The sequence below is a fragment of the Pseudophryne corroboree genome, chromosome 5 (genome assembly GCF_028390025.1).
Source record: "Pseudophryne corroboree isolate aPseCor3 chromosome 5, aPseCor3.hap2, whole genome shotgun sequence".
In the NCBI taxonomy this organism is placed as follows: Eukaryota; Metazoa; Chordata; class Amphibia; order Anura; family Myobatrachidae; genus Pseudophryne; species Pseudophryne corroboree.
In genome coordinates this window covers 519,932,551-520,004,639 of record NC_086448.1, presented here as the reverse complement: position 1 = coordinate 520,004,639, position 72,089 = coordinate 519,932,551, and the positions used below count along the sequence as shown (strand labels likewise).

The 72,089-nt window shown below is 48.6% G+C and overlaps 1 protein-coding gene across 2 annotated transcripts; it reads left to right on the top strand.

The window, feature by feature from the left end:
* Positions 1-14,353: 14,353 nt before the first annotated feature.
* SSR1 (signal sequence receptor subunit 1) lies at positions 14,354-52,253 on the top strand. Of its 2 annotated transcripts, XM_063923103.1 has the most exons (9): positions 14,354-14,693; positions 16,816-16,922; positions 19,541-19,634; positions 21,370-21,632; positions 33,292-33,368; positions 40,981-41,059; positions 50,033-50,126; positions 51,106-51,120; positions 51,436-52,253. In XM_063923103.1, exons 1-9 carry the CDS (start codon positions 14,621-14,623, stop codon positions 51,501-51,503), a joined length of 870 nt encoding a protein of 289 aa, XP_063779173.1. In that variant the 5' UTR covers positions 14,354-14,620; the 3' UTR covers positions 51,504-52,253. The 2 variants fall into 2 exon arrangements, with proteins under 2 accessions (XP_063779173.1, XP_063779175.1); XM_063923105.1 differs by lacking the exon at positions 51,106-51,120 and having other exon boundaries at positions 14,357-14,693.
* The last annotated feature ends 19,836 nt before the right edge of the window (positions 52,254-72,089 follow it).

Sequence of the window (72,089 nt, the reverse complement as noted above, 5' to 3'; positions counted from 1 at the left end):
ACTAGTGGTGAGATACATACCAGCTCACACCTCAACCATGCCACACAACATGGCATTCAACAGAACACACGCCAACAGGCATGAACCAATTACAGCAACATGCTGAGACTAATATAACACAACTTGTGTAACTCTAATAACAAAACTGCAGGTAAAGTACGCACTGGGACGGGCGCCCAGCATCCTCTACGGACTAGGAGAAAAGGATTTACCGGTAGGTATCAAAATCCTGTTTTCTCATATGTCCTAGAGGATGCTGGGGTCCACTTCATGACCATGGGGTTTATACCAAAGCTCCAGTACGGGCGGGAGAGTGTGGATGACCCTACAGCACCGATTGACCGAACTTGAGGTCTTCATCGGCCAAGGTGTCAAACTTGTAGAATTTTGCAAATGTGTTTGACCCCGACCAAGTAGCTGCTCGGCAAAGTTGCAATACCGAGACCCCCCCGGGCAGCCGCCCAGGATGAGGCCCACCTTCCTAGTGGAACGGGCCTTCACCAACGTCGGTAACGGCAATCCAGCCATAGTATGAGCGTGCAGAATCGTACCTCTGATCCAACGCGCAACAGTCTGCTTGGAAGCAGAACATCCAATCTTGTTGGGAGCATACAGGACAAACAAAGACTCTGTTTTCCGTATTCGAGCTGTTCTAGCGACATAAATCTTCAAAGCCCTAACCACATCTAGAGACTTTGACTCAGTGAACATGTCAGTAACTACTGGCACAATAGGTTGGTTTATGTGGAAAGATGAAACCACCTTTGGAAGAAAATGTTGACGAGTTCTCAACTCTGCCCTATCTTCATGGAAAATCAGGTAAGGGCTCTTGTGAGGCAAGGCCCCCCAATTCAGACACCCGCCGTGCGGATGCCAATGCCAAAAGCATCACCACTTTCCAAGTGAGAAACTTCAACTCTATCTCTTGTAGAGGCTCAAACCAATCCGACTGAAGGAACTGCAACACCACATTAAGGTCCCATGGTGCCACTGGAGGCACAAATGGAGGCTGGATGTGCAGAACCCCTTTCACGAAGGTCTGAACCTCTGGAAGAGAGGCCAATTGTTTTTGGAAGAACACTGACCAGGCCAAAATCTGGACCTTGATTGACCCCAGCCTGTAGAAAATGGAGAAAACGTCCCAACTGAAACTTCCGTAGGAGCCTTCTTGGATTCACACCAAGACCCACATTTTCTCCAAATACGGTGGTAATGTTTCGACGTTACTCCTTTCCTGGCCTGAATAAGGGTGGGGATGACTTCCTTGGGAATACCCTTTCGGGCTAGGATTCGACGCTCAACAGCCATGCCGTCAAACGTAGCCGCGGTAAGTCTTGATACACGCACAACCCCTCCTGCAGCAGGTCCTTGCGAAGAGGAAGAGGCTGAAGATCTTCTATGAGCAACTCCTGAAGATCTGGGTACCAAGCCCTCCTTGGCCAGGTGGGGCAATGAAGATTGCTCGTACTCTTGTTCTTCTTATGATCCTGAGCACTTTTGGGATCAGCGGAAGTGGAGGGAAGACATACACCGACTGGAACACCCACTGGGCCACTAGCGCATCCACTGCTATTGCTTGACGGTCTCTCGACCTGGAACAATATTTCTGAAGCTTCTTGTTGAGACGAGATGCCATCATGTCTACTTGAGGAACTCTCCAAAGACTTGTCACCTCTGCGAAGACTTCTTCGTGGAGGCCCCACTCTCCTGGATGGAGATCGTGTCTGCTGAGGAAGTCTGCTTCCCAGTTGTCTACTCCCGGAATGAAAATTGCCGACAGAGCCTTTACATGTCTTTCTGCCCAGAGCAGTATCTTCGTCACCTCTGCCAGTGCCGCTCTGCTTTTCGTTCCGCCCTGCCTGTTTATGTATGTGACTGCTGTTACATTGTCCGACTGGATCTGCACGGGATGATCTTGAAGATGTACCGCTTGTTGAAGGCCGTTGTAAATGGCTCTCAATTCCAGCGCGTTTATGTGAAGGCAGGCTTCCTGACTTGACCATTTTCCTTGGAAGCTTTCCCCCTGAGTGACAGCTCCCCAGCCTCGGAGACTTGCATCCGTGGTTACCAGGACCCAGTCCTGAATCCCGAACCTGCGTCCCTCTAGTAGGTGAGAACTGTGTAGCCACCACAGGAGCGAAATCCTGGCTTTTGACGACAGGATTATCTTCCGGTGCATGTGTAGGTGGGATCCCGACCACTTGTCCAACAGGTCCTGCTGGAATACTCTGGCATGGAACCTGCCAAACTGTATGGCCTCGTAGGCCGCCACAGTCTTCCCCAACAACCGAATGCACTGATGGATCGACACACTTGATGGTTTCAATATCTATTTTACCATTTTCTGGATTTCCAGAGCCTTTTCCACCGGAAGAAATACTCTCTGAACTTCTGTGTCTAGAATCATCCCGAGAAAAGACAATCTTGCCGTGGGTTCCAACTGTGACTTTGGATAATTTATGATCCAACCGTGTTGTTGGAGTATTGACAGAGAAAGTGTGATGTTTTGTAACAACTGCTCCCTGGATCTCGCCTTTATCAGGAGATCGTCTAGATAAGGAATTATATTGACTCCTTTTTGACGCAGGAGAACCATCATCTCCGCCATCACCTTGGTGAATACCCTTGGCGCCGTGGAGAGACCGAAAGGTAACGTCTGGAATTGGTAATGGCAATCCTGAACCGCGACTCTCAGATAAGCCTAGTGAGGAGGATAAATGGGAACATGCAGGTAAGCATCCTTTATGTCTACAGACACCATGTAGTCCTCCTCCTCCAGACTGGAAATCACTGCCCTCAGTGATTCCATTTTGAACTTGAATCGTTTCAAGTAGAGATTCAGATTTTTTAGATTTAGGATCGGTCTGACCTAGCCGTCCGGCTTCGGAACTACAAAAAGGCTTGAATAAAACCCCTCCCCTTGTTGTGACAAAGGTACCACTACTATGACCTGATCCTGACATAATTTTTGGATTGCCGCTGTTACTGCTTCCCTTTCCGGAAGAGAAGCTGGCAAGGTCGATTTGAAAAATCGGCATGGGGAAACGTCTTGAAACTCCAGCTTGTATCCCTGGGACACTATTTGCAACACCCAGGGATCCAGGCCAGACAGAATCCAACCTTGGCTGAACAGTTTGAGACGTGCCCCCACCCGAGCGGCCTCCCGCAAAGGAGCCCCAGCGTCATGCTGAAGATTTGGCAGAAGTAGGGGTAGACTTCTGCTCCTGGGAACCTGAAGCCGCTGTGGACTTCTTTCCCTTTCCCCTACCTGCAAAGAAGGGGGAACCTCTAGCTTTTTTGTATTTATTGGGCCGAAAGGACTGCATGTGCGGGTGATATGTATTTTTTGCCGGTGCAGGCGCAGAGGGCAAAAATGTCGACTTACCTGCGGTAGCCGCCGAGACTAACGCATCCATTCCATCGCCAAATAAGGCCTCACCTTTATATGGGAGAGCCTCCATATTTCTTTTGGAATCTGCATCCGCGTTCCACTGGCAAATCCACAACGCCCGCCGAGCCGATACTGCCATGGTAGCGGCTTGTGAACAAGAGTCCAATATCTTTCATCGCTTCTAGCATGTATGCGGCAGCGTCTTTGATATTCCCTAACTTAAGGAGTATCTCATCTTTATCAATCGTGTCAATTTCTGATGACACGCTTTCTGACCATTTTTCAATAGCGCGACTCACCCACGCACAAGCAATTGTGGGCCTAAGCAGCGTACCATTGGCAACATAAATGGATTTCAATGTAGTTTCGATCTTTCGGTCTGCCGGCTCTTTTCGTGAAGCCGTGCCAGGTGCAGGGAGAATTACCTTCTTTGTCAACCTGGACAGTGCACTGTCTAACACAGGGGGTGACTCCCATTTTTTCCTGTCCTCCACTGGGAAAGGATTAGCTATCTGAATTCTCTTGGGAATACGACATTTATTTTCGGGATTCACCCACATCACTTCAAAGAGAGTATTAAGCTCGTGGGAAGGAGGGAAAGTGACCTTGGATTTCTTTTCTTTATAGAAATAAGCCTTCTCCTGAGGTACAGGAGTGGCTTCCGTGACTTCCAGAACTTCCCTTTTAGCTACAATCATATATTGTATATCTTTTGCCAATTTATGATCTATTTCTCTGGAGTCACTATCGTCGACACAAGAATCATTGTCCGTGTCGGTATCAGTATTCACAATATTCGCAAATGGTCTCTTATGTGACCCAGAGGGGTCGCCTGCGGATGGAAGTACAGAGCCCTGAAAAATCACACCCTCCACAGATTTTCTCCAGCACTCCGCATGAGATTCAGACTTATCTAATCTCCTATTGATATGATGCATACTATCACGTATTTCTTTCACCCATGCAGGCTCTTGGTGTGCCGGCAGCGCCACCACATTACACTTCTGTGTCCCTAAAATGGTTTCCTCCGGGAGGAATTTCCTGCCTCTTACATGTCTTACACACGTGTACAACACACATACAGACACACTGGGATTTATAGGGGACATACCCATAGTTAAATCTGTCAGAGGGACACAGTTTAGGACCAGCCAGTTCACAACCCCAGCTCCAGTATCTAGTGCCTGTGAACACAGAATGCCCACTGACATGCAGCGCTTTTTACACAGTAAAATACACTTGTAAAGCACCAAATTCGATTGTGCCCCCCGTTTTGCACCCTGATACTTGTAGTCAGAAGTGAAGGAGGACCAGCGATGTCTCTGCAGCCTGAGAGAGAAAATGGCGCTGAGCAGTGTGCTGGCTGCCTGAGGAAGAAGCTCCGCTCCCACAATGGCGCGTTTTTACCTCAGAAACCTTTCATAATATTTATACTGGCGGGGGTAGGGCTGTGCCTGGGCATCTTATGCCCCCTTTTTGCCAGTTTATAGAGGTGTTTTTGCTGCCCAGGGCGCCCCCCCCCCCCGCAGTGCCTGTGTGTGTGGGCAGCAATGGCGCGCTGCGCTCCCGCTAGCCGTGCTGTACCTCACCCGTCACTTTACTTGATAGAAGATCTGTCTTCTTCTACTCACCTGTCTTCTGGCTCTGTGGGGAGGGTGACGGTGTGCTGCGGGAGTGAGCATCTAGACACGGCTAGCGTTCAGTACCCTTCAGGAGCTAATGGCGTCCTGTCAGCCAGAAGCAGAGCCATGAAACTCTTCAGGAAGTTGGTTCCTACTTCTGCCCCCTCAGTCCCACGAAGCAGGGAGACTGTTGCCAGCAGTTCTCCCTGAAAATAAAAAACCTACCATGTCATTTCAGAGAAGCCAGTAGAGCTCCACTGGAGTGCGACCAGTCTGCCTGGGCACATTTTCTAAACTGAGGTCTGGAGGAGGGGCATAGAGGGAGGAGCCAGTTCACACTCTAGAAAAGTCTTAAAGTGCCCATGGCTCCTGCGGAACCGTCTATACCCCATGGTACTGAAGTGGACCCCAGCATCCTCTAGGACGTATGAGAAAGAAGTAATAATGCCACTGTATAGGTCATTAGTACGGCCTCATCTAGAATACCGTGTTCAATTCTGGAGGCCATATCTTCAAAAGGATATTAATACATTAGAGACTGTACAAAGAAGGGCAACTAAAATGGTGCATGGCCTACATCACAAAACATACCCAGAAAGACTAAAAAAACTCAGTATGTATAGTTTGGAGCAGAGAAGGGAAAGGGGGGGACATGATAGAAACTTTGAAATATATTAAGGGTTTTAACAAAGTCCAGGAGGGAAACATTCTCCAAATGAAGAGAAGCAATAGGACACGAGGACATGCACTGAGACTGGAGGGGGAAGGTTGAGGGGAAATTTGAGGAAAAATTACTTCACAGAAAGGGTAGTGGACAAGTGGAATAGCCTCCCATCAGAGGTGGTAGAGGCTAAGACAGTAGAGCAATTTAAACATGAATGGGATAGACATAAGGATATCCTTACAAAGAAATAAGGAATAAATAAGGTTTGAGATAAAATAATAAGATTTTACTCACCGGTAAATCTATTTCTCGTAGTCCGTAGTGGATGCTGGGGACTCCGTAAGGACCATGGGGAATAGCGGCACCGCAGGAGACTGGGCACAGCTAAGAAAGAATTAGGACTACCTGGTGTGCACTGGCTCCTCCCACTATGACCCTCCTCCAGACTTCAGTAAGGATACTGTGCCCGGAAGAGCTGACACAATAAGGAAAGGATTTTGAATCCCGGGTAAGACTCATACCAGCCACACCAATCACACCGTATAACTCGTGATATTATACCCAGTTAACAGTATGAACATAACAGAGCCTCTCAACAGATGGCTCAACCATAACCCTTTTAGTTAACAATAACTATATACAAGTATTGCAGACAGTCCGCACTTGGGACGGGCGCCCAGCATCCACTACGGACTACGAGAAATAGATTTACCGGTGAGTAAAATCTTATTTTCTCTAACATCCTAGTGGATGCTGGGGACTCCGTAAGGACCATGGGGATTATACCAAAGCTCCCAAACGGGCGGGAGAGTGCGGATGACTCTGTAGCACCGAATGAGAGAACTCAAGGTCCTCCTCAGCCAGGGTATCTAATTTGTAGAATTTTGCAAACGTGTTTGCCCCTGACCAAGTAGCAGCTCGGCAAAGTTGTAAAGCCGAGACCCCTCGGGCAGCCGCCCAAGAAGAGCCCACTTTCCTCGTGGAATGGGCTTTTACAGATTTAGGCTGCGGCAGGCCAGCCACAGAATGCGCAAGCTGAATTGTGCTACAAATCCAGCGAGCAATAGTCTGCTTCGAAGCAGGAGCACCCATCTTTTTTTGGTGCATACAGGATAAATAGCGAGTCAGTCTTCCTGACTCCAGCCGTCCTGGAAACATACATTTTCAAGGCCCTGACTACGTCCAGTAACTTGGAGTCCTCCAAGTCCCTAGTAGCCGCAGGCACCACGATAGGTTGGTTCAAGTGAAAAGCTGATACCACCTTAGGAAGAAACTGGGGACTAGTCCTCAATTCTGCCCTATCCATATGGAAAATTAAATAGGGGCTTTTGCATGACAAAGCCGCCAATTCTGCCACCCGCCTTGCCGAAGCCAAGGCCAAAAGCATGACCACTTTCCACGTGAGATATTTTAAATCCACGGTTTTGAGTGGCTCAAACCAATGTGACTTTAGGAAACCCAACACCACGTTGAGGTCCCATGGTGCCACTGGAGGCACAAAAGGAGGCTGAATATGCAGCACTCCCTTGACAAATGTCCGAACTTCTGGCAGTGAAGCCAGTTCCATTTTGGAAGAAAATCGATAGAGCCGAAATCTGGACCTTAATGGAACCCAATTGTAGGCCCATAGTCACCTCTGACTGTAGGAAGTGCAGAAATCGACCTAGCTGAAATTTCTCCTTTGGGGCCTTCCTGGCCTCACAGTACGCAACATATTTCCACCATATGCGGTGATAATGGTTAGCGTTCACTTCTTTCCTAGCTTTAAATAGCGTAGGGATAACTTCCTCCGGAATTTCCTTTTCCTTCAGGATCCAGCGTTCAACCGCCATGCCGTCAACGCAGCCGCGGTACGTCTTGAAACAGACAGGCCCCCTGCTGCAGCAGGTCCTGTCTGAGCGGCAGAGGCCATAGGTCCTCTGAGATCATTTCTTGGAGTTCTGGTTACCAAGCTCTTCTTGGCCAACCCGGAACAATGAGTATAGTTCTTACTCCTCTCCTTCTTATTATTCTCATTACCCTGGGTAAGAGAGGCAGGGAAGGGAACACATACACCGACTGGTACACCCACGGTGTTACCAGAGCGTCCACAGCTATCTCCTGAGGGTCCTTGACCTGGCGCAATATCTTTGTAACTTTTAGTTGAGGCGGGACGCCATCATGTCCACCTGTGGCCTTTCCCAATGGTGTACAATCATTTGGAAGACTTCTGGATGAAGTCCCCACTCTCCCGTGTGGAGGTCGTGTCTTCTGAGAAAGTCTGCTTCTCAGTTGTCCACTCCGGGAATGAACACTGCTGACAGTGCTAACACATGATTTTCCGCCCATCGGAGAATCCTTGTGGCTTCTGCCATCGCCATCCTGCTTCTTGTGCCGCCCTGTCGTGTACATGAGCGACCGCCGTGATGTTGTCTGACTGGATCAGCACCGGCCGGTGTTGAAGCAGGGGTCTAGCCTGACTTAGGGCATTGTAAATGGCCCTTAGTTCCAGAATATTTATGTGTAGGGAAGTCTCCTGACTTTTCCATAGCCTTGGAAGTTTCTTCCCTGTGTGACTGCCCCCCAGCCTCGAAGGCTGGCATCCGTGGTCACCAGGACCCAGTCCTGTATGCCGAATCTGCGGCCCCCTAGAAGATGAGCACTCTGCAGCCACCACAACAACGACACCCTGGCACTTGGAGACAGGGTTATCCGCCGATGCATCTGAAGATGCGACCCGGACCACATGTCCAACAGATCCCACTGGAAAATCCTTGAATGGGACCTGGCGAATAGAATTTCTTCGTAAGAAGCTACCATCCTTCCCAGGGCTCGCGTGCATTGATGCACCGACACCTGTATACGTATTAGGAGGTCTCTGTCTAGAGACGACAACTCCTAGGACTTCTCCTCCGGGAGAAACCCTTTTTATCCTGTTCTGTGTCCAGAACCATACTCAGGAACAGTAGACGCGTCGTAGGAACCAGCTGCGACTTTGGAATATTCAGAATTCAGCCGTGCTGTTGTAGCACTTCCCGAGAAAGTGCTACTCCGCCGAACAACTGCTCCCTGGACCTCGCCTTTATAAGGAGATCGTCCAAGTACGGGATAATTATTTCGGCCATTACCTTGGTAAATACCTCGGTGCCGGGGACAGACCAACGGCAACGTCTGGAATTGGTAATGACAATCCTGTACCACAATTTTGAGGTACTCCTGGTGAAAAGGGTAAATAGGGACATGCAGGTAAGCATCCTTGATGTCCAGTGATACCATCCAGGCTTGCAATAATCGCCCTGAGCGATTCCATTTCGAACTTGAACCTTCGTATATAAGTGTTCAAGGCTTTCAATTTTAGAATGGGTCTCACCGAACCGTCTGGTTTCGGTACCACAACATTTTGGAATAGTAACCCCGGCCTTGTTGAAGGAGGGGTACCTAGATTTCACCTGCTGGAAGTGTAGCTTGTGAATTGCCGCCAGTACTACCTTTCTCCGAGGGCAGCAGGCAAGGCTGAGGTGAGGTAACGGCGAGGGGGAGTCGCCTCGAACTCCAGCCTGTATCCCTGTGATACTATTTGCAGAACCTAGGGATCCACCTGTGGGCAAACCCACTGGTCTCTGAAGTTCCCGAGACGCGCCCCTACCGCACCTGTCTCCACCTGTGGAGCTTCAACGTCAAGCGGTGGACTCAAAGCGGGGGAAGATTTTTGATCCTGGGAACTGGCTGCTGGTGCAGCTTTTTCCTTCTTCCCTTGTCTCTGTGCAGAAAGGAAGCGCCTTTGACCCGCTTGCTTTTCTGAAGCCGAAAGGACTGTACCTGAAAATACGGTGCTTTCTTAGGCTGTGAGGAAACCTGAGGTAAAAAATTTTTTTCTTCCCAGCTGTTGCTGTGGATACGAGGTCCCAGAGACCATCCCCAACAATTCCTCACCCTTATAAGGCAGAATCTCCATGTGCCTTTTATAGGCAGCATCACCTGTCCACTGCCGGGTTTCTAATACCCTCCTGGCAGAATGGACATTGCATTAATTCTGGATGCCAGCCGGCAAATATCCCTCTGTGCATCCTTTATATATAAGACAACGTCTTTAATATGCTCTATGTTAGCAAACAATTTTTCCTGTCTTAGAGTATTAATATTATCTGACAGGGTATCAGACCACGCTGCAGCAGCACTATTTATGCTGAGGCGATTGCAGGTCTCAGTATATAACCTGAGTGTGTATATACAGACTTCAGGATAGTCTCCTGCTTTTTATCAGCAGGCTCCTTCAAGGTGGCCGTATCCTAAGACGGCAGTGCCACCTTTTTTGACAAACGTGTGAGCGCCTTATCCACCCTAAGGGATATCTCCCAACGTGACCTATCCTCTGGCAGGAAAGGGTACGCCATCAGTAACTTTTTAGAAATTACCAGTTTCTTATTGGGGGAACCCACGCTACTTTACACACTTCATTCATTCATCTGATGGGGGAACAAAACACTGGCTGCTTTTACTCCCCAAAAATAAAACCCCTTTTATGTGGTACTTGGGTTCATGTCAGAAATGCGTGACACATTTTTTATTGCCGAGATCATGTAACGGATGTTCCTAGTGGATTGTGTATATGTCTCAATCTCGTCGACACTGGAGTCAGACTCCGTGTCGACATCTGTGTCTGCCATCTGAGGTAACGGGCGCTTTTTTGAGCCCCTGATGGCCTTTGAGACGCCTGGGCAGGCGCGGGCTGAGAAGCCGGCTGTCCCACAGCTGTTTTACGTCACCCTGCCTTGTAAGGAGTTGACATTGTCGTTTAATACCTTCGACCTATCCATCCACTCTGGTGTCGGCCCCACAGGGGACGACATCCCATTTATCGGCCTCTGCTCCACCTCCACGTAACCTTCCTCATCCCACATGTCGACACAGCCGTACCGACACACAGCACACACACAGGGAATGCTCTGACTGAGGACAGGACCCCACAAAGTCCTTTGGGGAGACAGAGAGAGAGTATGCCAGCACACACCAGAGCGCTATATAATGCAGGGATTAACACTATAACTGAGTGATTTTTCCCCCAATAGCTGCTTGTATAAACAATATTGCACCTAAATTTAGTGCCCCCCCTCTCTTTTTAACTCTTTGAGCCTGAAAACTACAGGGGAGAGCCTGGGGAGCTGTCTTCCAGTTGCACTGTGAAGAGAAAATGGCGCCAGTGTGCTGAGGGAGATAGCTTCGCCCCTTTTTCGCTGACTTTTCTCCCGCTTTTTTATGGATTCTGGCAGGGGTATTTATCACATATATAGCCTCTGGGGCTATATATTGTGATATATTTGCCAGCCAAGGTGTATTTATTGCTTCTCAGGGCACCCCCCCTGCAGTGCTGTGCGCTACCTTGGTGAAGACTGATGTCTTCTGCCGCCGATTTTCCGGATTTCTTCTTGCTTCTGGCTCTGTAAGGGGGCCGGCGGCGCGGCTCCGGGACCGAACACCAATGGCCGGTTCCATGCGGTCGATCCCTCTGGAGCTAATGGTGTCCAGTAGCCTAAGAAGCCCAAGCTACCACCAGTTAGGTAGGTTCGCTTCTTCTCCCCTTAGTCCCTCGCTGCAGTGAGTCTGTTGCCAGCAGATCTCACTGTAAAATAAAAAACCTAACATATACTTTCTTTCTAGGAGCTCAGGAGAGCCCCTAGTGTGCATCCAGCTCGGCCGGGCACAGGATTCTAACTGAAGTCTGGAGGAGGGTCATAGTGGGAGGAGCCAGTGCACACCAGGTAGTCCTAATTCTTTCTTAGCTGTGCCCAGTCTCCTGCGGAGCCGCTATTCCCCATGGTCCTTACGGAGTCCCCAGCATCCACTAGGACGTTAGAGAAATATGGTTAAAAATAAAAAAAGAGGGGGCAGACTAGATGGGCCAAGAGGTTCTTATCTGCCGTCAAATTCTATGTTTATAAATCTACAGTGTGCATCTCCACAGGAAACAGGCACTGATTACTCCAGCGCACCCTCAAGGTCTGATCCTATCACTGCAGGTCAAGTAGGGCTGGTGATTAGGTAGGGTGTGGAGGAGCAGTCCAGTTCCACACACTCTCCTGATTCCAAAGTGAACCGCTGTTCAACTTTCTGGCCCCCGGGTTCTTTAAAATTCCCAGAGTTCGTACTAAGCGCATTCCAAGGCACGGCCGGCTGGCTCTGCCCGCAGGGAATAATAGGGGCGTATTCTCATCCTTGATTTCGTTATTCAGGTCACTGCATGCTCCTGTTTAGTGTTCGTATTGTCACGATCCAGGTAATTCCTTATCAGTACTTACCTTCCAAATGCCTCCTGAGACTGTCCCAGTGTTCCAAACCTGGATTCCATCTGCACTGTCAGTGTGCAGCACGCTGCATCTCATTGTCTCAAATCTCTTTACTGTGATTCTGGCAGCTTCATGGTTAAAGCTCACATGCAAGTTACAAACAATCTTTCCCTCCAAAAGCTAACATGGGCGCAGCTATGTTTTCCTAGTCACATGTTACCTTTCAGCTTATCAGCTGCACTCTGGTCTCAGCCTAATTATCCAGCAGCTGCACTCTAGACTCTGCTTAATCAGCCAGCCAATCCCTGCTTCCCAGCAGGTATAAATATCCTGTTCCTGGGGTGGAAAGAGGTCAGTGCTTCAATTGTCTTCAGTGATTCCAGTGTGCAGTTCTCCCATGGACTTTCTCTGCAGTACAGCCTGACTCTGCAGTGTCTAATCATTGCACCCTGTGACTGGCAGTTACCCGGCTTCCAGCGGTGCTCTGCCCTGCCAGTCACCATCGGTGTTCCGCCATCGATCTCGTCACCATCGGTGTTCTGCCATCGATCTCCAGTCACCATCGGTTTTCTAGCATCAGTATTCCTCTGAACTGTGTTTCCTATTACCAATACCAAGTCATCAGTATTCCTCTGAACTGTGTTTAATAAATTCTTTGAACTTTCCTCTGTTGTCGTGGTCACGCCTTCGGCATTTGTGGTAAAGGTTCCCTGCATGTCTAACAACCCTGTACTGCCTCCCAGGTTCACATATACCTCAGCCCCTACAACTTAGGCTTCCCCTGGTCAGCACCAGCCCTCAGTTGTGACACGTATATTGCATATTGTGTTGTAATTATTATTGAAGTATCATCTAGTTATTGATAGTTAAATCCAGTTTCTGTTATATGTCAGCTACTGTCTACTTAGGGGTATATTCAATAACTGTCGGAAGCTGCCGTCTTGTCGGAAAGACGGCAGCTTCCAACAGTTTTAGGTCGGAAGGGGTTCTGACCTATTCATTAGTGCCCCATTTATCCCGACAAGTTGGGAAACCAGACTTGTCAGAATGCACGCTGATCGGCGCCGATCAGCGTGCATTGTCGGAAGCGGGGCCAAACCTGACAGGTTTTAGCCCCGTTTCCGACAATCTCAATCCGACTTTCAAAATAGTCGGATTGAGATGAGGAGACTAGTGGTGCTGCGGGGGGGAACAGAGATCGGCGGCCAGCGGGAGGACCAGGCTGCAGGGGGACATGTCTGCGGCGGCAGGCAGAGAAGTGCCTGATTAATAGTACCTATTAATCCCAAGGCCAGGCACCTCTATCCCTGCAGCACCTCCCCCCGCCGCCACAGACATGTCCCCCCGCAGGCCAGCTAATGCCGCCGATCTCTGCTCCCCCCGCCGCAGACATGTCCCCAGCAGCTTGCTCCCCCTGCCATTATCCCGCTCACGCCCGCCGCCGCCATCTGCACCGCTGCTGTCGGCAGCGGCAGCACAGGACTTGTGTACGGCCAAATCCGACAGTCAGATTTGGCCGTCCATTGAATAGGGGTTGTCAGGTCCATTCCGACAACTGCATGTCGGAATGGACCCGACTCTTATTGAATATACCCCTTAGTCTCATGTTGTCATAGTTTGGGCCGCAGGAAAGCCCCAGAGTTAGGGTAGTTTGAGATTTGCGTAGACTGGCTGCTGTGTTTAGACCCACAGGAGCTGTAGAATATCACCGCAAAGTGACAAAAATCAAGGGCAGGGGTGGAATTCAAATGTTTGAAAAGTCGGTTGGGTGTCTGTTTTTTCCTGCCTATTAGATAGGAAAAAAACAGACTCCCAACTGACTTTTCAAACATTTGAATCTCCCCCAAGGAGTGAGTATCCTTTTGTGTCAGTTTGTCCCGAGTGCCGATTCTGTGGGCCTTGCTCGACCATGCAAGGTCCAGCACACCTCAGCGCATGAGTGGGTGGCTGAGGCCTTGTGCCTGTGAAAGAAGCCCCTCCGCGGTGCTGACCCGGTGGCTGGGGGATAGTACATTCCGAAAATGCGTTAAATGGGAGTTTACCGCATTTTCCTTTTAGTTCCCTTAATGTACTGACAACAATATGTCCATGTCGACACAGTGACTGCATTCCCCCAGGAGCAGCTTCACAAACAGGGCACACTGCAGCCATCCTATACTGTGCAGGTAAGAACACATCATTATCATCCCAGTCGCTGTGCACTGATCGCGCCCTATTCCCACCGCGTCTTCTGCACTGTGCGGGTAAGGGGCAGGGCACGTCGCTGCTCCCGGCCACGCTGCGCTGTGAACGCGTAAAGACAGACTACTATCAGCGTAGGTGGGAGCAGGGTCCAGCTGCTGAGCTGCTCCCGTCCTGTATATTATATGGTCGCGTCAGTCAGTCACCGTCAGCGCTAGTCTGGGTTAGGCCCCGCCCGTACGAGGTGACGCGCTCAGCCGGCTGCTCGGGACGGCCACGTCCGCTTCCCCCCAAATGCCGGAAGGGGCGGTGTGTGCGACGGCCTCATGCCCGGCCCCGCTCAGGACACGCCCACTGCCTCCCATCCGATTCCTGCGGGATACGTATCGCTTCGCCATTGAGTGAGGGGCCTGATAATAGTGGGAGAGGCGGCGAGAGAGACCCTCCACCCCTGCTGCTGCCCAAGACACGACGGCCGCGGCTCACTCCGGACCCCGATATGGCTCTGCTCCGCCATCTGCTGCTCCTGCTGCTGGTGGCCTTCCCGGTCACACTGCTCGCCAATGGCAGAGGTGATAGCCGTGTGTGTATATGATGTGTGTGTACATGTATGATGTGTGTGTGCTCTGTGCTATATGCTATACTTCCACCTGTGATACAGAGATGTATCTATATACCGCACATACAGTACATGTGCCATAGCTGACAGTGCTGCCTGCTTGTTATGGTGTGTGTCCGCTACACCCGTGTGTATCAGGCCTATGGCTGACGTGTCACTCTGTATCTGCTCTCATTCATTCTATAGCACCTCCCCCTACACATACACCGTGTATACACACACGGGTCTGGGACTCGGAGTCGACACACCTTAGGTTGACACCTGAAAAAGGTCGACATGAACAAGGTTAACATGGAAAAAGGTTGCCACAGGTTTTTTTTTATATTTTGGTGTCATTTTCTCCGTAATGTGACCGGGAACCCCAATTAGTGCATCGTGTCCCCTCGCATGGCTCGCGCTTCGGTCACGGTGCCTCTCTCCGCTACCGCTGTGCACTGCACAGGTTACTGGGGTAAATGTATGAAGCAGTGATGAGAGTGGAGAATCTGCCCATGACAACCAATCAGCTGCTCTGTATAATTTTATAGTATGCAAATTATAAATGTTACTTCAATGCTGATTGGTTGCCATGGGCAACTTCTCCACTGGCTCACTTCTCCTCTCTTATCATTGCTTCATACATTTACCCCACTGTTCCCAATTGTAGTCCACGTGGATCGTGTAAAGGTTGAAAAAGATTAAAAAAAAATTAAAAAATTGTGAAAAACTCATGTTGGCCTGTTTCCCATGTTGACCTTTTTCAGGTGTCGACCTGGAGTCCGGATACCTACCTACACACACACACACACACACACACACACACACACACACACACACGTAAGGGAGGAAATTATCCTGGTGCATATACATTTACTATAACTTGCAGTGAAGCAGCAATGACATGTGTCAGCATGTGCCTCGTGTCCAATATAAACATAAAACTTGACAGGGAAAATAATTTGATATTAGAAAGTATTTAGTCTTATCATTTGCCTTAATACATGCTATAAAATAGTTTATTCCCTGGTCTAGGATTACTGTTGTGTTCCTTGAATGCTGGTCTCTAACTACAAGCTTGTCAAATGCCAAAATACTCCTCATCCTCCCACAACTTTTGTGAACTAATACCCTCTCCAAACCTATATTAATTCTTCTAGTCTTAAACAACTTTTCCCCCCAAATCAGCGTTGCTGTGTGACATATTGTATTGGCCATATTGTAGCACTAGGTACTTTTCCCATTGCAATCTAATTGGGACAATATGTTACAATATGTTACTTGAGGTATCAAAAATGTATTTCTGCTAGTAGATTGTAAGTTTGTTACTCTTTGGGGCAAATTTAAAACACACTCACTCACTCACTCACTCACTCACTCACTCACTGTTTTTACCCCGTTTATCCAAAATTTATGGAGAGGCATGTTTCTATAGTTGGTGCAGTGCACTGTTTCTATAGGCATAGCTGGTGCAGTGCACTGGGCTCACATTATACTTCCTGCACTCATGTTTAATACTCAACTCTCCAGAGTCCTTTACTTTGAAAATAGTGTGATGTCCGTTTTCCCAGTGATTTGTAAACGTACAGTAGTAACACTGCGGGCTAAGGAATTTGTGGGGTTAACTTGAATATGCTAAAGCAGTCTGTCCTATCTATGATTTATAGTGCAGGTAAAGTTCATGTGTAGTGTTTCAATGACTCATGTTTTTCATGTTCATACTGTAAGGCACCTTTTTATGTACCTCTTCAGTTGGCAAGTTTATTTTGTAGTGTGTTGGATGCCCTTCAAATAGTACACAGAGTGCAGTAGGTAATCCTCGGTGTTTGATAGCTGCTAGGCTGCATTACAGTTTTGGTCCTATTCCAGCTCACTTTCTCTTCTACTTTTGGCTAGAGCAAGCCTCCTGTTAGCTGGAGGTGTAGCGGGATGCCAAACGCATCCCAGCTGAAGGTTTATTGTGTTTTATTTTCTTTTTAGTTTTTTTTTTTTTTTTAAGTTATGCTTCTTTTAAAACTTTAATGTAATATTTAATTATTGTTATTGGCTAGTAGGCAAATGACAAATACTATTTTATTAATTGTAATATTCATGTCCAGTTGCTGCCCAGGATACAACCGATGACGACAAAGAGACACTTGATGACACTCTGGTGGAAGATGATGATGAAGAGGTTGAAGTAGAGGAAGATGAATCAACTGATCTGGTAAAGTCATAAATGAAGCGCTTACTAGCGGGTATTGCCTGGGGCTGCACGACCCTAAAAGGGGTACCCAAATCCCCTGTGGTATAGTAACTTAATACAGAGGAGGAGGGGTCTGCGCTCACCAGTGTATGAAAATGACAGCACTGTTAAGACAGTGTGTTTTTATTATAGAAGTCACACTGCTTCAAAATACAAATAAATATGTCACAATGATCTTACGAGGTGTGCTGGTGTCAAATAAAAAAAATTACAATAGTATATATAGAAAGAATACATGGAGGAATGAAATAATAAAAAATTGTCAAAGAAGCCGTTAAAGGAAAAAATAAAAAAACAGCAAAGAAAAAATAGCTGCAGTGGTTAAGTCAGCTGCAGTATATGAATGGTAGTAAGTTCCGTTCCAATGCTCCAGCTCTGGTGTCCTAATTCCAGTGTTCTATGACCTTTGCAGGGTCGCCGTTGGTAAATAAATAAATAACACTGCTACAATGGTAAAGTCTCTAGGGGGCTGTGTTCTGAGGAGGTCGCCATCCTGTACCCCCTCAGGTGCAACAACTTAACCTTCCAATGTGGTGTAGCACTAAATGAGTGTTGCCGTCCTGTCCCTGGTTTGCGCCCGCAGTGTCCGCCTCTATCCCCTCCAGTGCCTGCGTCGGCCGGTGTGTGTGTAGTGTGCACAAACCAGTCTGTTTACCTCAGGGACCGCCGGGTTGCGTCTGAACTTCCGGAGCCGTGTTATATAATACCTATTATATATTTTTATATGCATATCAACATTGACTCTTAATATTGGGTTATTTTACCTTTGCCTATGGGAAGAGGGAGCACCCACTCAAGCCTGATATCATAGTGGTATAATTCTGTACTTTATTACGGGAACGTTACACTGCTGAATTCACGGTTTATGATACTTTGTGTAAGCACCATAGGGCCTGATTCATAGTTGTTTGCATACAACTGCGATTGTGGGTGGATTGCGCATGCGCAGGACCTGTGCTGCTTCAGCATACACTGCGCCCCTAGGCTGCAGCATGATTGACATGCTGCAGCTGTTTTGGGGCTGGGGCTGCAACAGGGCCTGTTTTACAAAAAGTGGGCATGGCCAAGCCAGGAAACACTGACTTTTTTTGGCCACTGCAGAGGAGATTTGCTGTGCATTCTGAGTAAGATTAATCAGATAGGCGATGACTGTGACCAAAGAAAAATATATCAAGAAATGATAAATGAACAGGCGCTGTAAGCTGCCGTTGGATAGGGTGATAGTTGGTCACCCTAAGATAACATAAACAAGTATACACAAAAAAGGACCAACTGCGCTATAAAGATAACAACTGACATACAATGACCAATTTAAAACCAATATTTTGATACTTAATAAAAACATGTCAGATGGATGAATGACAATATCCACATAATAAGAAAAAACACACACAAAAAAAAAAGGAGCCTTAAAAGCCAATCTCTAGACCGCAATTAGTCTCTTAGGGCAGTCTGTATGCAAATGCCAGCATAAGCAAAATGTGCTGATGTGCAAATTAATCCTGCAGGACAATATTCTTGTGGCATCCAGTATGGAGATCGATAATTACCAAATCCCTTGTGGTATTTCAGCTGGGTATTCCACCTAGCGAGGGTCCAGAGTATCCTCTTAATCCAACGTAATAAACATGGTGGTTCTCCCTCTATTAATGCCCACAGTGGAGGGGACTGGAATCTCCCAAAGCAAAGATAGCTGTGCAAAGTCCTGCTTGATTTTCAGCAATGCCCTGGTCAGAGATTGGACTCCCTAACGCATTTCGCTGTCACTTGGCACCTGATCTTCCAAAGTGATTACCATCCGATCATGCAATAGATCATATGGTAATCACGTGATCAGCACGTCACCGCCGAGTGGGAGCAGCCTCTGACCGTTCCCGGCGGGTGCCCATCGCACATTGCAGTGCGATATATCTCATGTGCGATGCAAGAGATATTAAGTGCAGCACATAATATCTTGAGATGTGAAATTCAAGCGACGTGCCCGCGCATTGCGTCTCAAGGTACCTAAAATGTGCATACAATCCTTCGATTTCTCTCACAGATGTGGTTGAAATCGAAGGATAGCACCGATTACCTCATAAGTGTATGTGGGCACCGTAAGAGAGATTAATTGCGGTGTAGAAATTGGCTTTTAAGACTCCTTTTTTTTTTTTTTTTTTTGTGTGTGTGTTTTTTCTTATCATTCATCCATCTTACATGTTCTTATTAAATATCAAAATATTGGTTTTAATTGGTCATTGTATGTCAGTTGTTATGTTTATAGCACAGTTGGTCCTTTTTTGTGTATACTAGGCGATGACTGTGGCCTGTGATGGTGATCATATACTGGATCTGCAGTGCCAGCAGTTCTTTCTTTTTTTCTTTTTTTTCCTTTCCTTCTCTCCCTGCAGCTGTGCGGTACCCGCAATTATGAATCAGGCCCATAGTTTTACAGACTGGTTGTTGGCTATCAGGCCTCTTGCTTTTAGCAACAAGTTCTTCTCGCTGACGTTTGCAGAACACACATTGGTATTGTACCTTTTTGATATGTTTGGTTTCCCATTTTATTAAACAAATATTTTTAAATGTAAACTTTACAGATAGAAGAAAAAGAGGAAGAAGAAGATTTAAGTTCGGGTGAACCAAAAGCGTCTCCTAATGCTGATACCACTATCTTGTTTGTTAAAGGCGAAGGTAATTTACATAACTCTCCAGCAGTTGATTTTAATGTTTGCCTATCCAGTTAAAATGTATTTGTGAATCTTATTACATACCATACTATATCATTCTAGTTCTTGTGGCACTGTAGTTTTCATCCTTGCTCTTTCCATGTAAACCTAAAATAAGGATCTGTTTAGCTTTGTTTTGATATACTACTTCCCCAAACCTACACTGACATCTACATCCCGAATACATGTACCCAGTTTTATTCAGGAGAGTGAGAGAGACTGAACTTGCTCTTAATACTTGAGGTTTATCCTTAGTTATAGCATAGCCAGTAAACTGAAATGCATTGACTGACTTTGCTGTTACAAAATAGGAAAATGAACTATAAATGTCACAACACATTAGTACTCCCATCCTACCTGCTATGCCGGCTTGGTTTAGCACCCAGGCATAAAAACATCTGGAAATCATAAGCACAATCCCTTTTTAGTGTGTGTGTGTGTGTGTGTGTAGGAGTTGTTTTGTTTGTTTTTTTTTTAAAGTAAATTTCAATAGAATGTCATAAGACGCACAAAAAATGGAAGCTACTTAAAGCGGCATTAACAGGTAAAATATTTTCCTGTGCCTTTCCCCCTAGCCATTCCTTTCACAGCCTGGCCTAAATCTGGGGAATGGTGGAAACTTTTGATTGGCTCTCAGGCACACTGGCCTTTAATTTAAAATTGGGGCATTTTGTTAATGTACGCATTTCCATATTGCAGAATAGTTCCACTGCATATGGGTGCAGTGTAAACGGCTTGCCCGGGAATAACCCGAGTTGGCGCTGGGGTGTGAAAGGGGTCTCTCCTGGTTTGGACAATGTTTCAAATCCTTGGTCAGACTTGGAACTTTGGTGTAAAATGGGTATCTGTATTCATTTATGCACATCATGATCATTTTGTCATTGGGAGTGGTGTTGGATATTTCTTACCTAGTATTTCCATTTATTTAGCCTTTCATTTTAGCTAATGACTAACTCATTTGATAGAAATGTATATTGTCATAATCTGTATTGAGTAGAAACATCAATATTCCCTTTTAGACTTCATTTGTTTATTTCATGTTGTCTCCATAAGAATAGATGGATTGTGTATCCCTTATGGGCCCTAAAGATTTGTCGATCCGCCGCCGAGCTGCTCATCGGCGGATACGGCCATGGGCGACCCGGGGGGGGGGGGCAGTGACAGGGGGAGTGAAGTTCCTTCATTCCCCCCCCCCCCGTCACCCGGTTCCATAGCAGTGCAGGCAAATATGGTCGAGATCATCAATATTGACCTGCATTCACAAGCGACGGGGCACCTGCGATGAAAGAGCGCGGGGCCGCAAATCTATCATTGCTGGTGCCTCCACACTGAAAAATATGAACAGTATCTCGTTCATTAATGAACTAGATCAGAGGTTCTCAAACTCGGTCCTCGGGGGCCCACACAGTGCATGTTTTGCAGGTAACCCAGCAGGTGCACAGGTGTATTAATTACTCACTGACACATTTTAAAAGGTCCACAGGTGGAGCTAATTATTTCACTTGCGATTCTGTGAGAAGACCTGCAAAACATGCACTGTGTGGGCCCCCGAGGACCGAGTTTGAGAACCTCTGAACTAGATCGTTCATATCTTTCAGTATTCTCGCCCAGTGTGTAGGGCTCATTACTTTTCTATAACCAGGTTAACCATTTTTACCTATTAATCCGACCCTCTCCCCTTTTTGCTTTTCCTTGTTCAGATTTTCCAGCTAATGACATCGTGAAGTTCTTAGTGGGATTCACGAATAAGGGTACAGAAGACTTTATTATAGAATCACTGGACGCCTCTTTCAGATACCCTCAAGATTACCAGTTCTATATCCAGAATTTCACTGCACTCTCCCTGAACACTATTGTGCCACCTCAAAGACAGGCCACCTTTGAGTATTCCTTCATTCCTGCCGAACCTATGGGAGGTCGTCCTTTTGGACTGGTCATCAATTTGAATTATAAGGATGCCAATGTAAGATAACACTAGGTTTCTTTGCTATGTAATCTCACAATTTATGTTGTTGCCAGTTATTCTTTTGAATAATATATGTGTAATAATTATGCCAGGTGTAGCAGGTAACCTCATGTATGCATTGTACTCAAATTACCTACTATACTTGACACAGTGAGATTTAAGATGAAATAAGATACAGACCTTTTTTGAATAATATAATACTTCTGCAATTCTTGTTCCATAACAATTTATCTGTCCTCTAAATATGATAAATTGTGTACATTACTATATATTTCTCTGACGTCCTAGTGGATGCTGGGGACTCCGTAAGGACCATGGGGAACAGTGGGCTCCGCAGGAGAGTGGGCACTCCAAAGAAAGATTTAGTACTATCAGGTGTGCACTGGCTCCTCCCTCTATGCCCCTCCTCCAGACCTCAGTTAGAATCTGTGCCCGGACAGAGCTGGGTGCTTTTAGTGAGCTCTCCTGAGCTTGCTAATAAGAAAGTATTTTAGTTAGGTTTTTTATTTTCAGAGAGCTTCTGCTGGCAGCAGACTCCCTGCTACGAGGGACTGAGGGGAGAGAAGCAAACCTACTAACTGCGGATAGGTTGCGCCTCTTAGGCTACTGGACACCATTAGCTCCAGAGGGATCGAACACAGGACCTGACCTTGTCGTCCGTTCCCGGAGCCGCGCCGCCGTCCCCCTCGCAGAGCCAGAAGACAGAAGCCGGCAGAAGCGGAGAAGACATCGAAATCGGCGGCAGAAGACTCCTGTCTTCACATGAGGTAGCGCACAGCACTGCAGCTGTGCGCCATTGCGCCCACACTAACCCACATACTCCGGTCACTGTAGGGTGCAGGGCGCAGGGGGGGGCGCCCTGGGCAGCAATTGTTACCTCCTGGCGAATGCTGCATATAAACAGTGGCACACTGTTATATGTATGAGCCCCCGCCATTTATTTTACAAGAAATCGCGGGACAGAAGCCCGCCGCTGAGGGGGCGGGGCCTTCTTCCTCAGCACTCACCAGCGCCATTTTCCTGCCACAGCTCCGCTGAGAGGAAGCTCCCCAGGCTCTCCCCTGCAGAATCACGGTAGAGGGGTAAAAAAGAGAGGGGGGGCACATAAATTTAGCCGCATTAATCATTATACAGCAGCTACTGGGTAAACACTAAGTTACTGTGTAATCCCTGGGTTGATGATATAGCGCTGGGGTGTGTGCTGGCAAACTCTCTCTCTGTCTCTCCAAAAGGCCTTTTGGGGGTCCTGTCCTCATTTAGAACTTCCCCTGTGTGTGTGGTGTGTCGGTACGCGTGTGTCGACATGTTTGACGAAGAGGGCTATGTGGAGGCAGAGCAAGTGCAGTTGACTGACGTGTCGCCGCCGACAGTGCCGACACCTGATTGGATGGATATGTGGAAGGTGTTAAATGATAATGTAAACTCCTTACATAAAAGGTTGGATACCTCGGGTCAGTCAGGGTCTCAACCCATGCCTGATCCTACAGCGCAGAGGCCCTCAGGGTCTCAAAAGCGCCCACTATCCAAAATGGTTGACACAGATGTCGACAGTGTCGACGACGATGATGCAAAATTGCAACCAAAAATGACAAAAGCTATACGTTATATGATTATAGCGATGAAGGATGTTTTACACATATCAGAGGTGAACCCTGTCCCTGACAAGATGGTTTATATGTACGGGGAGAAAAAGCAAGAGGTGACTTTTCCCCCTTCACATGAGTTAAATGAGTTATGTGAAACAGCGTGGGATTCCCCAGATAAGAAAGTCCTGATTTCCAAAAGGTTACTTATGGCGTACCCTTTCCCGCCTGAGGACAGGGTGCGCTGGGAATCCTCCCCTAGGGTAGATAAAGCTCTGACACGCTTATCTAAGAAGGTGGCCCTGCCGTCACAGGATACGGCCACCCTAAAGGATCCTGCAGATAGAAAGCAGGAAAGTATCCTGAAATCTGTTTATACACATTCAGGGACTCTACTGAGGCCGGCAATTGCGTCGGCGTGGATGTGTAGTGCTGTAGCAGCGTGGACAGATAATCTGTCTGAGGAAATGGATACCTTAGACAGGGATACTATTATGCTGACCCTGGGGCATATAAAAGACACTGTCCTATATATGAGGGATGCCCAGAGGGACATTTGCCTACTGGGCTCTAGAATTAATGCAATGTCAATTTCTGACAGGAGGGTCCTGTGGACTCGGCAGTGGACAGGTGATGCCGACTCCAAAAAACACATGGAGGTGTTACCTTACAAGGGTGAGGAATTGTTTGGGTACGGTCTCTCGGACCTGGTTTCCACAGCTACTGCTGGGAAGTCAAACTTTATGCCATATATTCCCCCACAACCGAAGAAAGCACCGTATTACCAAATGCAGTCCTTTCGCGCACAAAGAAGCAAGAAGGTCAGAGGTGCTTCCTTTCTTGCTAGAGGCAGGGGCAGAGGAAAAAAGCTGCACCTTACAGCTAGTTCCCAGGAACAGAAGTCCTCCCTGGCTTCCACTAAATCCACCGCATGACGCTGGGGCTCCACGGGTGGAGCCAGGAGCGGTGGGGGCGCGTCTCCGACATTTCAGCCACCAGTGGGTTCGCTCACAGGTGGATCCCTGGGCTATACAGATTGTGTCTCAGGGATACAAGCTGGAATTTGAGGTGATGCCCCCTCAACGTTACCTAAAATCGGCCCTGCCAGCTTCCCCCATAGAAAGGGAAGTAGTGGTAGCGGCAATTCACAAGCTATTTCTCCAGCAGGTGGTGGTAAAGGTTCCCCTTCCTCAACAGGGGAAGGGATACTATTCCACAATGTTTGTGGTACCGAAACCGGACGGTTCGGTCAGACCTATATTAAATTTAAAGTCCCTGAACATTTATCTGAAAAGATTCAAGTTCAAAATGGAATCGCTCAGGGCGGTCATTGCAAGCCTGGAAGAGGGGTATTTTATGTTGTCTCTGGACATCAAGGATGCTTACTTGCATGTCCCCATTTATCCACCTCATCAGGAGTACCTCAGATTTGTGGTACAGGACTGTCATTACCAATTCCAGACGTTGCCGTTTGGTCTGTCCACGGCACCGAGAGTATTTACCAAGGTAATGGCAGAAATGATGGTGATCCTGAGAAAGAAGGAGTCACAGTTATCCCATACTTGGACGATCTCCTCATAAAGGCGAGGTCGAGGGAGCAGTTGCAGATCAGCGTAGCGCACTCACAGGAGGTGTTGCAACAGCATGGCTGGATTCTGAATATCCCAAAGTCGCAGCTGATTCCTACGACGCGTCTGTCCTTTCTGGGCATGATTCTGGACACAGACCAGAAGAAGGTGTTTCTCCCGACGGAGAAGGCTCAAGAGCTTGTGACTCTAGTCAGAGAACTCTTAAAACCAAAACAGGTGTCGGTGCATCACTGCACACGAGTCCTGGGAAAGATGGTGGCATCGTACGAAGCCATTCCCTTCGGCAGGTTCCATGCGAGGATCTTTCAATGGGATCTGTTGGACAAATGGTCCGGATCGCATCTTCAGATGCATCGGCTGATCACCCTATCACCCAGGGCCAGGGTGTCTCTTCTGTGGTGGCTACAGAGTGCTCACCTTCTCGAGGGCCGCAGATTCGGCATACAGGACTGGGTCCTGGTGACCACGGATGCGAGCCTCCGAGGGTGGGGGGCAGTCACTCAGGGAAGAAACTTCCAAGGGTTGTGGTCAAGTCAGAAAACTTGTCTGCACATAAATATCCTGGAACTAAGGGCCATATTCAACGCCTTGAGTCAAGCGGAGCCCCTGCTTCGCAACCAACCGGTGCTGATTCAGTCAGACAAAATCACCGCAGTGGCTCATGTAAACCGCCAGGGTGGCACAAGAAGCAGAGTCGCGATGGCGGAAGCCACCAGGATTCTTCGGTGGGTGGAGAATCACGTACAAGCACTGTCAGTAGTGTTCATTCCGGGAGTGGACAACTGGGAAGCAGACTTCCTCAGCAGGCACGACCTCCACCCGGGAGAGTGGGGACTTCATCAAGAAGTCTTCATTCAGATTACAGGTCGATGGGAACTGCCACAGGTAGACATGATGGCATCCCGTCTCAACAAAAAGCTGCAACGGTATTGCGCCAGGTCAAGAGACCCTCAGGCGATAGCTGTGGACGCCCTGGTAACACCGTGGGTGTTCCAGTCGGTCTATGTGTTCCCTCCTCTTCCTCTCATACCCAAGGTACTGAGAACCGTAAGAAGAAGAGGAGTGAGAACAATACTCATTGTTCCGGATTGGCCAAGAAGACCTTGGTACCCGGAATTGCAAGAAATGCTCACAGAGGACCCATGGCCTCTGCCTCAGACAGGACCTGTTGCAACAGGGGCCCTGCCTGTTCCAAGACTTACCGCGGCTGCGTTTGACGGCATGGCGGTTGAACGCCGGATCCTAGCGGAAAAAGGCATTCCGGAGGAAGTTATTCCTACGCTGATAAAGGCTAAGAAGGACGTGACAGCAAAGCATTATCACCGCATATGGCGAAAATATGTTGCTTGGTGTGAGGCCAGGAAGGCCCCTACAGAGGAATTCCAACTGGGCAGATTTCTGCACTTTCTACAGTCTGGAGTGACTATGGGCTTGAAGTTGGGATCCATAAAGGTCCAGATTTCAGCCCTATCCATTTTCTTTCAAAAGGAACTGGCGTCTCTTCCTGAAGTTCAGACGATTGTTAAGGGAGTGCTGCATATTCAGCCCCCTTTTGTGCCACCTGTGGCACCTTGGGATCTCAACGTGGTGTTGGGTTTCCTGAAATCCCACTGGTTTGAGCCACTTAAGACCGTGGAGCTAAAGTATCTCACGTGGAAGGTGGTCATGCTATTGGCATTAGCTTCGGCTAGGCGTGTGTCAGAATTGGCGGCTTTGTCATGTAAAAGCCCCTATCTGGTTTTTCATATGCACAGGGCGGAATTGCGGACTCGTCCCCAATTTCTGCCAAAGGTGGTGTCATCTTTTCATTTGAACCAACCTATTGTAGTGCCTGCGGCTACTCGTGACTTGGAGGATTCCAGGTTACTAGATGTAGTCAGGGCTTTGAAGATTTATGTAGCCCGAACGGCTGGAGTCCGGAAAACTGACTCGCTGTTTATCCTTTATGCCCCCAACAAGTTGGGTGCTCCTGCTTCAAAGCAAACCGTTGCCCGCTGGATCTGTAACACGATTCAGCAGGCTCATTCTGCTGCTGGATTGCCGCATCCAAAATCAGTGAAAGCCCATTCCACAAGGAAGGTGGGCTCTTCTTGGGCGGCTGCCCGAGGGGTCTCGGCATTACAGCTTTGCCGAGCTGCTACTTGGTCGGGTTCAAACACATTTGCAAAATTCTACAAGTTTGATACCCTGGCTGAGGAGGACCTTGAGTTTGCCCATTCGGTGCTGCAGAGTCATCCGCACTCTCCCGCCCGTTTGAGAGCTTTGGTATAATCCCCATGGTCCTTACGGAGTCCCCAGCATCCACTAGGACGTCAGAGAAAATAAGATTTTACTTACCGGTAAATCTATTTCTCGTAGTCCGTAGTGGATGCTGGGCGCCCGTCCCAAGTGCGGACTTTCTGCAATACGTGTACATAGTTATTGCTTAATAATGGGTTATGTTATGTTGGCATCCATTGTTGATGCCCTGTTGTTGTTCATACTGTTGACTGGATAAGTGTATCACAAGTTATACGGTGTGATTGGTGTGGCTGGTATGAGTCTTACCCGAGATTCCAAAATCCTTTCCTTATAATGTCTGCTCTTCCGGGCACAGTTTCCTTAACTGAGGTCTGGAGGAGGGGCATAGAGGGAGGAGCCAGTGCACACCAGATAGTACTAAATCTTTCTTTGGCGTGCCCAGTCTCCTGCGGAGCCCGCTGTTCCCCATGGTCCTTACTGAGTCCCCAGCATCCACTACGGACTACGAGAAATAGATTTACCGGTAAGTAAAATCTTATTTCTCTGACGTCCTAAGTGGATGCTGGGGACTCCGTCAGGACCATGGGGAATAGCGGCTCCGCAGGAGACAGGGCACAAAAATAAAGCTTTAGGATCAGGTGGTGTGCACTGGCTCCTCCCCCTATGACCCTCCTCCAAGCCTCAGTTAGGTTTTTGTGCCCGTCCGAGCAGGGTGCAATCTAGGTGGCTCTCTTAAGGAGCTGCTTAGAAAAAGTTTTTAGGTTTTTTATTTTCAGTGAGTCCTGCTGGCAACAGGCTCACTGCATCGAGGGACTTAGGGGAGAGAAGTTCAACTCACCTGCGTGCAGGATGGATTGGCTTCTTAGGCTACTGGACACCATTAGCTCCAGAGGGAGTCGGAACACAGGTCTCACCCTGGGGTTCGTCCCGGAGCCGCGCCGCCGACCCCCCTTGCAGATGCTGAAGATTGAAGGTCCAGAAACCGGCGGCAGAAGGCTTTTCAGTCTTCATGAAGGTAGCGCACAGCACTGCAGCTGTGCGCCATTGTTGTCACACACTTCACACCATAGGTCACGGAGGGTGCAGGGCGCTGCTGGGGGCGCCCTGGGCAGCAATGTATAATACCTTTTATGGCTAAAAAATACATCACATATAGCCCTTGAGGCTATATGGATGTATTAAACCCATGCCAGATATCTCAAACTCCGGGAGAAAAGCCCGCCGGAATAGGGGGCGGGGCTTATTCTCCTCAGCACACAGCGCCATTTTCCTGCTCAGCTCCGCTGTGAGGAAGGCTCCCAGGACTCTCCCCTGCACTGCACTACAGAAACAGGGTAAAACAGAGAGGGGGGGCACTTTTTTTGGCGATATTTTATATATTTAAGCTGCTATAAGGATACAACACTTATATAAGGTTGTTCCCATATATATTATAGCGCTTGGGTGTGTGCTGGCAAACTCTCCCTCTGTCTCCCCAAAGGGCTAGTGGGGTCCTGTCTTCGATAAGAGCATTCCCTGTGTGTCTGCTGTGTGTCGGTACGTGTGTGTCGACATGTATGAGGACGATGTTGGTGTGGAGGCAGAGCAATTGCCGATAATGGTGATGTCACCCCCCAGGGAGTCGACACCGGAATGGATGGCTTTGTTTATGGAATTACGTGATAATGTCAGCACATTACAAAAATCAGTTGACGACATGAGACGGCCGGAAAACCAGTTGGTACCTGCCCAGGCGTCTCAGACACCGTCAGGGGCTGTAAAACGCCCTTTACCTCAGTCGGTCGACACAGACCCAGACACGGACACTGAATCTAGTGTCGACGGTGAAGAAACAAACGTATTTTCAAGTAGGGCCACACGTTATATGATCACGGCAATGAAGGAGGCTTTGCATATCTCTGATACTGCAAGTACCACAAAAAGGGGTATTATGTGGGGGGTGAAAAAACTACCTGTAGTTTTTCCTGAATCAGAGGAATTGAATGATGTATGTGATGAAGCGTGGGTTAACCCAGAAGGAAAAGTGCTAATTTCAAAAAAGTTATTGGCATTATACCCTTTCCCGCCAGAGGTTAGGGCGCGCTGGGAAACACCCCCTAGGGTGGATAAGGCGCTCACACGCTTATCAAAACAAGTGGCGTTACCGTCTCCTGATACGGCCGCCCTCAAGGATCCAGCTGATAGGAGGCTGGAAACTACCCTAAAAAGTATATACACACATACTGGTGTTATACTGCGACCAGCCATCGCCTCAGCCTGGATGTGCAGTGCTGGGGTGGTCTGGTCGGATTCCCTGACTGAAAATATTGATACCCTGGATAGGGACAGTATTTTATTGACTATAGAGCAATTAAAGGATGCTTTTCTTTATATGCGAGATGCTCAGAGGGATATTTGCACTCTGGCATCGAGAGTAAATGCGATGTCCATATCTGCCAGAAGAAGTTTATGGACGCGACAGTGGTCAGGTGATGCGGATTCTAAACGACATATGGAAGTATTGCCGTATAAAGGGGAGGAATTATTTGGCGTCGGTCTATCGGATCTGGTGGCCACGGCAACTGCCGGAAAATCCACCTTTTTACCTCAGACCCCCTCCCAACAGAAAAAGACACCGTCTTTTCAGCCGCAGTCCTTTCGGTCCTATAAGAACAAGCGGGCAAAAGGACAGTCATATCTGCCCCGGGGCAGAGGAAGGGGTAAGAGAGGACAGCAAGCAGCCCCTGCCCAGGAACAGAAGCCCTCCCAGGGTTCTGCAAAGCCCTCAGCATGACGCTGGGGCTTTACAAGCGGACTCGGGAGCGGTGGGGGGTCGACTCAAGAATTTCAGCGCACAGTGGGCTTGCTCACAGGTGGACCCCTGGATCCTGCAGGTAGTATCTCAGGGTTACAGGTTGGAATTCGAGAAGTCTCCCCCTCGCCGGTTCCTAAAGTCTGCTTTGCCAACGTCTCCCTCAGACAGGGCGACGGTATTGGAAGCCATTCACAAGCTGTTTTCTCAGCAGGTGATAGTCAAGGTACCCCTCCTACAACAAGGAAAAGGGTATTACTCCACGCTATTTGTGGTACCGAAGCCGGACGGCTCGGTAAGACCTATTCTAAATCTGAAATCTTTGAACCTGTACATACAGAAATTCAAATTCAAGATGGAGTCACTCAGAGCAGTGATAGCGAATCTGGAAGAAGGGGACTTTATGGTGTCCCTGGACATAAAGGATGCTTACCTGCATGTCCCAATTTGCCCTTCACATCAAGGGTACCTCAGGTTCGTGGTGCAAAACTGTCATTATCAGTTTCAGAGGCTGCCGTTTGGATTGTCCACGGCACCTCGGGTCTTTACCAAGGTAATGGCCGAAATGATGATTCTTCTTCGAAGAAGAGGCGTATTAATTATCCCTTACTTGGACGATCTCCTGATAAGGGCAAGGTCCAGAGAACAGCTGGAGGACGGAGTAGCACTAACCCAATTAGTGCTGCAACAACACGGGTGGATTCTGAATTTTCCAAAATCTCAGTTGACACCGACAACACGTCTGCTGTTCCTGGGAATGATTCTGGACACGGTTCAGAAAAAGGTGTTTCTTCCGGAGGAGAAAGCCAAGGAGTTATCCAAACTTGTCAGGAACCTCCTAAAACCAGGAAAAGTGTCTGTGCATCAATGCACAAGAGTCCTGGGAAAGATGGTGGCTTCTTACGAAGCGATTCCATTCGGCAGATTCCACGCACGAACTTTTCAGTGGGATCTGTTGGACAAATGGTCCGGATCGCATCTGCAGATGCACCAGCGGATAACCTTATCACCACGGACAAGGGTGTCTCTTCTGTGGTGGTTGCAGAGTGCTCATCTGTTAGAGGGCCGCAGATTCGGCATACAGGACTGGGTCCTGGTGACCACGGATGCCAGTCTGAGAGGCTGGGGAGCGGTCACACAGGGAAGAAACTTCCAGGGAGTATGGTCAAGCCTGGAGATGTCTCTTCACATAAATATACTGGAGCTAAGAGCGATTTACAATGCTCTAAGCCTGGCAAAACCCCTGCTTCAGGGTCAGCCGGTGTTGATCCAGTCGGACAACATCACGGCAGTCGCCCACGTAAACAGACAGGGCGGCACAAGAAGCAGGACAGCAATGGCAGAAGCTGCAAGGATTCTTCGCTGGGCGGAAGATCATGTGATAGCACTGTCAGCAGTGTTCATTCCGGGAGTGGGCAACTGGGAAGCAGACTTCCTCAGCAGACACGATCTACACCCGGGAGAGTGGGGACTTCACCCAGAAGTCTTCCACATGATTGTGAACCGTTGGGAAAAACCAAAGGTGGATATGATGGCGTCCCGCCTCAACAAAAAACTGGACAGGTATTGCGCCAGGTCAAGAGACCCTCAGGCAATAGCTGTGGACGCTCTGGTAACACCGTGGGTGTTCCAGTCAGTGTATGTGTTTCCTCCTCTGCCTCTCATACCAAAAGTACTGAGAATTATACGGCAAAGGGGAGTAAGAACGATACTCGTGGCTCCGGATTGGCCAAGAAGAACTTGGTACCCGGAACTTCAAAAGATGCTCACGGAGGATCCGTGGCCTCTACCTCTAAGACGGGACCTGCTTCAGCAGGGACCGTGTCTATTCCAAGACTTACCGCGGCTGCGTTTGACGGCATGGCGGTTGAACGCCGAATTCTAAGGGAAAAAGGCATTCCGGAAGAGGTCATTCCTACACTGGTAAAAGCCAGGAAGGAGGTGACTGCACAACATTATCACCGCATTTGGAGAAAATATGTTGCGTGGTGTGAGGCCAGGAAGGCCCCCACGGAGGAATTTCAACTGGGTCGATTCCTACATTTCCTGCAAACAGGATTGTCTATGGGCCTCAAATTGGGGTCCATTAAGGTTCAAATTTCGGCCCTGTCGATTTTCTTCCAGAAAGAATTGGCTTCAGTTCCTGAAGTCCAGACTTTTGTAAAAGGAGTACTACATATACAGCCCCCGTTTGTGCCCCCAGTGGCACCGTGGGATCTTAATGTAGTTTTGGATTTTCTCAAATCCCATTGGTTTGAGCCACTCAAATCGGTGGAGTTGAAATATCTTACATGGAAAGTAACCATGCTACTGGCCCTGGCTTCAGCCAGGAGAGTATCAGAATTAGCGGCTTTATCATATAAGAGCCCATATCTGATTTTCCATTCGGACAGGGCAGAACTGCGGACGCGTCCTCATTTTCTGCCTAAGGTGGTGTCAGCGTTTCACCTGAACCAGCCTATTGTGGTGCCTGCGGCTACTAACGATTTGGAGGATTCCAAGTTGTTGGACGTGGTCCGGGCATTGAAAATATATATTTCAAGAACGGCTGGAGTCAGAAAGTCTGACTCGCTGTTTATATTGTATGCACCCAACAAGCTGGGTGCTCCTGCTTCTAAGCAGACGATTGCTCGTTGGATTTGTAGCACAATTCAACTTGCACATTCTGTGGCAGGCTTGCCACAACCAAAATCTGTCAAGGCCCATTCCACAAGGAAAGTGGGCTCATCCTGGGCGGCTGCCCGGGGGGTCTCGGCATTACAACTCTGCCGAGCAGCTACGTGGTCGGGGGAGAACACGTTTGTAAAATTCTACAAATTTGATACCCTGGCTAAGGAGGACCTGGAGTTCTCTCATTCGGTGCTGCAGAGTCATCCGCACTCTCCCGCCCGTTTGGGAGCTTTGGTATAATCCCCATGGTCCTGACGGAGTCCCCAGCATCCACTTAGGACGTCAGAGAAAATAAGATTTTACTTACCGATAAATCTATTTCTCGTAGTCCGTAGTGGATGCTGGGCGCCCATCCCAAGTGCGGATTGTCTGCAATACTTGTACATAGTTATTGTTACAAAAAATTCGGGTTGTTATTGTTGTGAGCCGTCTGTTCAGAGGCTCCTACGTTTGTCATACTGTTAACTGGGTTCAGATCACAAGTTGTACGGTGTGATTGGTGTGGCTGGTATGAGTCTTACCCGGGATTCAATATCCTTCCTTATTGTGTACGCTCGTCCGGGCACAGTATCCTAACTGAGGCTTGGAGGAGGGTCATAGGGGGAGGAGCCAGTGCACACCACCTGATCCTAAAGCTTTATTTTTGTGCCCTGTCTCCTGCGGAGCCGCTATTCCCCATGGTCCTGACGGAGTCCCCAGCATCCACTACGGACTACGAGAAATAGATTTATCGGTAAGTAAAATCTTATTTTTTTTAAAGATTTTATTCTCTCTGCCTCCAGGGAAATGCTTTCCAGGATGCTGTGTTCAATCAGACTGTGACAATCATTGAGAGAGAAGATGGATTAGATGGAGAGACGTAAGTAATCTATGAAACCTCATGTTTACTGTAGATGGCACATTATCTCAGTAATAAGTTTTTATAATGGACCAGCTTTCATGAGTGGTGTATTCTTGTATTTTAATACGTGGCTCCATTCCTGTGTGTATGAGAATAGAGATTTATAACCTCAAATTAAGTCCTGTAAGTTGTGAGGTGGAGTCCTCATGGCTTGGACTTGTTTTTCCCGCACATCCCACAGATGCTCAATCGAATTGAGATCTGTGAAAGTTGAGGGTCAAGTTAACACCTTGAACTCTTATGTTTCTCAAGCCATTCCTGAACAATATATGCAATGTGGCAGGGCACATTATCCTGCTTAAAGAGGCCACTACCATCAGGGAATACTTGGGAGTATATTCAATTAAGGTCGAAACTGCCGTCTTGTTGAAAAGACGGCAGTTTTCGATCTTTTTCAGGTCTGAAGGCGTTCCGACCTATTCATTCCCCAGCTTTTTTATTAGACAAGTCGGGGAATTCGACTTGTCGAACAGTACGTGAATCGGCGGCATAGTTGCAGATTCATGTGCTTCTGAGGGAAACTGGACCAAATTCGACAGGTTTTGGCCTCGTTTCCGACCATCTCAGTTCGACTTTAAAAAAAAAAAAAAAAAAAGAGAGAGAGAGAAAAAAAAGATGAGGGACCTGAGCGGAGGAGATGGGGGAGAGCCGCGGGCAGACGGGGGGCAGAAGCACTACAGCACAGCGATGCAGGAGGTTGTGGTACAGCCGCCGCTCACTGCAGCATCCACCCGGCTCCAGTAAGTGAGGTCCCGCTTGCCGGAGCCGGGTGGACGCTGCTGTGAGGTCTGGTGGCTGTGCCACATCCTCCTGCAGCGCTGCTCTTAAGACCTCCCCCCCCGGTCCCTCATCTCAATTCGATTTTTTTAAAGAGGCATTGAATAGCCCTTATCGGATCCATTCCAACAAATGTATGTCGCAAACCCCACAAGACCTGCTTTTGTGGAAATGCTCTGACCCAGTCTAGCCATCACAATTTGGCACTTGTCAAAGTCTCTCAGATCCTTACCCTTTGCCATTTTTCCTGCTTCTACACATTAATTTCAAAAACTACCTGTACGCTTGCTGCCTAATAAATATATCCATCCTTTGACAGGTGCCATTGTAACAACAATCAATGTTACACACTTCACCTGTCGGTGGTTATTCGAGTCTGTGTATATTAAATAAATATGACAAGAAGTAATAAACTTGGCGCCCAAATACCTATTGCACAGTGAATAGCAAGTGAACACAAATACATATAATATCTTAAAATGAAAACCATTCCTTAAGATAAGTTGCGGGCGGTAGTCAGTAAGGTGCAATGGTAAGTCACGCTAGCGAATAAATATTTGTAACGGAAGACTATCAGCGCCTACTACTGGTGTGAAAAATTAATAAACTGTAACAAACAAAACAAAGACTAATTATAATAATAATAATTTCTCTGACGTCCTAGTGGATGCTGGGGACTCCGTAAGGACCATGGGGAATAGACTGCTCCGCAGGAGACTGGGCACATCTAAAGAAAGCTTTAGGACTATCTGGTGTGCACTGGCTCCTCCCCCTATGACCCTCCTCCAAGCCTCAGTTAGATTTCTGTGCCCGGCTGAGCTGGATGCACACTAGGGGCTCTCCTGAGCTCCTAGGAAGAAAGTATATGTTAGGTTTTTTATTTTCAGTGAGACCTGCTGGCAACAGGCTCACTGCACCGAGGGACTAAGGGGAGAAGAAGCGAACCTACCTAAGTGGTGGTAGCTTGGGCTTCTTAGGCTACTGGACACCATTAGCTCCAGAGGGATCGAACACAGGACCCGACCTCGTCGTCCGTTCCCGGAGCCGCGCCGCCGTCCCCCTTACAGAGCCAGAAGCAAGAAGGTGGTCCGGAAAATCGACGGCTGAAGACTTCTGTCTTCTCCAAGGTAGCGCACAGCACTGCAGCTGTGCGCCATTGCTCCTCATGCACACCACACACTGCGGTCACTGATGGGTGCGGGGCGCTGGGGGGGGGGCGCCCTGAGCAGCAATATTAACACCTTGGCTGGCGAACTGACACCATATATAGCCCCAGGGGCTATATAGGTGTTTGTTAACCCCTGCCAGAACTTTTACAATAGCGGGAGAAAGCCCGCCGAAAAAGGGGCGGAGCCATCTCCCTCAGCACACTGGCGCCATTTTCCCTCACAGCTCTGCTGGAGGGATCGCTCCCGGACTCTCCCCTGCAGTCCTGCACTACAGAAAAGGGTTAAAAAGAGAGGGGGGGCACAAATTAGGCGCAATATATATATATATTATGCAGCTATAAGGGAAAACACTCTCTATAGGTGATATCCCTGTGATACATAGCGCTCTGGTGTGTGCTGGCATACTCTCCCTCTGTCTCCCCAAAGGGCTTTGTGGGGTCCTGTCCTCTGTCAGAGCATTCCCTGTGTGTGTGCTGTGTCGGTACTGCTCTGTCGACATGTATGATGAGGATAATGATGTGGAGGCGGAGCAAATGCCTGTGAATGGGATGTCACCCCCTGCGGGGTCGACACCGGTGTGGATGGACTTATGGAAGGAATTACGTGACAGTGTCAACTCCTTACATAAAAGGTTTGACGACATAGGACAGCCGGCTGCTCAGCTTGTGCCTATCCAAGCGTCTCGCATGTCATCAGGGGCTCTAAAACGCCCGCTACCTCAGATGGCAGACACAGATGTTGACACGGATACCGACTCCAGTGTCGACGACGATGAGACTAGTGTACCTTCCAATAGGGCCACCCGTTACATGTTTGAGGCAATTTAAAAATGTATTACACATTTCTGATAATACCCCAGATACCACAAAAAAGGGTATTATGTTTGGTGACAGAAAACTACCAGTAGTTTTCCTGCATCTGAGGAATTGATATGAGGTGTGTGAGGAAGCGTGGGCTTCCCCCGATAAGAAATTGATCATTTCTAAGCAGCGTACCCTTTTCCGCCAGAGGATAGGTCACGTTGGGAAATAACCCCTAGGGTAGATAAAGCGGTTACACGCTTATTAAAAAAGGTGGCACTACCATCACGGATACGGCCGCCCTGAAGGACCTGCTGATAGAAAGCAGAAAACTACCCTTAAAGCTATATACACACACACGGGCATTATATTGAGACCTGCTATTGCCTCGGCATGGATGTGCAGTGCGGCAGCTGCGTGGTCAGATTCCCTGTCGGATAATATTTATACTATAGATAGGGACAATATTTTGCTGAAAATAGAGCATATAAAAGACGCTGTCTTATACATGCGTGATGCACAGAGGGATATTTGCCGACTGGCATCACTAATAAGCGCTATGTAAAACCATTGCCGCCAGACGGGGGTTATGGACTCTGCAATGGTTGGGCGATGCCGATTCAAAACGGCACATGGAAGTTTGCCCTAGAAGGGGGTGGAACTGTTTGGGGATGGTCTTTCAGACCTCGTTTCCACAGCTACGGCTGGGAAATCAAAACTTTTGCCACAAGCTACCCCACAGCAAAAGTAAGCACTGTATTATCAGGTACAGTCCCTTCGGCCCCAGAAAAGTAGAGGGCTAGAGGCTCATCTTTTCTGCCAAGAGGAAAAGGTAGAGGGAAAAAGCTGCAGCACACAGCTAGTTCCCAGGAGCAGAAGTCCTCCCCTGCGTCCGGTAAGTCCACAGCATGACGCTGGGGCTGCTCAGGTGGACCCGGGTACGGTGGGGGCCCGTCTCAGAAATTTTCAGCGCACAGTGGGCTCTCTCACAGGTGGATCCCTGGGTTCTTCAAACAGTATCTCAGAGGTACAGGCTGGAATTCGAGACGTCTCCCCCCCCCCGCCGTTTCCTAAAATCTGCCTTACCGGCAACTCCCTCTGCCAGGGAGGCAGTGTTGGTGGCTATCCAAAAAACTGTATTCACAGCAAGTGATTATCAAGGTACCCCTCCTTCAACAGGAAAAGGGTTACTTTTCCACAATGTTTGTGGTACCGAAACCGGACGGTTCGGTGAGACCCATCTTAAATTTAAAATCCTTGAACACATATAACAAAAGATTCAAGTTCAAGATGGAATCGCTCAGGGCGATTATTGCGATCCTGGACGAGGGAGATTACAGGGTCTCTCTGGACATCAAGGATACTTACCTGCATGTCCCCATTTACCCTCCTCACCAGGAGTACCTCAAGATTGTGGTACTGGACTGTCACTATCAGTTCCAGACGCTGCCGTTTGGATTATCCACGGCACCGAGGGTCTTTACCATGGGTAATGACCGAAATGATGATACTCCTTTGCAAGAAGGGAGTTTTAATTATCCCGTACTTGGACGATCTCCGGATAAAGGAGAGGTCCAAGGAACAGTTGGTAAGGGGGTAGCACTTTCTCGGGAAGTGCTGCAACAGCAGGACTGGATTCTCAATTCCAAAGTCACAGCTGGTCCCGACGACACGTTTTCTGTTCCTGGGAATGATTCTGGAAACAGACCAGAAAAAAGTGTTCTTCCAATGGAAAAAGCCGAGGAGTTGTCATCTCTAGTCAGAAACCTCCTAAGACCGGGACAGGTGTCGGTACATCAATGCACACGAGTCCTGGGAAAAATGGTAGCTTCGTACGAAGAAATTCCATTCGGAAAGTTCCACGCAAGGATTTTCCAGTGGGACCTGTTGGACAAATGGTCCGGGTCCCATCTCCAGATACAGCAGCGGATAACCCGGTCGGCAAGAACCAGGGTGTCGCTGCGGTGGTGGCTGCAGAGGGCTCATCTACTAGAGGGCCGCAGAGTCGGAATACAGGACTGGGTCCTGGTAAACACGGATGCCAGCCTTCGGGGCTGGGGTGCAGTCACACAGGGAGTAAAATTCCAAGGACTGTGGTCCAAACAGGAGATTTCACTTCACATAAATTTTCTGGAGCTAAGAGCCCTTTACAAGGCCGTAAGCCAAACAAGGCCCCTGCTTCAAAACCAGCCGTACTGATCCAATCAGACAACATCACGGCGCTCGCCCATGTAAACAGGCAGGGCGGCACAAGAAGCAGGAGGGCAATGGCAGAAGCCAAAAGGATTCCCCGTTGGGCGGAAAATCATGTGGTAGCACTGGCAGCAGTGTTCATTCCGGGAGTGGACAACTGGGAAGCAGACTTCCGCAGCAGACTCCACCCGGGAGAATAGGGACTTCATCCAGAAGTCTTTCCAAATGCTGGTAAACCGTTGGGAAAGACCACAGGTGGACATGATGGCGTCCCACCTCAATAAAAAAGATATTGCGCCAGGTCAAGGGAACCTCAGGCGATCGCTGTGGACGCTCTAGTGACACCGCGGGCATACCAGTCGGTTTATGTGTTCCCTCCTCTCCCTCTCATACCCAAGGTACTGAGGATAATAAGGAAAAGAGGAGTAAGAACTATTCTCATTGTTCCGATTTGGCCAAGAAGGGCTTGGTACCTGGAACTTCAGGAGTTGATCTCAGAGGACCCATGGCCTCTGCCACTCAGACAGGATCTGCTGCAGCAGGGGCCCTGTCTGTTCAAAGACTTACCGCGGCTGCATTGACGGCATGGCGGTTGAACACCGGATCCTGAGTGAAAAAGGCATTCCGGAGGAAGTCATTCTTATCCTGATCAAAGCCAGGAAGGATGTCAGCCTGAAGTGCAGACGTTGTAAGGGAGTGCTGCATATTCAGCCCCTTTTTTGTGCCCCAGTGGCACCTTGGGATCTCAATGTGGTTTTGAAGTTCCTGGAATCACATTGGTTTGAGCCACTTAAAACCGTGGATTTGAAATATCTCACATGAAAAGTGGTCATGTGTTGGCTCTGGCTTCGGCCAGGCATGTGTCAGAATTGGCGGCTTTGTCATAAAAAAGCCCTTACCTGACTTTCCATATGGATAGGGCAGAGTTGAGGACTCGTCCTCACTTTCTCCCGAAGGTGGTATCAGGTTTTCACTTGTACCAACCTATTGTGGTGCCTGCGGCTACTAGGGACTTGGAGGATTCCAAGTTACTGGACGTAGTCAGGGCCCTGAAAAATTATATTTCCAGGACGGCTGGAGTCAGGAAAACTGACTCGCTGTTTATCCTAGATGCACCCAACATGCTGGGTGCTCCTGCTTCTAAGCAGACTATAGCGCGCTGGATTTGTAGCACTATTCAGCTTGCGCATTCTGCGGTGGGACTACCGCAGCCTAAATCTGTAAAAGCCCATTCCACATGGAAGGGGGCTCATCTTGGGCGGCTGCCCGAGGGGTCTCGGCTTTACAACTTGGCCGAGCTGCTACTTGGTCAGGGGCAAACACGTTGCAAAATTCTACAAATTTGATACCCTGGCTGAGAAGGACCTTGAGTTCTCTCATTCGGTGCTGCAGAGTCATCCGCACTCTCCCGCCCGTTTGGGAGCTTTGGTATAATCCCCATGGTCCTTACGGAGTCCCCAGCATCCACTAGGGCGTCGGAGAAAATAAGATTTTACTCACCGGTAAATCTATTTCTCGTAGTCCGTAGTGGATGCTGGGCGCCCATCCCTAGTGCGGATTGTCTGCAATACTTGTAAATAGTTATTGTTACACAAATCGGGTTGTTATTGCGAACCATCTATTCAGAGGTTCCATTGTTATCATACTGTTAACCGGGGTTCCTATCACGTGTGATTGGTGTGGCTGGTATGAGTCTTACCCGGGATTCAAAATCCTTCCTTATTGTGTCAGCTCTTCCGGGCACAGTATCCTAACTGAGGCTTGGAGGAGGGTCATAGGGGGAGGAGCCAGTGCACACCAGATAGTCCTAAAGCTTTCTTTAGATGTGCCCAGTCTCCTGCGGAGCCGTCTATTCCCCATGGTCCTTACGGAGTCCCCAGCATCCACTACGGACTACGAGAAATAGATTTACCGGTGAGTAAAATCTTATTTATTATTTATATAGTGCTCTTTCTCCAACAGGACTCAAGGCGCTTATCTTGTAACTTTTTCTTCAGGCCATTTGTTGGTCCATGCAATGGGTACCAGGTATCATAAAAGAGAGATAAAACAGAACAGGATAAAACCATTGCCCTGTTCTGTTTTTATCCCTATTTTATGATACCGGATACCCACTGCATGGACCATAACCTCTTTTTGCTTTGTTGATTGCACTTGTTTAATTTTTCACACCACTAGTAGGCACTGATAGTCTTCCTTGACCAATATTTATAAATGTTACAAAAATCATTTTGATTCAATATTTTGACCCTTGGATAACGCAGAGGCGCAAGTTGGCTTTGGCCCAAACCTCCCTTGTCTCTGGGCAATGTTAGATCATTACACTATCTGGATCTGCTGCTGTACTGTACTAAGGTCCTCTCTGAGAATGGTCATTACTTCAGCTGGAGAACACAGTACTGTTATAACAATCATGTGACCATGGACTGGATAGTAACGCTTTGTGGTCACTAACAGCCTGTGACAGTTAAACACTCTGTACAGCCTTCATTTTGGCAGGATGTTGATAGAAGTCCTGTCAGACACTTGCTTACATAAGCTGAGCAGGCAGGAAGTGTTTAAACTCTGTGGCATTATTTGAGTGTATTGTATGCTGCAAAGCAAATTAACATGCTTTTTGTTTTCTTAAAGGATATTCCTGTACTTGTTCCTTGGAGGGCTTAGTTTACTGGTGATTGTTGGTTTACATCAGTTGATGGAGTCCAGAAAGGTATGCAGTATGGTGGCTTTATTTTGGGGGGATGGGGGTGGCGTTTGTTTACACTTTTTATTATCCATTTATATGGCGCCACAAGGTTCCACAGCGCCTAACAAAGTATGTATAAAAAGCAAAACAAAAAAAAAATGATCAAAACAAGAAAAATAATGGCTTACAGTACAAGACAATGTAGGACAAGTACGTGGTATATAAACATCTCTGCATCAGCGGACATAACACTGAAATAAGCGTCAGGGAAACTGAGGGTTAGGTGCCGTTATATGGAGTATGGAGTAGAACATACTCTAGGTAAGAGAAGGAAAACCACATGAGGGGAGAGGGCCCTGCTCGTGAGAGCTTATATTCTAAAGGGGAGGAGCAGATGGACATAAAGAAGTGGGTCTTGAGAAACTGATGTTTTGTAGATAAGTGGAGAGTCTGGATGGGAGAAGTAGACCATTCCAAAGATAGGGTACAGCATGTGCAAAATCTTGGAGGTAGGAGTGGGAGAAAGCAATCAGTTGGCAGGGTGGGGACCAGGCATTTATAGAGCGCAGAAGACGGGTGGGAATGTAAGGGGAGTTAGGTCAGAGATTTAAATGGGAGAGAAGTGGGTGAGAGCTTTGTAAGGGAGTGTGAGCAGCTTGAATTGGATTCTGAAGGGGAAGGGGAGCACTGCAGGGCTTGTAAGAGAGGGGAGGTGGACAAAGTACATTTGGAGAGGAAGATTAGCCAGGCAGAAGCATTGAGGATAGATTGGAGTGGAGAGAGGTGGTTGTCAGGCAGGCCACGTAGGAGATTACAGCCTACTTACCTATATTTCTAATCTCCTCGCCGGAAGATGCCCAGAGAAGAGATGCTTGTGGACAGGGGTGGAGCTAATTGCATCATTAGGCCCTGCCCACCCACCGGGAAGATTGAGTGGTTGGGCAATATTACTATAGGGGTGGAGCAAAAATGACACAATTAGCATATAATTGTGTTATTAGGCTCCGCCGGGTCTGCGATTTCGCCCACCTTACTAGGAAGTGGGCATAATGCGTGAGGGGTGCCCACTCTTCTGGGGCTACAGAGTACTACCCGTGAAACCAGCTGTTTCCAGCAAAATCCGGGAGAGTAGGTAATTATGGATTACAGTAGTCCAATCTGGAGATGACCAGTGAGCAGATGAAGGTTTTATTAGCATCCAGGGTGAGATAGGGTCTGATCCTGGAAATATTTGAGATGGAAACAGTAGGACTGCGGGAGATACTGAATGTGTGGTTTGAAGGAGAGGGAGGAGTCAAGGATAACTCCAAGACAGCACACTTTGAGGCTAGAGGAAATAGTTGTGCCATCAATAGATAATTGTGGGAGATGAGGTGGTGTGGGAAGATGATCGGCTCATTTTAAGTTTAAGAAAGCGCTGGAACATCAAAGAAGAGGAAGCAGAGAAAGTTGGAGATATGAGTGAGGAGAGCAGGGGAGAGATCAAGGGAGGAAAGGTAAATTTGAGTATCATGAGCATAGAAGACGATAATGGAAGTCAAAAGAGCTAATGAACTTATCGAGGACGACTAGAGAGAAAATTGAGAGGTCCAAGAACAATCTTGGGGGACACCTACTGTTAGATGGCACTTACGCAGGGAGTGAAGAATTTGTAGGAGGGGGTGGGCCACAGTGTCTGAGGGAGGGAGTTGACAGTGGCAAAGAGACGTCGGGGGTTTGAAGGCTAGGTGAAAATGAGGTTCTTAAGTATGTTTAGAGAGGGCGGGTGCAGCACTGAAGGTTGAGAGCATTACTTTGAAATTGAGGAAGACTGCCTTAGAGCATGAGTTAATCGACTGTCGCTCGGCAGTACATAAAAGCAGATATATGGTGAATTTGGAATGCCAGGATTGAGGCGTTGATCTTGAGGCAACGTTAACCAATACAGCTGTGGTTTTTAAACTCGGGACCCCGAATAGTTCATGGTTTCCATGTAACCCAGCAGGTACACAGTTGTATTACAAACGGTCACGTTTTTAAAGAACCACAGCTGACCTTGAAAACAAACATGAGCTATTTGGGGTCCTGAAGACTCGGGGGCAGATGTATTAAGCATGGAGAAGTGATAAAGCAGTGATGAGAGGAAGGTGATAACGCACCAGCCAATCAGCTCCTAACTGTAATTTTTCAAACCCGTAATGATTGGCTGAGTTGGAGTACCATTGCAATATAGCAACGCTCTCACATTGTAAGTTTAGTATTTCTTTCAATAAATTTTTTGTACAAGTGAATTATTCTTAATCTGTTCTCACTAGTATACAGGTGTCAAGTCACATGCAGCAATTTATACCCTTTTCACGCTACCATAAATATCCTGGGTTATTGCTTGTAAATGTGCAGCAACCTGCGATATTGGGGTAAATGTATTATAGTGGCACGGATTGTGCTGCTATAACACTTCCTGCTTTGCCTCATTACGGAGGCGAAGCAGGGAGACACATAGACAAGATGTATAACATCTTCTCTGCTTCCGGCGATGCCCCCTTGAGCACACAGCGCTGGTGCGCTTTGTCGCCCGGCCAGCTCCACTGCACATGCACGGGATATCGCTACTCACGCGAGATTCCACTGCGCAGTCCGGAGCTGGCAGCTGCCACAGCCAGTGACACCTCTGTCCCTGCTGTGGAGATAGGGCATCGAAATAGTCAGCTACGGTGTCTGAACAGTCAGCGATGCTGACCATTCATACATTGCCACCTCGTAGCGGCATGATATCTGTTATGGGCGCCTCTGTCACTGAACCGGTACCTCCGCTGTCATACGTGGGTGAGAACCGGTATCCGTGCACATAACATGCGCTGATGCTGCTTCTCCCCATAACGACACAATACATTTACCCCATTGTGCAGTGTGAAAGCACCCTGTTGAAATTACCCTGGTCGAGCGACCCGGCATTTCAACCCAAGTAGCAAGCAGGATTCAACACGTCTGTGACATCACCAACCCTGCAATAAGCCTGGTCAGACCGCCAGGTCGCACACGGGAGGGACCTGTGTACAAAATCGTGGGTGCGACCCGATAATGCAGTATGAAAGAGGTATTAGTTGCGCATTGTTTATGTGCAACAGAGTGCTAGTGTACTGGAATTTTCTCTGACGTCCTAAGTGGATGCTGGGGACTCCGTCAGGACCATGGGGATTAGCGGCTCCGCAGGAGACAGGGCACAAAACTAAAGCTTTAGGATCAGGTGGTGTGTACTGGCTCCTCCCCCTATGACCCTCCTCCAAGCCTCAGTTAGGTTTTTGTGCCCGTCCGAGCAGGGTGCAATCTAGGTGGCTCTCTTAAGGAGCTGCTTAGAAAAAGTTTTTAGGTTTCTTATTTTCAGTGAGTCCTGCTGGCAACAGGCTCACTGCATCGAGGGACTTAGGGGAGAGAAGTTCAACTCACCTGCGTGCAGGATGGATTGGCTTCTTAGGCTACTGGACACCATTAGCTCCAGAGGGAGTCGGAACACAGGTCTCACCCTGGGGTTCGTCCCGGAGCCGCGCCGCCGACCCCCCTTGCAGATGCTGAAGATTGAAGGTCCAGAAACCGGCGGCAGAAGGCTTTTCAGTCTTCATGAAGGTAGCGCACAGCACTGCAGCTGTGCGCCATTGTTGTCACACACTTCACACCAACGGTCACGGAGGGTGCAGGGCGTTGCTGGGGGCGCCCTGGGCAGCAATGTATAATACCTTATTCTGGCTAAAAATACATCACATATAGCCCCTGGAGGCTATATGGATGTATTTAACCCCTGCCAGGTCTCAGAAAAACGGGAGAAGAAGCCCGCCGAAAAGGGGGCGGGGCCTATTCTCCTCAGCACACAGCGCCATTTTCCCTCACAGAAAGGCTGGTGGGAAGGCTCCCAGGCTCTCCCCTGCACTGCACTACAGAAACAGGGTTAAAACAGAGAGGGGGGGCACTTATTTGGCGATATGTGTGTATATATATATATATATATATATATATATATATATATATATATATATATATATATATATATATATATTAAAATGCTATAAGGGAAAAACACTTATATAAAGGTTGTCCCTGTATAATATAGCGTTTTTGGTGTGTGCTGGCAAATTCTCCCTCTGTCTCCCCAAAGGGCTAGTGGGGTCCTGTCCTCTATCAGAGCATTCCCTGTGTGTGTGCTGTGTGTCGGTACTTGTGTGTCGACATGTATGAGGACGATGTTGGTGAGGAGGCGGAGCAATTGCCGGTAATGGTGATGTCACTCTCTAGGGAGTCGACACCGGAATGGATGGCTTATTTAAGAAATTACGTGATAATGTCAACACGCTGCAAGGTCGGTTGACGACATGAGACGGCCGGCAAACCAATTAGTACCTGTCCAGGCGTCCAAAACACCGTCAGGGGCGTTAAAACGTCCTTTTACCTCAGTCGGTCGACACAGACACGGACACTGACTCCAGTGTCGACGGTGAAGAAACAAACGTATTTTCCTTTAGGGCCACACGTTACTTGTTAAGGGCAATGAAGGAGATGTTACATATTTCTGATACTACAAGTACCACAAAAAAGGGTATTATGTGGAGTGTGAAAAAACTACATGTGGTTTTTCCTGAATCAGATAAATTAAATGAAGTGTGTGATGATGCGTGGGTTTCCCCCGATAGAAAATTATTGGCGGTATACCCTTTCCCGCCAGAAGTTATGGCGCGTTGGGAAACACACCTTAGGGTGGATAAGGCGCTCACACGCTTATAAAAACAAGTGGCGTTACCGTCTCCAGATACGGACGCCCTCAAGGAGCCAACTGATAGGAGGTTGGAAAATATCCTAAAAAGTATATACACACATACTGGTGTTATACTGCGACCAGCGATCGCCTCAGCCTGGATGGGCAGCGCTGGGGTGGCTTGGTCGGATTCCCTGACTGGAAATATTGATACCCTTGACAGGGACAGTATTTTATTGACTATAGAGCATTTAAAAGATGCATTTCTATATATGCGAAACTCTGGCATCAAGAGTAAGTGCGATGTCCATATCTGCCAGACGATGTTTATGGACACGACAGTGGTCAGGTGATGCAGATTCCAAACGGCACATGGAAGTATTGCCGTATAAAGGGGAGGAGTTATTTGGGGTCGGTCCATCGGACCTGGTGGCCACGGCAACAGCTAGAAAATCCACCTTTTTTACCCCAAGTCACATCTCAGCAGAAAAAGACATAGTCTTTTCAGCCTCAGTCCTTTCGTCCCCATAATATCTGCCCAAGGATAGAGGTAAGGGAAGAAGACTGCAGCAGGCAGCCCATTCCCAGGAACAGAAGCCTTCCACCGCTTCTGCCAAGTCCTCAGCATGACGCTGGGGCCGTACAAACAGGTGCGGTGGGGGGTCGTCTCGAGTTTCAGCACGCAGTGGGCTCACTCGCAAGTGGACCCCTGGATCCTACAAGTAGTATCCCAGGGGTACAGATTGGAAATTCGAGACGTCTCCCCCTCGCAGGTTCCTGAAGTTTGCTTTACCAACGTCTACCTCCGACAGGGAGGCAGTATTGAAAACCATTCACAAGCTGTATTCCCAGCAGGTGATAATCAAAGTACCCCTCCTACTACAAGTAAAGGGGTATTATTCCACACTATATTGTGGTACTGAAGCCAGACGGCTCGGTGAGACCTATTCTAAATGGAGTCACTCAGAGCAGTGATAGCGAACCAGGAAGAAGGGGACTATATGGTGTCCCTGGACATCAAGGATGCTTACCTCCATGTCCAAATTTGCCCTTCTCACAAAGGGTACCTCAGGTTCGTGGTACAAAACTGTCACTATCAGTTTCAGACGCTGCCGTTTGGATTGTCCACGGCACCCCGGGTCTTTACCAAGGTAATGGCCGAAATGATGATTCTTCTTCAAAGAAAAGGCGTCTTAATTATCCCTTACTTGGACGATCTCCTGATGATAAGGGCAAGGTCCAGAGAACAGTTGGAGGTCTGAGTAGCACTATCTCAAGTAGTTCTACGACCGCACGGGTGGATTCTAAATATTCCAAAATCGCAGCTGTCTCCGACGACACGTCTGCTGTCCCTAGGGATGATTCTGGACACAGTCCAGAAAAAGGTGTTTCTCCCGGAGGAGAAAGCCAGGGAGTTATCCGAGCTAGTCAGGAACCTCCAAAAACCAGGAAAAGTGTCAGTGCATCATTGCACAAGGGTCCTGGGAAAAATGGTGGCTTCTTACGAAGCGATTCCATTCGGCAGATTTCACGCAAGAACTTTTCAGTGGGATCTGCTGGACAAATGGACCGGATCGCATCTTCAGATGCATCAGCGGATAACCCTGTCTCCAAGGTCAAGGGTGTCTCTTCTGTGGTGGCTGCAGAGTGCTCATCTACTAAAGTGCCACAGTTATGCATTCAGGACTGGGTCCTGGTGACCACGGATTCCAGCTTGAAAGGCTGGGGAGCAGTCACACAGGGAAAAAATTTCCAGGGAGTGTGATCAAGTCTGGGGACTTCTCTCCGCATAAATATACTGGAGCTAAGAGCAATTTACAATGCTCTAAGCTTAGCAAGACCTCTGCTTCAAGGTCAGCCGGTATTGATCCAGTGGGACAACATCACGGCAGTCGCCCACGTAAACAGACAGGGCGGCACAAGAAGCAGGAGGACAATGGCAGAAACTGCAAGGATTCTTCGCTGGGCGGAAAATCATGTGATAGCACTGTCAGCAGTTTTCATTCCGGGAGTGGACAACTGGGAAGCAGACTTCCTCAGCACGACCTCCACCCGGGAGAGTGGGGACTTCATCGAGAAGTTGTTTCCACATGATTGTGCACCGTTGGGAAAGACCAAAGGTGGACATGATGGCGTCCCGCCTGAACAAAAAACTGGACAGGTATTGCGCCAGGTCAAGAGACCCTCAGGAAATAGCTGTGGACGTTCTGGTAACACCATGGGTGTACCAGTCGGTGTATGTGTTCCCTCCTCTGCTTCTCATACCAAAGGTACTGAGAATTATAAGACGTAGAGGAGTAAGAACTATACTCGTGGCTCCGGATGGGCCAAGAAGGACTTGGTACCCGGAACTTCATGAGATGCTCACAGAGGACTCAGGGCCTCTGCCGATAAGAAGGGACTTGCTTCAGCAAGTACCATGTCTGTTCCAAGACTTACCGCGGGTGCGTTTGACGGCATGGCGGTTGAACGCCGGATCCTAAGGGAAAAAAGGCATTCCGGAAGAGGTCATTCCTACCCTGGTCAAAGCCAGGAAGGAGGTGACCGCACAACATTATCACCACATGTGGCGAAAATATGTTGCGTGGTGTGAGGCCAGGAAGGCCCCACGAAGAAATTTCAACTCGGTCGATTCCTGCATTTCCTGCAAACAGGAGTGTCTATGGGCCTCAAATTGGGGTCCATTAAGGTTCAAATTTCGGCCCTGTCGATTTTCTTCCAGAAAGAATTGGCTTCAGTTCCTGAAGTCCAGAAATTTGACAAGGGAGTACTGCATATACAACCCCCTTTTGTGCCTCCAGTGGCACTGTGGGATCTCAACGTAGTCCTGGGATTCCTCAAATCACGTTGGTTTAAACCGCTCAAATCTGTGGATTTGAAATATCTCACATGGAAAGTGACCATGATGTTGGCCCTGGCCTCGGCCAGGCGAGTGTCAGAATTGGCGGCTTTGTCTCACAAAAGCCCATATCTGATTGTCCATTCGGACAGGGCAGAGCTGCGGACTCGTCCCCAGTTTCTCCCTAAGGTGGTGTCAGCGTTTCATCTGAACCAGCTTATTGTGGTACCTGCGGCTACTAGAGACTTGGAGGACTCCAAGTTGCTAGATGTTGTCAGGGCCCTGAAAATATAGATTTCCAGGACGGCTGGAGTCAGGAAAACTGACTTGCTGTTATCCTGTATGCACCCAAAAAACTGGGTGCTCTTGCTTCTAAGCAGACGATTGCTAGTTGAATGTGTAGTACAATTCAGCTTGCACATTCTGTGGCAGGACTGCCACAGCCAAAATATATAAATGCCCATTCCACAAGGAAGGTGGGCTCATCTTGGGCGACTGCCCGAGGGGTCTCGGCTTTACAACTTTGCCGAGCTGCTACTTGGTCAGGGGCACACCCTGGCTGAGGAGGACCTGGAGTTCTCTCACTCGGTGCTGCAGAGTCATCCGCACTCTCCCGCCCGTTTGGGAGCTTTGGTATAATCCCCATGGTCCTGACGGAGTCCCCAGCATCCACTTAGGACGTCAGAGAAAATAAGATTTTACTTACCGATAAATCTATTTCTCGTAGTCCGTAGTGGATGCTGGGCGCCCATCCCAAGTGCGGATTGTCTGCAATACTTGTACATAGTTGTTGTTACAAAAAAATCGGGTTGTTATTGTTGTGAGCCGTCTGTTCAGAGGCTCCTACGTTTGTCATACTGTTAACTGGGTTTAGATCACAAGTTATACGGTGTGATTGGTGTGGCTGGTATGAGTCTTACCCGGGATTCAATATCCTTCCTTATTGTGTACGCTCGTCCGGGCACAGTATCCTAACTGAGGCTTGGAGGAGGGTCATAGGGGGAGGAGCCAGTACACACCACCTGATCCTAAAGCTTTAGTTTTGTGCCCTGTCTCCTGCGGAGCCGCTAATCCCCATGGTCCTGACGGAGTCCCCAGCATCCACTACGGACTACGAGAAATAGATTTATCGGTAAGTAAAATCTTATTTTTTTGTTTTTAGCTGTTTTGCTCCATGTGGCATGGTGATAGGACAGCCATATACTCTTTTATGGGCATTATACATTGCAGGAGGCTAGGTTACACAATAATTTATACCATTTAAGTAACTGATCCAGTGCTGTAGTCTGATCACATGTATGGGGAAACTTTTCACTTCCCTTTTTATTTTCATCCCGTCTAAAATGACACAAGTGGCGTGTGTGAGACTGAAGAACAGTGAGTTCCTGTGTGTTGCTTATGTGTGTACTTTATCAGGTGTTTCTCGTTTCTACAGAGAAAGAGACCAGCTCAAAAAGTGGAGATGGGCACATCAAGCCAAAATGATGTTGACATGAGCTGGATTCCTCCTGAGACATTGAGCCAAATAAGTATGTATTCAAATTTTTAAGCAATCTGTTAACATCAATGGAACACAACACTGTATCTAGAGCATGGGTCTTCAACCTGTGGCCCTCCAGCGGCTGCGGAACTACACATCCCACCATGCCCTGCCACATTTTTGCTATTAAGGCATGGTAAAACTGAGGCAGGGCATGCTGGGATGTGTAGTTCCGCAGCAGCTGGAGGGCCACAGGTTGAAGACCTATGATCTAGAGGCTTAATATGTCATCAGCATGTTTCCATAGATGTGGTTATATATTGTAGACTAAATGTTACGTTTGATAGTTGCCAATCTGACAGAAATAGAGATCCAAAATATTGCTTCTCACCCTAAAGGGGGGTACTCACGGAGCGATATTCTAAGCAATCTGACTAGATTGCTTAGAATATCGGCAGGATCGCTCCGTGTGTAGCCCCCTCGGCGATAGCGATGCGCGGCCCCGCACATCGCTATCGCCGCTGCTAGATTGGCCTGCATGCAGGCCAATCTAGCGGGTCGCTCACTTCACCCGCTGGGTGAAGTGAGCGGCCCCCCCGTCTCCCCCCGCACGCTCAGCACAGATCGCGCTGTGCTGAGCGGCAGGAGAGATGTGTGCTGAGCGGTTCGCTCAGCACGCATCTCTCCTTGATCGGCCCGTGAGTACTGGGCTTTACAGTGCTCTTTCAAAGATCCAGTGCTCACTGGTTACTATACTGAGTACTAACTGTAACAATCCTAAACGTTCTTGCCTCCTGACAAGTAATAAGTTGGCTTTCCAAATGAAAGCAAATGTTCTTGTTTCAAGCTTTCGTATGTCATCCAAACCACTGTCCATCACCTCATTTTTTATTTTTCTTCCAGTGGCCCTTCCTTTTACAATAATGCTGATTTCTGTTTCTTATTGTTATCTGTCCTGTCATTGCCTTGTTCTCTTCTCTAATAAATCTTGCTATCTTTTTTTGTCTTTTGCTTCCTTGCGACTTCAGTGCAAAGTAGACGAGGTGAGACTACTTGACTTTCTCTTGGAGTGTAGTACACTTGCACTGCTTGTGGTAGTGTCTGTTCTGTATCTACTATAGTTCTGCATAAAGCCATGTGAGAATTGCAGTGACTGAGATTTAGCAACATGTTCTAAGGCTGTCTCCTATGACTACAGTAATACACAACACTTTGTTACATGGGCACCTTTTCTATCATGATTCTGTTGGAATGAGATAAAACAGCTGCATGGAACTTGTGTGTCTCGCTTGTGGATTAACACACAAATCAGCCACTAGTGCAATATGTAATCTTCCACTTTTTCTTCCTCTTAATAGACAAAGCTTCCCCAAGAAGATCTCCACGCAAAAGAGCCCAGAAAAGATCAGCGGGATCTGATGAATGAACAGACTCTGTGCTCCTCAGTCTATTTTGTCCTATAATACTGACCCTCCTTACCAAGATGGATAACTTGTGACATCCATAATGGAAAAGTGGAGTGGGAAGTGATGTCCTTGTAAAACATTGACTGCTAAAACCTATTTTTATTTTCCCATGGGATTGGATTTTTTTGTTTGTTAAAACCTTGAGCCCCAATATATCCTCTAAAGCACGCTGTGCATAAACTAGGATCTTGCGTTGCAGCATTAATGCTAAAGCATTGAAGTTGCATGTTCATTGTCTTATTGACTGACCTGTTTTTCACAGAGAAATGCAACTTTGGATGTTTGTCTTGGAGGGAGTGAGCCACAGATTATGTAAATGGAAACATATGCTTTTACCTACATGATGGTATTCGTGAGTCCTAAGGAAATCTAGTGCATTATGCTGCCATATCTAGCATTCTAGGTGGCCGGAGAGAAATGCGTTGAGCTTCTTCTCCTGCCTTTGCAGCCATCAACATCACCAATGTGTATTTATACTAAACTTCTACCAGAAGTTTGCACTGTGGATATCTTGGTTTTGGGAATGTTATATCAAGGGTTTTTTTAAAACATTGATTTAGAAATTGGTAAACTAAACCACGGACCAATGTGTCCATGCAGGTGGGTGAGAAACTTTACAAAGAGGAAAAGTTTTACTTTTGTAAATGGGACAAACAGTCTGCCTGCAAGTGTACAAAGGAATACATTCTTAAATAAAAGTAAAACTGCCATTTGCGATGTGTTCTTTTCATATACATACATTCAAACATACAGCTGTGGGGGCAGCAGTGCCGACCAAAGACTGCAGGGGGAGCCAGCTAGCACATATACACATACATGTCAAGTTGTATGTAACATGTGCTGGCTTCCTCACCCAGGGATCAGCAGCAGCAGCCGACGCCACAAAGTCCTCAGCCTAACTTCAATTAGCCTGCCCCCAGACTCCCATTGACTGGCGCACAGGAATCTGGAGCCAGGCTTATTGAAGATGGGCAGGTTGAGCACTGTGCCTGCTTCCCATGTGTGCAGCAGTGGCTGCTGATCCCCCGGGTAAAGAAGCCATCACATATGTACATGTCAAGTTGTATGTAACGTATGTGCTGTCCGGCTCCCCCTTGCAGATTACAGAAGAGTTTTGCAGTAGGCCAGTAATTGGTATTTCCAGCTGTAATGATTTATGTTAAAATGTCTTTGAAATTAGCAGCAAAAGATCCTCATTACAGAATTTTACTTCTTTCAATACCACTGTTTGGGGATGCGGTCAGCATCCCGGTGCGGTGGATGCCGGAGGTCAGATGACTGACGCCAGAATCCCAAGACCTTCTGGAATCCCGGTGCTGGAAGCCCAGCCAACTGCATCCAGATGGAGAGTTTTAGGGATAGGGTTATGCAGCACAAGGGGGATTAATCATAGCCGCCATTCCCCTGTGTCTTAGCCCTAGCCGCCACCACCTGTGATTAGCTCTAGCCGACACCCCAGGCGGGTTAGGGTAGGTGACTGGGGAGGGCTTAATCACCCCATCCCCTGTCGGCATTCTAAATGTCGGGATGCTGTGGTCGGTCATGTGACCGCCGGCATCCCCACTGACGGCAAAACATATCATACCCGGCTGAAACAAGTAAACTCAGCCCTTATGTAGAAAACAGTTACTGGGGGGAAAAGGGGTAACATAAAAAAGACTAGTAGCCCATCGAGTTCAACCAGAATTATATTGCATTCTCTAATCTGTTTAGGGTAAAGGCTATACCCTCGTATATCTTTTTCTGTTAGAAATTTGTCTAACCCATTTTTAAACGCATTGACTGAGTCCGCCATTACTACCTTCTCTGGCAGTGAATTACATTTCTCTATCGTCCTAAGTGGATGCTGGGGTTCCTGAAAGGACCATGGGGAATAGCGGCTCCGCAGGAGACAGGGCACAAAAGTAAAGCTTTTACAGGTCAGGTGGTGTGTACTGGCTCCTCCCCCTATGACCCTCCTCCAGACTCCAGTTAGATTTTTGTGCCCGGCCGAGAAGGGTGCAATTCTAGGTGGCTCTCATAAAGAGCTGCTTAGAGAGTTTAGCTTAGGTTTTTTATTTTACAGTGATTCCTGCTGGCAACAGGATCACTGCAACGAGGGACAGAGGGGAGAAGAAGTGAACTCACCTGCGTGCAGGATGGATTGGCTTCTTGGCTACTGGACATGAAGCTCCAGAGGGACGATCACAGGTACAGCCTGGATGGTCACCGGAGCCACGCCGCCGGCCCCCTCACAGATGCTGAAGCAAGAAGAGGTCCAGAATCGGCGGCAGAAGACTCCTGCAGTCTTCTTAAGGTAGCGCACAGCACTGCAGCTGTGCGCCATTTTCCTCTCAGCACACTTCACACGGCAGTCACTGAGGGTGCAGGGCGCTGGGGGGGGGCGCCCTGGGAGGCAAATGAAAACCTTTAAAAAGGCTAAAAATACCTCACATATAGCCCCAGAGGCTATATGGAGATATTTACCCCTGCCTAAATGTACTAAATAGCGGGAGACGAGCCCGCCGAAAAAGGGGCGGGGCCTATCTCCTCAGCACACGGCGCCATTTTCTGTCACAGCTCCGCTGGTCAGGAAGGCTCCCAGGTCTCTCCCCTGCACTGCACTACAGAAACAGGGTATAACAGAGAGGGGGGGCAGAATAAATGGCAATATATTAATATAAAAGCAGCTATAAGGGAGCACTTAATCATAAGGCTATCCCTGTCATATATAGCGCTTTTTGGTGTGTGCTGGCAGACTCTCCCTCTGTCTCCCCAAAGGGCTAGTGGGTCCTGTCTTCGTATAGAGCATTCCCTGTGTGTCTGCTGTGTGTCGGTACGTGTGTGTCGACATGTATGAGGACGTTATTGGTGTGGAGGCGGAGCAATTGCCAAATATGAGGATGTCACCTCCTAGGGGGTCGACACCAGAATGGATGCCTTTATTTGTGGAATTACGGGATAGCGTCAACTCGCTTAAGCAGTCGTTTGCCGACATGAGGCGGCCGGACACTCAATTAGTGTCTGTCCAGGCGCCTCAAACACCGTCAGGGGCTGTAAAACGTCCCTTGCCTCAGTCGGTCGACACAGACCCAGACACAGGCACTGATTCCGGTGGTGAAGGTGACGAATCAACCGTATTTTCCAGTAGGGCCACACGTTATATGATTTTGGCAATAAAGGAGATGTTACATTTAGCTGATACTACAGGTACCACTAAACAGGGTATTATGTGGGGTGTGAAAAAACTACCAGTAGTTTTTACCGAATCGGAAGAATTAAATGACGTGTGTGATGAAGCGTGGGGTGCCCCGATAAAAAACTGCTAATTTCAAAGAAGTTATTGGCTTTATACCCTTTCCCGCCAGAGGTTAGGGAGCGCTGGGAAACACCTCCTAGGGTGGACAAAGCGCTAACACGCTTATCAAAACAAGTGGCGTTACCCTCTCCTGAGACGGACGCACTTAAAGATCCATCAGATAGGAGGATGGAAAATATCCAAAAAGGTATATACACACATGCAGGTGTTATACTACGACCAGCTATTGCGACTGCCTGGATGTGCAGTGCTGGGGTAGTTTGGTCAGAGTCCCTGATCGAAAATATTGATACCCTGGACAGGGACAATATTTTACTGTCGTTAGAACAAATAAAGGATGCATTTCTTTATATGCGTGATGCACAGAGAGATATCTGCACACTGGCATCACGGGTAAGTGCTATGTCCATTTCGGCCAGAAGAGCTTTATGGACACGACAGTGGACAGGCGATGCGTAGAGGAGTTATTTGAGGTCGGTCTATCGGATTTGGTGGCCACGGCTACGGCCGGGAAATCCACCTTTCTACCTCAAGTCACTCCCCAACAGAAAAAGGCACCGACCTTTCAACCGCAGCCCTTTCGTTCCTTTAAAAATAAGAGAGCAAAGGGCTATTCATATCTGCCACGAGGCAGAGGACGAGGGAAGAGACAGCAACAGGCAGCTCCTTCCCAGGAACAGAAGCCCTCCCCGGTTTCTACAAAAGCCTCAGCATGACGCTGGGGCTTCGCAAGCGGACTCGGGGGCGGTAGGCGGTCGTCTCAAAAATTACAGCGCGCAGTGGGCTCACTCGCAGGTAAATCCCTGGATCCTGCAGATAATATCTCAGGGGTACAGGTTGAAATTAGAGACAGAGCCACCTCGCCGTTTCCTGAAGTCTGCTTTACCAACGTCCCCCTCAGAAAGGGAGACGGTTTTGGAAGCCATTCACAAGCTGTATTCTCAGCAGGTGATAGTCAAGGTACCTCTTCTACAACAAGGGAAGGGGTATTATTCCACTCTATTTGTGGTACCGAAGCCGGATGGCTCGGTAAGGCCTATTCTAAATCTGAAGTCCTTGAACCTATACATAAAGAAGTTCAAGTTCAAGATGGAGTCACTCAGAGCAGTGATAGCGAACCTGGAAGAAGGGGACTTTATGGTATCCTTGGACATCAAGGATGCGTATCTCCACGTTCCAATTACCCCTCACACCAGGGGTACCTCAGGTTCGTTGTACAAAACTGTCACTATCAGTTTCAGACGCTGCCGTTTGGTTTGTCCACGGCACCTCGGGTCTTTACAAAGGTAATGGCCGAGATAATATTTCTTCTTCGAAGAAAAGGCGTATTAATTATCCCATACTTGGACGATCTCCTAATAAGGGCAAGGTCCAGAGAACAGCTAGAGATGGGTTTAGCACTATCTCAAGAGGTGCTAAAGCAGCACGGATGGATTCTGAATATTCCAAAATCCCAATTAATGCCGACAACTCGTCTGCTGTTCCTGGGGATGATTCTGGACACAGTTCAGAAAAAGGTTTTTCTTCCCGAAGAAAAAGCCAAGGAGTTATCTGACCTGGTCAGGAACCTCCTAAAACCAGGAAAGGTGTCTGTACATCAATGCACAAGAGTCCTGGGAAAAAATGGTAGCTTCTTACGAAGCAATCCCTTTCGGCAGATTCCAGGCAAAGGGATCTGTTGGACAAATGGTCAGGGTCGCATCTTCAGATGCACCTGCGGATAACCCTGTCGCCGAGGACAAGGGTATCCCTTCTGTGGTGGTTGCAGGAGGCTCATCTATTGGAGGGCCGCAGATTCGGCATACAGGATTGGATCCTGGTGACCACGGATGCCAGCCTGAGAGGCTGGGGAGCAGTCACACAGGGAAGAAATTTCCAGGGAGTGTGGTCGAGCCTGAAAAAGTCTCTTCACATAAGCATTCTGGAACTAAGAGCAATCTACAATGCTCTAAGCCAGGCGGAACCTCTGCTTCAAGGAAGACCGGTGTTGATCCAGTCGGACAACATCACGGCAGTCGCCCATGTAAACAGACAGGGCGGCACAAGAAGCAGGAGGGCAATGGCAGAAGCTGCCAGGATCCTTCGCTGGGCGGAGAATCACGTGATAGCACTGTCAGCAGTATTCATCCCGGGCGTGGACAACTGGGAAGCAGACTTCCTCAGCAGACACGACCTTCACCCGGGAGAGTGGGGACTTCATCCAGAAGTTTTCCACATGCTATTAAACCGTTGGGTAAAACCAATGGTGGACATGATGGCGTCTCGCCTCAACAAAACACTGGACAGGTATTGCGCCAGGTCAAGAGATCCGCAGGCAATAGCTGTGGACGCGCTGGTAACACCTGGGGTGTACCAGTCGGTATATGTGTTTCCTCCTCTGCCTCTCATACCAAAGGTATTGAGGATTATACGGCAAAGAGGAGTAAGACTAGTGGCTCCGGATTGGCCAAGAAGGACTTGGTACCCGGAACTTCAAGAGATGGTCACGGACGATCCGTGGCCTCTACTTCTGAGAAGGGACCTGCTTCAGCAGGGTCCTTGTCTTTTTCAAGACTTACCGCGGCTGCGTTTGACGGCATGGCGTTGAATGCCAGATCCTAAAAGGAAAAGGCATTCCAGAAGAAGTCATTCCTACCTTGAAAAGGCAAGGAAGGAAGTCACCGCGAAGCATTATCGCCGTATTTGGCGAAAATATGTTGCGTGGTGCGAGCAGCGGAGTGCTCCGATGGAGGAATTTCAACTGGGTCGTTTTCCTACATTTCCTGCAATCAGGATTGTCTATGGGTCTCAAATTGGGATCTATTAAGGTTCAAATTTCGGCCCTATCAATATTCTTCCAAAAAGAATTGGCCTCAGTCCCTGAGGTCCAGATTTTTATCAAAGGAGTACTGCATATACAGCCTCCTGTGGTGCCTAAGGTGGCACCGTGGGATCTAAATGTAGTTTTAGATTTCCTCAAATCCAATTGGTTTGAACCACTAAAGAATGTGGATTTGAAATATCTCACATGGAAAGTGACTATGTTACTGGCCCTGGCTTCGGCCGGGAGAGTATCTGAACTGGCGGCTTTGTCTTATAAAAGCCCTTATTTAATTTTCCATTCGACATAGGGCAGAGCTGCGGACGCGTCCGCATTTTCTCCCTAAGGTGGTATCAGCGTTTCACCTGAACCAGCCTATTGTAGTGCCTGCGGCTACAGACGACTTGAAGGACTCCAAGTTGTTGGACGTTGTCAGAGCCTTAAAAATATACATTTAAAGGACGGCTGGAGTCAGAAAATCTGACTCGCTGTTTATACTGTATGCACCCAACAAGTTGGGTGCACCTGCTTCTAAGCAGTCGATTGCTCGTTGGTTTTGTAACAAAATTCAACTTGTACATTCTGTGGCAGGCCTGCCACAGCCTAAATCTGTTAAGGCCCATTCCGCAAGGAAGGTGGGCTCATCTTGGGCGGCTGCCCGAGGGGTCTCGGCATTACAACTCTGCCGAGCAGCTACGTGGTCAGGGGAGAACACGTTTGTAAATTTTTACAAATTTGATACCCTGGCAAAGGAGGACCTGGAGTTCTCTCATTCGGTGCTGCAGAGTCATCCGCACTCTCCCGCCCGTTTGGGAGCTTTGGTATAATCCCCATGGTCCTTTCAGGAACCCCAGCATCCACTTAGGACGATAGAGAAAATAAGAATTTACTTACCGATAATTCTATTTCTCGGAGTCCGTAGTGGATGCTGGGCGCCCATCCCAAGTGCGGATTATCTGCAATACTTGTACATAGTTATTGTTAACTATTTCGGGTTATTGTTTAGGAAGCCATCTTTCAGAGGCTCCTCTGTTATCATACTGTTAACTGGGTTTAGATCACAAGTTGTACGGTGTGATTGGTGTGGCTGGTATGAGTCTTACCCGGGATTCAAAATCCTCCCTTATTGTGTACGCTCGTCCGGGCACAGTACCTAACTGGAGTCTGGAGGAGGGTCATAGGGGGAGGAGCCAGTACACACCACCTGACCTGTAAAAGCTTTACTTTTGTGCCCTGTCTCCTGCGGAGCCGCTATTCCCCATGGTCCTTTCAGGAACCCCAGCATCCACTACGGACTCCGAGAAATAGAATTATCGGTAAGTAAATTCTTATTATTTGTATTGCCCTTACAGTGAAGAATCCCTTCCTGCGCCGAGTACGAAATTTCCTCTCCTCATGCCTTAGAGGGTGTCTGCGCGTTTTGTGTAGAGGCCTCTTAGTAAACAACTTGCCTGACAGCTCCGCATATTGGTGGTCATTCAGAGTTGATCGCTCGCTGCCGATTATCGCAGTGCAGCGATTAAGTAAAAAAACGGCAAAAATGCGCATGGTACGCAGCGCGCGTGCGCTAAGTACTTTCACACAAAACTTTGTAGATTTACACAAGCTCGAGTGACGTTTGTTCATCGCTCGAGTGATCGTAGTGTGATTGACAGGAAGTGGGTGTTTCTGGGCGGAAACTGGCAGTTTTCAGGGAGTGTGTTAAAAAACGCAGGCATTTTTGCAGGAGTGGCTTGAGAAATGGGGGAGTGGCTGGCCGAACGCAGGGCGTGTTTGTGACATCAAACCAGGAACTAAACGGACTGAGGTGATCAGTCTAGGAGTAGGTCTGGAGCTACTCAGAAACTGCAGCAAATTATTTAGTAGCAGTTCTGCTAATCTTTTGTTCGTTATTCTGCTCAGATACATTCCCAGAGGGCGGCGGCCTAGCGTGTGCAATGCTGCTAAAAGCAGCTAGCTAGCGAGCGAACAACTCTGAATGACCACCATTGTCCCTTTTTATATATTTGTAAATATTAATCATATCCTCATAGTCGTCTCCTTTCTAGTGTAAACATATCTAACCTTGAAAGCCTCTCCTCATAGTCCAGTGTTTCCAACCCCTTAATCAATTTGGTAGCTCACCTCTGAACCTTTTCAAGTTCTAATGACTCTTTCTCTAGCATCCATAAGGGATATTGGGGACACATTAGTACAATGGGGTATAGACAGGTCCAAAGTAACCAGTGCACTTCAAATTTCTTCAACTGGGTGTGCTGGCTCCTCCCCTCTATGCCCCCCTCCCACAGCCAGTTTAGAAAAAAGTTCCCTCAGGAGAGGATGCACACTCTGCTAGCTCCAGAGTTTTCTTCAGTTTACTTTAATACTTTTTTTCTCTGACGTCCTAGTGGATGCTGGGGACTCCGTAAGGACCATGGGGAATAGCGGCTCCGCAGGAGACTGGGCACAACTAAGAAAGATTTAGGACTACCTGGTGTGCACTGGCTCCTCCCTCTATGCCCCTCCTCCAGACCTCAGTTAGAATTTTGTGCCCGGCCGAGCTGGTTGCACACTAGGGGCTCTCCTGAGCTTCTAGAAAAGAAAGTATATTTAGGTTTTTTATTTTCAGTGAGACCTGCTGGCAACAGACTCACTGCTACGAGGGACTGAGGGTAGAAGAAGCGAACCTACCTGCTTGCAGCTAGCTTGGGCTTCTTAGGCTACTGGACACCATTAGCTCCAGAGGGATCGAACACAGGCCCAGCCTCGGTCGTCCGGTCCCGGAGCCGCGCCGCCGTCCCCCTTGCAGAGCCAGAAGCAAGAAGACCGTCCAGAAAATCGGCGGCTGAAGACTCTGGTCTTCATTAAGGTAGCGCACAGCACTGCAGCTGTGCGCCATTGCTCCCCATGCACACCACACACTCCGGTCACTGATGGGTGCAGGGCGCCCTGGGCTGCAATAAGAGTACCTTATATTGGCAAATAAACACATAATATAGTCAGCAAGACTATATATGTGTAAAATCCCCTGCCAAAAATATCCTGAAAAAAGCAGGAGAAGTCCGCCGAGAAGGGGGCGGGGCTGTCTCCCTCAGCACACTGGCGCCATTTCCTCTCAGCTCTGCTGGAAGGACGCTCCCAAGGCTCTCCCCTGCAGTTTCCAGGCTCAATAGGGTAAAAAAGAGAGGGGGGGCACTAAATTTAGGCGCAAACTGTGTATTATAGCAGCTATAGGGGACAAATCACTGTGTGTAGTGTGTATCCCTGCATTATATAGCGCTCTGGTGTGTGCTGGCATACTCTCTCTCTGTCTCCCCAAAGGACTTTGTGGGGTCCTGTCCTCAGTCAGAGCATTCCCTGTGTGTGTGCGGTGTGTCGGTACGGCTGTGTCGACATGTTTGATGAGGAGGCTTATGTGGAGGCGGAGCAGGTGCCGATAAATGTGATGTCACCCCCTGCGGGGTCGACACCTGAATGGATGGACATGTGGAAGGAATTACGCGACAGTGTCAACTCCTTACATAAAAGGTTTGACAACATAACAGATGTGGGACAGCCGGCTTCTCTGCCCGTGCCTGCCCAGGCGTCTCAAAAGCCATCAGGGGCTCTAAAACGCCCACTACCTCAGATGGGCAGACACAGATGTCGACATGGATACTGACTCCAGTGTCGACGACGATGAGACTAGTGTACATTCCAATAGAGCCACTCGTTATATGATTACGGCAATGAAAAATGTGTTGCACATTTCTGATATTACCCCAGGTACCACAAAAAAGGGTACTATGTTTGGGGAGAAAAAGCTACCAGTGGTTTTTCCCCCATCTGATGAATTAAATGAAGTGTGTGAAGAAGCGTGGGCTTCCCCCGATAAGAAACTGGTAATTTCTAAAAAGTTACTAATGGCGTACCCTTTCCCGCCAGAGGACAGGTCACGTTGGGAGACATCCCCTAGGGTGGATAAAGCGCTCACACGTCTGTCAAAAAAGGTGGCACTACCATCTCCGGACACGGCCGCCCTAAAGGAGCCTGCGGATAGAAAACAGGAGGCTATCCTGAAGTCTGTATATACACACTCAGGAATTATACTGAGACCGGCTATTGCTTTAGCATGGATGTGCAGTGCTGCAGCTGCGTGGTCCGATTCCCTGTCGGAAAACATTGATACCCTAGACAGGGACACTATATTGCTAACCGTAGAGCATATTAAAGACGCTGTCTTATACATGAGAGATGCACAGAGGGATATTTGCCGGCTGGCATCTAAAATAAACGCAATGTCCATTTCTGCCAGGAAAGGATTGTGGACTCGGCAGTGGACAGGAGATGCAGATTCTAAAAGGCACATGGAAGTTTTGCCTTACAAGGGTGAGGAGTTGTTTGGGGATGGTCTCTCGGACCTCGTTTCCACAGCGACAGCTGGGAAGTCAGCATTTTTACCCCAAGTTCCCTCACAGCCAAAGAAAGCACCGTATTATCAGGTACAGTCCTTTCGGCCCCAGAAAGGCAAGCGGGTTAGAGGCGCGTCCTTTCTGCCCAGAGGCAGAGGTAGAGGGAAAAAGCTGCAACATACAGCCAGTTCCCAGGAACAAAAGTCCTCCCCCGCTTCCTCTAAGTCCACCGCATGACGCTGGGGCTTCACAGGCGGAGCCAGGTACGGTGGGGGCCCGCCACAAGAACTTCAGCGACCAGTGGGCTCGCTCACGGGTGGATCCCTGGATTCTACAAGTAGTATCTCAGGGGTACAAGCTGGAATTCGAGACGTCTCCCCCTCGCCGTTTCCTCAAATCTGCCTTGCCGACAGCTCCCCCGGACAGGGAGGCAGTGCTGGAGGCGATTCACAAGCTGTATTCTCAGCAGGTGATAATCAAGGTACCCCTCCTTCAACAAGGACGGGGTTACTATTCCACAATGTTTGTGGTACCGAAACCGGACGGTTCGGTGAGACCCATTTTAAATTTAAAATCCTTGAACACTTATATAAGAAGGTTCAAGTTCAAGATGGAATCGCTCAGGGCGGTGATTGCAAGCCTGGACGAGGGGGATTACATGGTATCACTGGACATCAAGGATGCTTACCTGCATGTCCCCATTTACCCTTCTCACCAGGAGTACCTCAGATTTGTGGTACAGGACTGTCATTACCAATTCCAGACGTTGCCGTTTGGTCTGTCCACGGCACCGAGGGTATTTACCAAGGTAATTGCCGAAATGATGATGCTCCTTCGGAAAAAGGGAGTTTTAATTATCCCGTACTTGGACGATCTCCTTATAAAGGCGAGGTCCAGGGAACAGTTGTTGATCGGAGTAGCACTAGCTCGGGAAGTGCTACAACAGCACGGCTGGATCCTGAATATTCCAAAGTCACAGCTGGTTCCTACAACGCTTCTACTGTTCCTGGGGATGGTTCTGGACACAGAACAGAAAAAAGTGTTTCTCCCGGAGGAGAAGGCCAAGGAGTTGTCATCTCTAGTCAGAGACCTCCTAAAACCAAAACAGGTGTCGGTGCACCACTGCACGCGAGTCCTGGGAAAGATGGTGGCTTCTTACGAAGCAATTCCATTCGGAAGGTTCCATGCAAGGATCTTTCAGTGGGATCTGTTGGACAAGTGGTCCGGATCGCATCTTCAGATGCATCGGCTGATAACCCTGTCTCCAAGGGCCAGGGTGTCGCTGCTGTGGTGGCTGCAGAGTGCTCATCTTCTAGAGGGCCGCAGATTCGGCATACAGGACTGGATCCTGGTGACCACGGATGCCAGCCTTCGAGGTTGGGGGGCAGTCACACAGGGAAGAAACTTCCAGGGACAATGGTCGAGTCAGGAGACTTCCCTACACATAAATATTCTGGAACTAAGGGCCATTTACAATGCCCTAAGTCAGGCAAGACCCCTGCTTCAACACCAGCCGGTGCTGATCCAGTCAGACAACATCACGGCGGTCGCCCATGTAAACCGACAGGGCGGCACAAGAAGCAGGATGGCGATGGCAGATGCCACAAGGATTCTCCGATGGGCGGAAAATCATGTGTTAGCACTGTCAGCAGTGTTCATTCCCGGAGTGGACAACTGGGAAGCAGACTTTCTCAGCAGACACGACCTCCACCCGGGAGAGTGGGGACTTCATCCAGAAGTCTTCCAAATGGTTGTACACCGGTGGGAAGGGCCACAGGTGGACATGATGGCGTCCCGCCTCAACAAAAAGCTAAAAAGATATTGCGCCAGGTCAAGGGACCCTCAGGCGATAGCTGTGGACGCTCTAGTGACACCGTGGGTGTACCAGTCGGTTTATGTGTTCCCTTCTTTGCCTCTCATACCCAAGGTACTGAGAATAATAAGAAGGAGAGGAGTAAGAACTATACTTGTGGTTCCGGATTGGCCAAGAAGAGCTTGGTACCCAGAACTTCAAGAAATGATCTCAGAGGACCCATGGCCTCTGCCGCTCAGACAGGATCTGCTGCAGCATGGGCCCTGTCTGTTCCAAGACTTACCGTGGCTGCGTTTGACGGCATGGCGGTTGAACACCGGATCCTAAAAGAAAAGGGCATTCCGGAGGAAGTCATCCCTACGCTGATTAAAGCTAGGAAGGAGGTGACCGCAAACCATTATCACCGCATATGGCGAAAATATGTTGCGTGGTGTGAGGCCAGAAGGGCCCCAACGGAGGAATTTCAGCTGGGTCGATTTCTGCACTTCCTACAGTCAGGGGTGACTATGGGCCTCAAATTAGGTTCCATTAAGGTCCAGATTTCGGCTCTGTCGATTTTCTTCCAAAAAGAACTGGCTTCACTGCCTGAAGTTCAGACGTTTGTTAAAGGAGTGCTGCATATTCAGCCCCCTTTTGTGCCTCCAGTGGCACCTTGGGATCTCAACGTGGTGTTTGATTTCCTTAAGTCACATTGGTTTGAGCCACTTAAAACCGTGGAACTAAAATATCTCACGTGGAAAGTGGTCATGCTGTTGGCCTTGGCTTCGGCCAGGCGTGTGTCAGAATTGGCGGCTTTGTCATGTAAAAGCCCTTATCTGATTTTCCATATGGATAGGGCGGAATTGAGGACTCGTCCCCAATTTCTTCCTAAGGTGGTATTAGCTTTTCATTTGAACCAACCTATTGTGGTGCCTGCGACTACTAAGGACTTGGAGGATTCCAAGTTGCTGGACGTAGTCAGGGCCCTGAAAATCTATATTTCCAGGACGGCTGGAGTCAGGAAAACTGACTCGCTATTTATCCTGTATGCGCCCAACAAGTTGGGTGCTCCTGCTTCAAAGCAGTCTATTGCTCGCTGGATCTGTAGTACGATTCAACTTGCACATTCTGCGGCTGGACTGCCGCATCCTAAATCTGTAAAAGCCCATTCCACGAGGAAAGTGGGCTCTTCTTGGGCGGCTGCCCGAGGGGTCTCGGCTTTACAACTTTGCCGAGCTGCTACTTGGTCGGGTTCAAACACATTTGCTAAATTCTACAAGTTTGATACCCTGGCTGAGGAGGACCTTGAGTTTGCTCATTCGGTGCTGCAGAGTCATCCGCACTCTCCCGCCCGTTTGGGAGCTTTGGTATAATCCCCATGGTCCTTACGGAGTCCCCAGCGTCCACTAGGACGTCAGAGAAAATAAGAATTTACTCACCGGTAATTCTATTTCTCGTAGTCCGTAGTGGATGCTGAGCGCCCATCCCAAGTGCGGATTGTCTGCAATACTTGTATATAGTTATTGCCTAACTAATGGGTTGTTGTTATGAGCCATCTGTTCGTGAGGCTCAGTTGTTGTTCATACTGTTAACTGGATATAGTATCACGAGTTGTACGGTGTGATTGGTGTGGCTGGTATGATTCTTACCCGGGATTCCAAATCCCTTCCTTATTGTGTCAGCTCTTCCGGGCACAGTTTCCTAACTGAGGTCTGGAGGAGGGGCATAGAGGGAGGAGCCAGTGCACACCAGGTAGTCCTAAATCTTTCTTAGTTGTGCCCAGTCTCCTGCGGAGCCGCTATTCCCCATGGTCCTTACGGAGTCCCCAGCATCCACTACGGACTACGAGAAATAGAATTACCGGTGAGTAAATTCTTATTTTTCTCTAACGTCCTAAGTGGATGCTGGGGACTCCGTAAGGACCATGGGGAATAGCGGCTCCGCAGGAGACTGGGCACATCTAAAGAAAGCTTTAGGACTATCTGGTGTGCACTGGCTCCTCCCCCTATGACCCTCCTCCAAGCCTCCGTTAGATCTCTGTGCCCGAACGAGAAGGGTGCACACTAGGGGCTCTCCTGAGCTTCTTAGTGAAAGTTTTAGTTTAGGTTTTTTATTTTCAGTGAGACCTGCTGGCAACAGGCTCACTGCATCGAGGGACTAAGGGGAGAAGAAGCGAACTCACCTGCGTGCAGAGTGGATTGGGCTTCTTAGGCTACTGGACATTAGCTCCAGAGGGACGATCACAGGCCCAGCTTGGATGGGTCCCAGAGCCGCGCCGCCGGCCCTCTTACAGAGCCAGAAGGCAGAAGAGGTCCTGTCTTCAACAAGGTAGCGCACAGCACTGCAGCTGTGCGCCATTGCTCTCAGCACACTTCACACTTCGGTCACTGAGGGTGCAGGGCGCTGGGGGGGGGCGCCCTGAGACGCAATAAAAACACCTTGGATGGCAAAAAATGCATCACATATAGCTCCTGGGCTATATGGATGCATTTAACCCCTGCCAGAATCCATAAAAAAGCAGGAGAAAAGTCCGCGAAAAAGGGGCGGAGCCTATCTCCTCAGCACACTGGCGCCATTTTCCCTCACAGCTCCGTTGGAGGGAAGCTCCCTGGCTCTCCCCTGCAGTCACTGCACTACAGAAAGGGTTAAAAAAGAGAGGGGGGCACTAATTAGGCGCAGTATTAACTATACAGCAGCTATAAGGGGAAAAACACTTATATAAGGTTATCCCTGTATTTATATAGCGCTCTGGTGTGTGCTGGCAAACTCTCCCTCTGTCTCCCCAAAGGGCTAGTGGGGTCCTGTCCTCTATCAGAGCATTCCCTGTGTGTGTGCTGTATGTCGGTACTTTTGTGTCGACATGTATGAGGAGAAAAATGATGTGGAGACGGAGCAGATTGCCTGTAATAGTGATGTCACCCCCTAGGGGGTCGACACCTGAGTGGATGAACTGTTGGAAGGAATTACGTGACAGTGTCAGCTCTGTATAAAAGACAGTGGTTGACATGAGACAGCCGGCTACTCAGCTTGTGCCTGTCCAGACGTCTCATAGGCCGTCAGGGGCTCTAAAGCGCCCGTTACCTCAGATGGCAGATAGACGCCGACACGGATACTGACTCCAGTGTCGACGGTGAAGAGACGAATGTGACTTCCAGTAGGGCCACACGTTACATGATTGAGGCAATGAAAAATGTTTTACACATTTCTGATAATACGAGTACCACCAAAAAAAGGGGTATTATGTTCGGTGAGGAAAAACTACCTGTAGTTTTCCTAAATCTGAGAAATTAAATGAGGTGTGTGATGATGCGTGGGTTTCCCCCGATAACAACTGATAATTTCTAAAATGTTATTGGCATTATATCCTTTCCCGCCAGAGGTTAGGGTGCGTTGGGAAACACCCCCTAGGGTGGATAAAGCGCTCACACGCTTGTAAGGGCTCTACCTTCGCCTGAGATGGCCGCCCTTAAGGATCCTGCTGATAGAAAGCAGGAGGGTATCCTAAAAGGTATTTACACACATACTGGTGTTATACTGCGACCAGCAATCGCCTCAGCCTGGATGTGCAGTGCTGGGTTGGCGTGGTCGGATTCCCTGACTGAAAATATTGATACCCTAGATAGGGACAGTATATTTTTGCCTATAGAGCATTTAAAAGATGCATTTCTATATATGCGTGATGCACAGCGGAATATTTGCCGACTGGCATCAAGTCTAAGCGCGTTGTCCATTTCTACCAGTAGAGGGTTATGGACACGTCAGTGGTCAGGTGATGCGTATTCCAAACGGCATTTGGAAGTATTGCTTTATTAAGGGAGGAGTTATTTGGGGTCGGTCTTTCAGACCTGGTGGCCACGGCAACAGCTGGGAATTCCACGTTTGTACCCCAGGTCGCCTCTCAACATGAGAAGACGCCGTATTATCAGGCGCAGTCTTTTCGTGGACAAGCGGGCAAAAGGTTCCTCATTTCTGCCCCGTGACAGAGGGAGAGGAAAAAGGCTGCAGAAATCAGCCAGTTCCCAGGAACAGAAACCCTCTCCCGCCTCTGCCAAGCCCTCAGTATACGCTGGGGCTTTACAAGCAGAATCAGGCACGGTGGGGGGCCCGTCTCAATGAATTTCAGCGCGCAGTGGGCTCACTCGCAAGTAGACCCCTGGATCCTTCAGGTGATATCTCAGGGGTACAAATTAGAATTCGAGACGTCTCCCCCTCGCCGTTTCCTAAAGTCGGCTTTACCGATGTCTCCTTCTGACAGGGAGACAGTTTTGGAAGCCATTCACAAGCTGTATTCCCAGCAGGTGATAATCAAGATACCCCTCCTGCAAGGAACGGGGTATTATTCCACACTGTTGTGGTACCGAAGCCGGACGGCTTGGTGAGACCGATTCTAAATCTAAAATCTTTGAACACTTACGTACAGAGGTTCAAATTCAAGATTGAGTCACTCAGAGCAGTGATTGCGAACCTGGAAGAAGGGGACTACATGATGTCTCGGGACATCAAGGATGCTTACCTTCATGTCAAAATTTACCCTTCTCACCAAGGGTACCTCAGGTTTATGGTACAGAACTGTCACTATCAGTTCAGACGCTGCCGTATGGATGGTACACGGCACCCCGGGTCTTTACCAAGGTAATGGCCGAAATGATGATATTCCTTCGAAGGAAGTGAATTTTAGTTATCCCTTACTTGGACAATTCCCTGATAAGGGTAAGATCCAGGGAACAGTTGGAGGTCGGTGTAGCACTATCTCAGGTAGTGTGGCGGCAGCACGATTGGATTCTCAATATTCCAAAATCGCACCTGGTTCCGACGACGTGTCTTCTGTTCCTAGGGATGATCCTGGACACAGTCCAGAAAAAGGTGTTTCTCCCGGAGGAGAAAGCCAGGAAGTTATCCGAGCTAGTCAGGAACCTCCTAAAACCGAGCCAAGTCTCAGTGCATCAATGCACAAGGGTTCTGGGTAAAATGGTGGCTTCCTACGAAGCAATCCCATTCGGCAGATTCCACGCAAGAACTTTCCAGTGGGACCTGCTGGACAAATGGTCCGGGTCGCATCTTCAGATGCATCAGCGGATAACCCTGTCACCAAGGACAAGGGTGTCCCTCCTGTGGTGGTTGCAGAGTGCTCATCTTCTAGAGGGCCGCAGATTAGGCATTCAGGACTGGGTCCGGGTGACCACGGATGCCAGCCTGCGAGGCTGGGGAGCAGTCACACAGGGAAGGAATATCCAGGGCTTATGGTCAAGCCTGGAGACATCACTTCACATAAATATCCTGAAGCTAAGGGACATTTACAATGCTCTAAGCTTAGCAAGACCTCTGCTTCAAGGTCAGCCGGTGTTGATCCAGTCGGACAACATCACGGCAGTCACCCACGTAAACAGACAGGGTGGCACAAGAAGCAGGAGGGCAATGGCAGAAGCTGCAAGGATTCTTCGCTGGGCGGAAAATCATGTGATAGCACTGTCAGCAGTATTCATTCCGGGAGTGGACAACTGGGAAGCAGACTTCCTCAGCACGACCTCCACCCGGGAGAGTGGGGACTTCACCCAGAAGTCTTCCACATGATTAAAAACTCGACAGGTATTGCGCCAGGTCCAGGGACCCTCAGGCAATAAGCTGTAGACGCTCTGGTAACACCGTGGGTGTACCAGTCAGGGTATGTGTTCCCTCCTCTGCCTCTCATACCCAAGGTACTGAGATTGATAAGATGGAGAGGAGTAAGCACTATATTCGTGGTTCCGGATTGGCCAAGAAGGACTTGGTAACCGGAACTTCAAGAGATGCTCACGGAGGATCCGTGGCCTCTACCTCTAAGAAGGGACCTGCTCCAGCAAGGACCCTGTCTGTTCCAAGACTTACCGCGGCTGCGTTTGACGGCATGGCGGTTGAACGCCGGATCCTGAAGGAAAAAAGGCATTCCGGATGAAGTCATCCCTATCCTGATCAAAGCCAGGAAGGATGTAACCGCAAAAACATTATCACCGCAATTGGCGAAAATATGTTGCGTGGTGCGAGGCCAGTAAGGCCCGACGGAGGAAATTCAACTGGGTCGATTCCTACATTTCCTGCAAACAGGAGTGTCTATGGGCCTGAAATTGGGGTCCATTAAGGTTCAAATTTCGGCCCTGTCAATTTTCTTCCAAAAAGAACTAGCTTCAGTCCCTGAAGTTCAGACGTTTGTAAAAGGGGTACTGCATATACAGCCTCCTTTTGTGCCTCCAGTGGCACTTTGGGATCTCAATGTAGTTTTGGGTTCCAAAAGTCACATTGGTTTGAACCACTTAAATCGGTGGAGTTAAAATATCTCACATGGAAAGTGGTCATGCTGTTGGCCCTGGCCTGGGCCAGGCGCGTGTCAGAATTGGCGGCTTTATCCTGAAAAAGCCCTTATCTGATTTTCCATTCGGACAGGGCGGAATTGAGGACTCGTCCTCAGTTTCTCCCCAAGGTGGTTTCAGCGTTTCACCTGAACCAACCTATTGGTGGTGCCTGCGGCTACTAGGGACTTGGAGGCCTCCAAGTTGCTAGACGTTGTCAGTGCCCTGAAAATATATGTTTCCAGGACGGCTGGAGTCAGGAAATCTGACTCGCTGTTTATCCTGTATGCACCCAACAAGCTGGGTGCTCCTGCTTCTAAGCAGACTATTGCTCGTTGGATTTGTAGTACAATTCAGCTTGCACATTCTGTGGCAGGCCTGCCACAGCCAAAAATCTGTAAATGCCCACTCCACAAGGAAGGTGGGCTCATCTTGGGCGGCTGCCCGAGGGGTCTCGGCTTTACAACTTTGCCGAGCAGCTACTTGGTCAGGAGCAAATACGTTTGTAAAATTCTACAAAATTGATATCCTGGCTGAGGAGGACCTGGAGTTCTCTCATTTGGTGCTGCAGAGTCATCCGCACTCTCCCGCCCGTTTGGGAGCTTTGGTATAATCCCCATGGTCCTTACGGAGTCCCCAGCATCCACTTAGGACGTTAGAGAAAATAAGAATTTACTTACCGATAATTCTATTTCTCATAGTCCGTAGTGGATGCTGGGCGCCCATCCCAAGTGCGGATTGTCTGCAATACTTGTACATAGTTATTGTTACAAAAATCGGGTTATTATTGTTGTGAGCCATCTTTCAGAGGCTCCTCTGTTATCATGCTGTTAACTGGGTTCAGATCACAGGTTATACGGTGTGATTGGTGTGGCTGGTATGAGTCTTACCCGGGATTCAAAATCCTTCCTTATTGTGTACGCTCGTCCGGGCACAGTATCCTAACTGAGGCTTGGAGGAGGGTCATAGGGGGAGGAGCCAGTGCACACCAGATAGTCCTAAAGCTTTCTTTAGATGTGCCCAGTCTCCTGCGGAGCCGCTATTCCCCATGGTCCTTACGGAGTCCCCAGCATCCACTACGGACTATGAGAAATAGAATTATCGGTAAGTAAATTCTTATTTTTCTTCGGTATGCTGTTTGGGCAACAGCATACCTGTGCTGTGGGAGTTTGGGGGGGGGGGGGAAGGGAGAGGGAGAGGGAGAGGGAGAGGGAGAGGGAGAGGGAGAGGGAGAGGGAGAGGGAGAGGGAGAGGGAGAGAGAGAGAGAGAGAGAGAGAGAGAGAGAGAGAGAGAGAGAGAGAGAGAGAGAGAGAGAGAGAGAGAGAGAGAGAGAGAGAGAGAGATATCTCACAGGCCTCGCGAGGTGCAGAGCTGCTTCCCCGCTGAGGGGTTGTTTGTTCAGCAGGGCACTGTGCCTTGGCGGTCGCAACCGCAGAACGCCGCACACCCCTAACACTGCCTGAAGGTGATTGTCGGTGGGGAATACAAACCGGGGGTCCCCCGGTTCCTGGTGCGGCAAAAGTGCTGGTAAGGCATACGGGTCCCTCCTGGGGGGGGATTCGCTATAGCCCCTGTGTGAGACTGGCTAGCGATGGCTGTACTTAACATTTATGTGAGTCTACAGCATGATTAGGAGACATGGCCAGTATAAATATATATCTGTAGCTCGAGTGCCATTATGGGGGGCGGAGCTACATAAAAACGGGCTCAGCGCCATTTTGGCGCCTTCCTCTGCATAAGCAGCCGCCTCACACAGCTTCTCCAGACGGTCACACGCTGGATCACTGGTACAGGGTGCAGTTGGGGGAGAGCCGCTATCTGTGCACAGATATTATTACCCTCAGGGGATTCATTATATAAACAGTTTTCATATATCTACGCATACGCTGATGGCCTCACTGTGGCTCTGCAGTGTTGGGTGTGCTGGTGTCCTCCCTTCTTCTGTCTCCTCTCACATTCAAT

Coding starts and splice junctions, on each gene's coding strand:
- SSR1 (XM_063923103.1), top strand. CDS start 14,621: ATGGCTCTGCTCCGCCATCTGCTGCTCCTGCTGCTGGTGGCCTTCCCG. Junction 33,369..40,980: donor GATGGATTAGATGGAGAGAC/GTAAGTAATCTA, acceptor GTTTTCTTAAAG/GATATTCCTGTACTTGTTCC. Junction 41,060..50,032: donor AGTTGATGGAGTCCAGAAAG/GTATGCAGTATG, acceptor TCGTTTCTACAG/AGAAAGAGACCAGCTCAAAA.